General features: G+C 40.3%; 6 protein-coding genes across 10 annotated transcripts in view; 2 read left to right on the top strand and 4 right to left on the bottom strand.

The window, feature by feature from the left end:
- The window catches only part of LOC142939698 (transcription factor 7-like 1-B), a 13755-nt gene extending 1847 nt beyond the window's left edge, over positions 1-11908 (bottom strand). The window contains exons 1-9 of one of the 2 annotated variants that reach the window (XM_076082826.1): positions 11016-11907; positions 10729-10798; positions 10399-10532; positions 3998-4069; positions 704-821; positions 548-620; positions 398-472; positions 232-318; positions 1-132 (exon numbers count right to left, since the gene is read on the bottom strand). The exon at positions 1-132 is cut by the window's left edge and continues 34 nt beyond it. In XM_076082826.1, coding sequence (XP_075938941.1) covers positions 1-132; positions 232-318; positions 398-472; positions 548-620; positions 704-821; positions 3998-4069; positions 10399-10532; positions 10729-10798; positions 11016-11174 — 920 coding nt within the window. In that variant the 5' untranslated portion in view covers positions 11175-11907. Of the gene's footprint in view, positions 133-231; positions 319-397; positions 473-547; positions 621-703; positions 822-3997; positions 4070-10398; positions 10533-10728; positions 10799-11015 lie in introns of both variants that reach the window. The other variant, XM_076082827.1, reaches the window with a different exon arrangement.
- A 14148-nt stretch (positions 11909-26056) lies between these two features.
- On the top strand, positions 26057-34604 carry LOC142939714 (drebrin-like protein B). Its single transcript, XM_076082853.1, has 14 exons — positions 26057-26139; positions 27558-27613; positions 28095-28207; positions 28318-28392; positions 28482-28622; positions 29776-29853; positions 29931-30082; positions 30157-30211; positions 31448-31544; positions 31648-31833; positions 32861-32911; positions 33288-33367; positions 34255-34324; positions 34468-34604. Exons 1-14 carry the CDS (start codon positions 26057-26059, stop codon positions 34602-34604), a joined length of 1374 nt encoding a protein of 457 aa, XP_075938968.1.
- A 3311-nt stretch (positions 34605-37915) lies between these two features.
- LOC142939702 (cytochrome c oxidase subunit 5B, mitochondrial-like) lies at positions 37916-43127 on the bottom strand. Its single transcript, XM_076082834.1, has 4 exons — positions 42970-43127; positions 42383-42453; positions 38629-38728; positions 37916-38376 (listed from the first exon to the last, which is right to left on the bottom strand). The coding sequence occupies exons 1-4, from the start codon at positions 43061-43063 to the stop codon at positions 38264-38266; spliced, it is 378 nt and encodes a 125-aa protein (XP_075938949.1). The 5' UTR covers positions 43064-43127; the 3' UTR covers positions 37916-38263.
- Positions 43128-44149: 1022 nt separating this feature from the next.
- LOC142939701 (cytochrome c oxidase subunit 5B, mitochondrial-like) lies at positions 44150-49857 on the bottom strand. The gene is made up of 4 exons (XM_076082833.1): positions 49718-49857; positions 48631-48701; positions 44867-44966; positions 44150-44614 (listed from the first exon to the last, which is right to left on the bottom strand). The coding sequence occupies exons 1-4, from the start codon at positions 49812-49814 to the stop codon at positions 44502-44504; spliced, it is 381 nt and encodes a 126-aa protein (XP_075938948.1). The 5' UTR covers positions 49815-49857; the 3' UTR covers positions 44150-44501.
- Positions 49858-52132: 2275 nt separating this feature from the next.
- On the bottom strand, positions 52133-53916 carry npy8ar (neuropeptide Y receptor Y8a). Its single transcript, XM_076082835.1, has 4 exons — positions 53608-53916; positions 53177-53418; positions 52659-52805; positions 52133-52538 (listed from the first exon to the last, which is right to left on the bottom strand). The coding sequence occupies exons 1-4, from the start codon at positions 53914-53916 to the stop codon at positions 52133-52135; spliced, it is 1104 nt and encodes a 367-aa protein (XP_075938950.1).
- Positions 53917-67370: 13454 nt separating this feature from the next.
- Positions 67371-71368, top strand: part of actr1b (actin related protein 1B) — a 5882-nt gene continuing 1884 nt past the window's right edge. The window contains exons 1-9 of one of the 4 annotated variants that reach the window (XM_076082829.1): positions 67371-67508; positions 69004-69068; positions 69289-69364; positions 69954-70079; positions 70163-70287; positions 70379-70595; positions 70672-70764; positions 70841-71015; positions 71122-71183. In XM_076082829.1, the coding sequence (XP_075938944.1) occupies positions 69317-69364; positions 69954-70079; positions 70163-70287; positions 70379-70595; positions 70672-70764; positions 70841-71015; positions 71122-71183 (846 nt within the window). In that variant the 5' untranslated portion in view covers positions 67371-67508; positions 69004-69068; positions 69289-69316. Of the gene's footprint in view, positions 67614-67672; positions 67962-69003; positions 69069-69288; positions 69365-69953; positions 70080-70162; positions 70288-70378; positions 70596-70671; positions 70765-70840; positions 71016-71121; positions 71184-71368 lie in introns of those variants that run through there. The other 3 variants (XM_076082828.1, XM_076082830.1, XM_076082831.1) reach the window with 3 other exon arrangements.

Below are 71368 nucleotides of genomic sequence, written 5' to 3'. Positions count from 1 at the left end.
TCCTTCACTTTGCACTGAGACACTACTTTAGGTCTCTCCTCTCTCATGTAGAGCATGAAGGCGTTCAGCGGCTTCTTGATGTGCGGCTTCTTCTCCTCTTCTTGGTCCTGCTGGACATCTGACGTGGACCTTCTACAGGAACAGGTTAGCATGATAACACAATATATTATATAATAATAATAATAATATCATTGTATTGATGAGCTGAGTAACAGAACCAGGTGTTGGTACCCCGGCTGGCTGCTGCCTCCAGGCTCCTGCTTCACGGATGTCTGGGGGGTTGGCACCAGATGTGGAGAGAAGTTACCAGACACCAGGCTGCACACCAAACACAGGTCAAACGTCAACGTTTCCTATTCCTCTCAAAAACAAAAGCTTAAGGGTTCTGGTGGGTTACCTGGACATGGAGGCGTTCATAGCCAGAGCAGCAGGGGAGAAGCCTCCTCCCAGAGGGTACATGGTCTGTCCCTGTCTACATGGACACACAGACAGACTGTCAAACACCTACAGACATGTCGGTCCACACTGTGATGAAGACTTTACTCACAGCCATCCTAGAGGGTGAGGGATCTGAGCCATGCCTCCAGGAGACACCGGGTAGCAGGGGGTCCTCGACATACCTGCTCAGGTGAGATTCACACAGAATGTCAGTGATATTCCAGGTGGATCTGGTCGTGTTTGTCACAATGAATGAGAGACTCACCTGCATCAGGAGAGAAGCCAGGTGAGGCCCTCTGGGGGGAGAAGGCCTCGGGGCTGTAGGACAGCAGAGGGTGGAGGTGAGTCATGTGAGGATGCTGCACCACCTGTACGTTGTTAGACTGGAGACATAAACACAGAGACACGTCATCATCTGTCCACCAGGTGTCAGCGTTCTCCTTTAACTTTGAATACGTGTGAGTCACTTTATTAACAGACAGGAAGTCAGAGAGCAGACCAATGAAACCACAGAACCCACCTCCTCTTTAAATAACTACATAAACACAGTATATTCTGTCTATAGTTATGTGTAACAGTGTATCAGAATATTCTGTGTGTAGTGAAGAATACACATTGGGGCCAGACTTCCTATCCAAATGACGCCTCGGTGCTACTTCAGGCCCCTGCTGTGTCGACCCTGTGTCTGAATGCGAATGCCCCCCTTCCTGCCCTTTGTCATAGTCCCCCCTTACCTCTGTCTTCTAGTATTTACATACAGTCTAACCACTGCTCTGGCTCCCTGTATAAAATGCTTCTTTCTTCATTTGTTCGGGGTCAACCCACCGGCACAGATCTGCTCTGTGTCTGTGAGGTCACCAGTTTGCCGGCATGCTCTAATAAACTCACAACACCACAGCAACTTATGAACTGGACTTGAATGATTTCTTCAACAATAGTTATATGTAACAGTGTATCAGTATATTCTCATTTTAGTTTTTACAAATTAATTTGTTAAGGAAGTAAAAATATTGGAGGAAGTCCAGAAGTTAAACTGATAACATTCACTTCATTCTTCATTTCTTCCTGTCAGGAGTCACGAGACGTTTATCTGTCAGATCAGAAGTAATGATCTGGTTCACAACATGCCGGTCCTCATCAGAGACCAGGACCAGAGGTGAAGGAGCCGGTCCTCATCAGAGAACAGGATCAGGGCTCCGTCTCTGGTCCTGTGTGTGTGTGTCTCTCACCAAGTGTGTGTGTGTGTCTCTCTCACAAGGTGTGTGTGTCTCTCTCTCACCAGGTGTGTGTGTGTCTCTCTCTCACCAGGTGTGTGTGTGTCTCTCACCAGGTGTGTGTGTGTCTCTCTCTCACCAAGTGTGTCTGTGTGTCTCTCACCAGGTGTGTGTGTGTCTCTCACCAGGTGTGTGTGTGTGTCTCTCACCAGGCGTGTGTGTATCTCTCACCAGGTGTGTGTGTATCTCTCACCAAGTGTATGTGTCTCTCACCAGGTGTATGTGTCTCTCACCAGGTGTATGTGTCTCTCACCAGGTGTATGTGTCTCTCACCAGGTGTATGTGTCTCTCACCAGGTGTATGTGTCTCTCACCAGGTGTGTGTGTGTCTCTCACCAGGTGTGTGTGTGTGTCTCTCACCAGGTGTGTGTGTATCTCTCACCAAGTGTATGTGTCTCTCACCAGGTGTATGTGTCTCTCACCAGGTGTATGTGTGTGTGTCTCTCACCAGGTGTGTGTGTGTGTATCTCTCACCAAGTGTATGTGTCTCTCACCAGGTGTATGTGTGTGTGTCTCTCACCAGGTGTGTGTGTCTCTCACCAGGTGTGTGTGTGTATCTCTCACCAGGTGTGTGTGTGTGTGTGTCTCTCTCACCAGGTGTATGTGTGTGTATCTCTCACCAAGTGTATGTGTCTCTCACCAGGTGTATGTGTGTGTATCTCTCACCAGGTGTGTGTGTGTGTGTGTGTGTGTGTGTGTGTGTCTCTCTCACCAGGTGTATGTGTGTGTGTCTCTCACCAGGTGTATGTGTGTGTGTGTCTCTCACCAGGTGTATGTGTGTGTGTCTCTCACCAGGTGTATGTGTGTGTGTCTCTCACCAGGTGTTTGTGTGTCTCTCACCAGGTGTGTGTGTGTGTGTCTCTCACCAGGTGTGTGTGTGTGTATCTTTCACCAGGTGTGTGTGTGTGTGTGTGTATCTCTCACCAGGTGTGTGTGTCTCTCACCAGGTGTATGTGTGTGTGTCTCTCACCAGGTGTGTGTGTGTGTGTGTGTATCTCTCACCAAGTGTATGTGTCTCTCACCAGGTGTATGTGTGTGTGTCTCTCACCAGGTGTGTGTGTGTGTATCTCTCACCAGGTGTGTGTCTCTCACCAGGTGTGTGTGTGTATCTCTCACCAGGTGTGTGTGTGTGTGTGTGTGTGTGTGTGTCTCTCTCACCAGGTGTATGTGTGTGTGTCTCTCACCAGGTGTATGTGTGTGTGTGTCTCTCACCAGGTGTATGTGTGTGTGTGTCTCTCACCAGGTGTATGTGTGTGTGTGTCTCTCACCAGGTGTGTGTGTGTGTGTGTCTCTCACCAGGTGTATGTGTGTGTGTCTCTCACCAGGTGTATGTGTGTGTGTCTCTCACCAGGTGTGTGTGTGTGTGTGTCTCTCACCAGGTGTGTGTGTGTGTATCTCTCACCAGGTGTGTGTGTGTGTGTGTGTATCTCTCACCAGGTGTGTGTGTGTGTGTATCTCTCACCAGGTGTGTGTGTGTGTATCTCTCACCAGGTGTGTGTGTGTGTGTGTATCGCTCACCAGGTGTGTGTGTGTGTATCTCTCACCAGGTGTGTGTGTGTGTGTGTGTGTGTATCTCTCACCAGGTGTGTGTGTGTGTGTGTGTGTATCTCTCACCAGGTGTGTGTGTGTGTGTGTGTGTATCTCTCACCAGATGTGTGTGTGTGTGTGTATCTCTCACCAGATGTGTGTGTGTGTGTGTATCTCTCACCAGGTGTGTGTGTGTCTCTCTCACCAGGTGTGTGTGTGTCTCTCACCAGGTGTGTGTGTCTCTCTCTCACCAGGTGTGTGTGTGTCTCTCTCACCAGGTGTGTGTGTGTGTCTCACCAGGTGTGTGTGTGTGTGTGTGTGTGTGTGTGTGTATCTCTCACCAGGTGTGTGTGTGTGTGTCTCTCACCAGGTGTGTGTGTGTGTGTCTCTCACCAGGTCTGTGTGTGTGTATCTCTCACCAGGTGTGTGTGTCTCTCTCTCACCAGGTGTGTGTGTGTCTCTCTCACCAGGTGTGTGTGTATCTCTCACCAGGTGTGTGTGTCTCTCTCTCACCAGGTGTGTGTGTCTCTCTCTCACCAGGTGTGTGTGTGTCTCTCTCACCAGGTGTGTGTGTGTCTCTCACCAGGTGTGTGTGTGTGTGTGTGTGTATCTCTCACCAGGTGTGTGTGTGTGTCTCTCACCAGGTGTGTGTGTGTGTGTGTGTGTATCTCTCACCAGGTGTGTGTGTGTGTCTCTCACCAGGTGTGTGTGTGTGTGTGTGTGTGTATCTCTCACCAGGTGTGTGTGTGTGTCTCTCACCAGGTGTGTTGGAGTCTCTCTGATAGAAGCTCTTCCTGGGACGTCCAGCAGAGGCCACTGAAACGGTAAATACTGTGAACAGAGAGGAACATAAAGTTGAATAAAGCCATGATCTTTAATTAATATAATATTTAATAATGTATAATATTATAATAAAGTACAGTGTTTCTCCTAGGTTTACAGCTTTTTTTGAGGGACGGGGACGGACACCGACACAAACACGTAAAGGAATCATGGTGTTCATGTGTTTCTTTTAATGACAGCAGTCAATATAACCACTGAACAATTATTTGAACTGTACATTGAACTAAACATCGGAACATTTCTTTTTATGACAATTATCCACAAAGTGTGCAGCTTTTGTCACTGCAGTGCATCTTTCTGGGCTTCTGGAAGAACATCTCCAGAGCCTCTTAATGTGGGAAGTCAGAACTGTCTGGCCCGTTTATCGAGATCCGCATGCAGCTGCAGGATGGTCTCTTTACAGCACGTTTAAAAATGATATTGTTGTCTGCTTTCCAGCTGGTTGACGCGACATATTTTCCGATGCGCGCTCTCTGTCCGCTGGTCGGAGTGTGCTCACCTTTGTGTGTGTGCACGTGTGTGTGTGTGTGTGCACGTGTCTGTGTGTGTGTGTGCACATCGGGGCAGAACTCCGCCATGTGCGATACAGAGAGCAGAAGAGAATTGTAAACGTGCGACCATGTAGAGACAGAAATGACATGCCGTCTGTAAATAAGATAAATAACATAAGACTGTTTAGTTTGTTTAATTAAAGAACACGGTGTATACCTGTTCTATAGGAAAGGAACCTTAAATGACTTCTGTTGTGATCTGAAGCTATATATAAAATAAAATTAAACAAAATTAAACACTGAAGTATCATAGTTAATAATATAATATTTAATAATGTATATTATAATAAAGTACAATATTAAATAAAGTATACTATTAAATAAGTACAATATTGTACAGTAGAAATGCAGCAGTCTAAAGTATACTATCAATTAAAGTATAATATTATAATAAATATAATATTATAATACATATAATCATTAATAAAGTATAATATTATAATAAGTATAATATTATACTACATATCATATTTAATAATGTATAATATTATAATAAAGTATAATAATTAATAAAGTATAATATTTAATAAGTATAATATTGTAGAAATGCAGCAGTCTAATAGAGTTCAGGTTGTGATTTGCGGACAAACTGAGGAAGGTGAAACATGAGCAGGATGTAGAATCGTCACATCAGCACCTTTGATGACAGCTGAGATAACACAGGTCAACAGATCATCTCAAACATGTTTACATTCTTTCTGCTCACGTTCACCACATTCTCACGCACACATTCTGATGTTACCTCGCAGAACTAGTCCAACACTACGAAGACTTTTTATTAAAGTCACACCAGCGACCAATAAGAAGTAGACGTGACCAACGGAGCAGAAGGACTCGGTCCTACTGAAGAATAACCAACTCATAGAAACATGGAGCTCCACAAGTTCTTTAAGAAACAATCAGTGAGCTCAACCAGGAAAATAAACGACTAAGAATTACTCTCAACTCCATCTTCTACAATACAAACACGTTTACCTCACCGTGCTGCTGTTTAAGACCACAGGGACACACACACACACACACACACACACACACACACACACACACACACACACACACACACACACACACACACACACACACACACACACACACACACACACACACACACGCGCACACACGCCTCCCCCCTAACCCCCACTCTGAGGACGCTCTGGCTGAGAGAGCTAACTGGATCCAGCTGTTGGAAACACCAAATAAATCAAAATACACACACTGCACAGTCTATTACAGAGTGAAGCATAAACTCACTGTGTGACTTGAGGGGAAAGTTATTAGGGTTACTGCTGTTTACGAAGCACTGCAGATAGAGCGGCGCCGCGACGAGTAGAGCGGCGCCACGACGGGAGCTTGATATACATTTATTTCTTAACGAGAACAAGTAACTCTTTAAGTCTGTACAAGACGTCCACAGACTTCATGTAAAACACATTTCTCGGTTCTCACCTGTAGAATGAGGTGAAAACTGAACAGTGAGGCTGTTTAATGTGTGTTTATGAGGTCATGTTTTAGGTCCTCGTGGTATTTTAAGAGACAATGTCAAGTAAACAGAGGAATTCTGGGATTGTTCGGCCTGCTGAAAGGAGACCCACTTTAAATAAACAAGACACACACACCTCTGTCAACATGAACCTTTTTAAACAGAGTGAAAATAACACAGACTCAACCCAGAGAGTTAATCTCTCCTCAGTCCATTCACTGCTGCTCAGGTGTGACATGGTGTCACAGGTGTGTGTAGGTGTGTGTGTGTGTCTGCATGACCGATTTGAAAAGGCAAACTTCTGGCTCTTTTTCTTCGTTAACCTTTGTGACATCATTTTAAAACACGTAGAAAGTAAAAGATGTATTTTTACTGAATCGGTTGACATCATTACACCACATTTTAAACCCAAAAGAGTCAAAACTATTTCAGAACCTGGCCCAATTTCTGAAAGATGGGTTATCGTTTGAGGTCAAGGCGTTTGATTATTGGCCTCAACGACATCATGCGACTGTCGGGGGATCAGTTGGATTTCATGGATGCTGGCAAAATATGTTATAAACTGTAGTGAGCTTGTTTTAATATCATTGGAGTAAAAGGGCTAGCTAGGTGACTGTGGCTAAGTGGAGAGCAGGGCCGTCCTTCAATCAGAAAATCGGCGGTTCGATCCCCGGCTCCGCTAGTCGCATGTTGATGTGTCCTTGAGCAAGACACTTAACCCCAAAATTGCTCCCGTAGCTGAGCCCACAGTGTAGAAATGTGAATAAGTCGCTCTGGATAAAAGCGTCTGCTAAATGACTGTAATGTACTGTACTGTGTGGCTACATGTGAGCTAACATGGCTACCTAGGTGACTGCTAGGCTACATGTGAGCTAACAGGGCTAGCTAGGTGACTGCGAGGCTACATGTGAGCTAACAGGGCTAGCTAGGTGACTGCAAGGCTACATGTGAGCTAACAGGGCTAGCTAGGTGACTGCGTGGCTACATGTGAGCTAACAGGGTTAGCTAGGTGACTGCGAGGCTACATGTGAGCTAACAGGGCTAGCTAGGTGACTGCGTGGCTACATGTGAGCTAACAGGGCTAGCTAGGTTACTGCGAGGCTACATGTGAGCTAACAGGGCTAGCTAGGTGACTGTAAGGCTACATGTGAGCTAACAGGGCTAGCTAGGTGACTGTAAGGCTACATGTGAGCTAACAGGGCTAGCTAGGTGACTGTAAGGCTACATGTGAGCTAACAGGGTTAGCTAGGTGACTGTAAGGCTACATGTGAGCTAACAGGTTGTCTACAGGCCTCCTGCTTCCTGTCTGACTACATGAGGACAGTAAATAGTCTGTATTATGGTTCAGCTAGCGTCCTGCTAACGAGAACTTGTTTACCTTGACTTGCCTTCAGGCTGGCAGGCGCTTGTCATCTTCTTCCTCCCCCACCCCATGAACACACCTCAGGCTCTAAGGAGACTAACTAGGACACAAGGTCCCATTGTGTGAATAGAAATGTGAGGGAGGAGCAGAGAGACCTGTGTTGTCTCGACACAACATGCAGTCTGAGCTACAAGTGTGTGCGTGTGTATGTGTCTGTGTGTAGCCACAGGCAGTGTGTTGGGTATAATGGGATGACCCCCCCCCCCCCCCATGGAGCCATGCATTAGGACCATTCACACTCTGCTAATGACAACAATGGCCCACTAACAGGGGGGGTGTTGAGGAATGCAGGGGTGTGTGTGTGTGAGTTCTGTGTTTAGCCGACACGCGTGTCTGGATTAATCCACAGAGACAGACTTTCAAAAAAAACCAGAGAAGGAAAAGAAATCCCTGTTTCACTGGCTTTACAAATGACTTATTATATTATATTAGAGGTCTACAAGTCTAATGTTGAATCAGCTGTACCAGTAGAGTACTGGTACTGGTGTTCGACTGCACATAAAGACGACATCACACACACACACAGAAACACACATCCTGAGGTCTCTGTAATATACAGTGGTGTATAAAGTACCTAAAAGCCATACTTGAGTAAAAGTAAAGATACCTTACTGGAAAATGACTCCAGTAAAAGTAAAAGTCACCTATTAGAATACTACTTGAGTAAAAGTCTTAAAGTATCTGATATTTATTGTACTTAAGTATCAAAAGTAATTTTCTGATATTAAATGTACTTAAGTATTGAAAGTAAAAGTACAAATAAATGCTGTTAATAAAAAAGCAAAGGGTCAGAATTATGAGAATTATGAAGTTTATTCTTTTAAGTGCTGTGGCACCATGAACAAGGACATGGAGCTGTGTTGAACATAATTGTGTTGGCTGTGATCCATCCAGGAGCAACAATGTTCAACATAATATATTGTACATAAATATACTTTTGCATCTACTATGAACTTATCATCATAATTCTCCGAAAAGCAATATGACACTATGAAGGAGTTGTAACGTTTATAAGTATGCTCATTCCGACTAGAGGATGTAGAGGGCCAAATGCATCATATTGTGTTCAGCAAAAAATATCCACTTGATGCATCAGGTCAGTGTTGTGAGAAAGGACACCTGCCTTGTAAACTCCTATGGGCCTGATTTGAACACAATAGGCAAAGGTTTTGCTCAAGCTGAATCTGCAATTGGGCGACTGCTACCATCATAACTCCATCTGATCATCCACAAAATGACTCAAATATCAAACATGATCAATACTAAAGCAGCACCGAAAGTAACAACCCAATCATTACTTGAACCTGAAAAATGTCCTGTTCATCTTCAAAAGAAGTTGGTTTTCAAAATTGTGAGAATTCCATCTCGCTCTTCTTGGGCTGAAGACTAGTCCTGCGATGTTAAATAGCCTTTCACAGGCCGCTGAGGCAGGTAGAGGTGTGTTCAGCTTCACACACAGCTTGCGCACAGCTGGGAAGGATTTCCCTAATGCTAACCCTAATGCTAACCCTAATGCTGCGCTCTCGCGGCTCCTGTCAATCCTATGGTGTGGTGGCTAGCTAACGTTAAGTTAGCTAACATTAGCCAACTAGTGCTGCAATGATTATAGCTAAGATGACTCAAATCAACACAATCTCACAACTGTCAACACTTCCTCAGCTCACTAACTCGCTAGCGATCCACGGGTGTTGGTCTTCGTCACCACCGTAGTTTGTTTCGGGAGTAGCAGGTGCTTCCATTTCTGCTTCCGTCATGAAATCAGTCATCGTAGAGTGGAATTCTGCTCATGTAGGATCGCTTGCTAGCTATAGCATATAGCATCCTGGGCATCACTGGGAATCAAAACACCTCGGCTTTGAGAGCACTTGTTTGCAATTGCGCATTAACGTGATTAACCAATGATGTAACTTGTAAGCTAGGACCACTGATTCACCAAACCTGCTTGCTTGCAGTCTGTGTTCCACCACAGTCCCCGACATTGGTCTCATGATTCATTTTCTAAAGATAGATTTGATTTTGTAGCGAGTAACGAAGGTTTCAGGGGAAATGTATCGGAGTAAAATTATCAGTTTTCTTTGCAAAATGTAGTGAAGTAAAAGTAAAAGTCAACAGAAATATAAATAGTAAAGTAAAGTACAGATATCCAAAAAAACGACTTAAGTACAGTAACGAAGTATTTCTACTTCGTTAATATACACCACTGGTAATAACATTGTGCCAAAGATTAGTACATAAGTGTTTCTGTATGAAACCAGTCGACTCTCTGATCCATTCAGCTTCAGGGAGCAGGAAATATGGAAACACCCGTCAATCCTGCAGCTAACGCACCTGACGCAGCTAACGCACCTAACGCAGGTAAAGCAGCGGCCATGATGAGAGATCATTCCTACTTCACCAGTAGACTGTGTTCAGGCCTGTCTCACCTCATACCATCACACATCTTATCATAACACACACACACACACACACACACACACACACACACACACACACACACACACACACACACACACACACACACACACACACACACACACACACACACACACACACACACACACAGTCCCAATGTGAAGAAACACAACCTGTGAACGAGTTAATTTAAATGACATCATGAACTTCTTCAGCTTCTAAAGCTAAAGTAGACGATACAAACATCACATTCATGACCCTGAAGAGGTTAAAGAAACATCTTCAGAACATCAACATGATGGACTTTCATGAAGTGAATCCTGGTTTCAGGTCCAGCAGGTCTCACAACAAAGGACCAGGTCTTCATCAGACCACCTGGTCATGATGACATCACCTTTACGAGACCCATCGGGTCACTACAGAAGATGTTTAAATGTCAGGTTGAACTTACCGTCCTGGCGCTTGGTGGCAGCGCCCCGTTGTTGAGGTATGGACTACAAAGGTTCAGGTCTGAGATCATGAAGAAGGGGTACCCCACATAGGGGGGGGGCTGGAAGAGACCTCCATCCTGCTGCCTCCTCAGGGCTGAGGAACAAGATCAAAGATCACTTCTCTCATCAGGTTAGTTTAACAGGTTGTGTGCTACATGCTAACTAGCCTTAGCGGCTCATTAGGCTCTGCCTCTTTAGAGAGTCCCAGCACCCTCCTGGGCTGAGCTCACACTGTTTATGTTTATTCATTTGTATTTTAAATGTAAACAAGATATTAATGTGTTGTTTACCTTCCTGAAACAGATGATTGTGTCTGATCCTGTTCTCCAGATCTGTGTTGATCCTGGATCGTCTGTCTGTCTGTACACACAACAACAATAACAACAACAATAACACAACAACAATAATAACACAACAATAACACACCAACAACCACAATAACAACAACACGCACACACTGATGGTGAACCAGTATCGTGTCTACATAAACCAGCTCCACTAACTAGTCCCAGGTCTCTTAACTGGTTCCAGGTCTCTTAACTGGTCCCAGGTCTGTAACTGGTCCCAGGTCTCTTACCTCCTCCTCTGAGTCTGACTCGGACTCGTTGACAAGAGAGTTCTTCACATCGTCCAGGTCTCGACCAGAGGACACGTTCCTCTTCTCCTCTTGTTCCCCTTCATCTTTAAAGTTGATCAGTTCATCGTTAGCTCCCAGGTCGTCTCCGTGTAGCGGCATGTCTGGAGGTTAGCCTACAGCTAGCATGAGCTAACATGAGCTAACACGAGCTAACATGAGTTGATGCTAACTTACAGTTTGTATATAAACACAACCGAGCGGAGCGTGAAACCGTTAATAAAGATCCAGCTAACGTTGTGTGAGAGCTTCACGCATCACATGCACCGTTCACGTTAATCTACGGGATTATTCCGTCTTTTATTGGGTTAAAAAACAGTTTATTAAACTAAGCTAACTAGCTACGTGCTGCGTTCACTGACGCGTCTGTTTCTGGACGAATTCCTGAGGTGTGAAGTCTTTATTTAGTCCTCCTCGAGTCCTTAACGTTAGTCCTCGAGTCCTCCTCCACGAACAGAGTCCATTATAGAGAAGGGGTACCACAGGAACAACTATACTAATTATAAAAACACTCAGAACCGCTGACGCGAGGAAATAAGAGTCTGTTAACACGGTGAAAAGTTCACCGTTGAGTTTCTTGAGTTACTCCAGCGGGAAAAGATCAACAGGCCCGTTGAGATTTAACGGTTAAACCAGCAGGTTACACTAACGGTCCATCGTGTTTTAGTGATGTGTGATGATCCAGACCGGTTGTTTGTGGAGACGTGAGAACACTTGCAGCTGGTCGGAGCTTCTGAGACCGAGGAAAAAACTCCGAGATCGGAGGAACAACCAGAGTACCCGGAGAGACTCAGGACTGATCCTGGACCAGTTCAGCAAAGCGCGCTCCTGACTCTGCACAAGCTGGACTGATCCTGGACCAGTTGAACAACAGGTTGATCCCATTTGATGGGCAGAGAAGACACAAAGAGGAGGAGGAGGAGGAGGGGAAGGGAGGGGGGGGGGGGGAGAAGAAGGACACTTTTAAACCCTAAAGGACCAGTTGGACACCTTTCTGACGTCATGAGGAGGTTAATGTAGGAAATAGAAAACAATGTTTTTAAATAACAGAATACAACTGAATGATAAGACTCAGTAAAATACATAATTTAACACTGTAATACTAATAATAAAAGTATTTATTGCACTAGAATATATATTATTATTTGACACTGGAATAATAATAATACAAGTATTTATTGCACTATTATTACTGTTTTTATATAAATAAAACTCAGGCGTCATATTCTGAGTTAGCGGTCTGTGGATGTTTTCATTGGAGGAAGAAGTGCTCATAACGTTTATTAAGTAAATACTCTGTTACAGTAAATGTCTGTATTTAAGATTTTACTTGAAGTTACCTTAAAGTACAGGTGTTAGCATCAAAATATACTAAAAGTAAAAGTACTCATTATGCTGAATAAATTAATGAGCAGATAAGATAAGATAATCCTTAATTAGTCCCGCAGAAGACTCAGGAAATACATCTAATATTTATCAGTAAAATACATCATTTGACACTGGAATAATAAGACTAGTTTAGTTAGTCACTTTAAACTATAAACATGTAGACAGAAGACTAGTTTAGTTAATCAATTTAAACTATAAACATGTAGACAGGAGACTAGTTTAGTGAATCACTTTAAACTATAAACCTGTAGACAGGAGACTAGTTTAGTTAATCAATTTAACTTAAACTATAAACATTTAGACAAGAGACTAGTTTAGTTAATCACTTTAAACTATAAACCTGTAAACAGGAGACTAGTTTAGTTAATCACTTTAAACTATAAACATGTAGACAGGAGACTAGTTTAGTTAATCACTTTAAACTAGAAACCTGTAGACAGGAGACTAGTTTAGTTAATCACTTTAAACTATAAACCTGTAAACAGGAGACTAGTTTAGTTAATCACTTTAAACTATAAACATGTATACAGGGGACTAGTTTAGTTAATCACTTGAAACTATAAACATGTAGACAGGAGACTAGTTTAGTTAAACACTTTAAACTATAAACCTGTAAACAGGAGACTAGTTTAGTTAATCACTTTAAACTATAAACATGTAGACAGGAGACTAGTTTAGTTAAACACTTTAAACTATAAACATGTAGACAGGAGACTAGTTTAGATAATCACTTTAAACTATAAACCTGTAAACAGGAGACTAGTTTAGTTAATCACTTTAAACTATAAACCTGTAGACAGGAGACTAGTTTAGTTAATCAACCTGTAGATAGGAGACTAGTTTAGTTAATCACTTTAAACTATAAACCTGTAGACAGGAGACTAGTTTAGTTAATCAACCTGTAGATAGGAGACTAGTTTAGTTAATCACTTTAAACTATAAACCTGTAAACAGGAGACTAGTTTAGTTAATCACTTTAAACTATAAACATGTAGACAGGAGACTAGTTTAGTTAATCACTTTAACTTAAACTATAAACATGTAAACAGGAGACTAGTTTAGTTAATCACTTTAAACTATAAACCTGTAGGCAGGAGACTAGTTTAGTTAATCAACCTGTAGATAGGAGACTAGTTTAGTTAATCACTTTAAACTATAAACATGTAAACAGGAGACTAGTTTAGTTAATCACTTTAAACTATAAACATGTAGACAGGAGTCTAGTTTAGTTAATCACTTTAAACTATAAACCTGTAGGCAGGAGACTAGTTTAGTTAATCAACCTGTAGATAGGAGACTAGTTTAGTTAATCACTTTAAACTATAAACATGTAAACAGGAGACTAGTTTAGTTAATCACTTTAAACTATAAACATGTAGACAGGAGTCTAGTTTAGTTAATCACTTTAACTTAAACTATAAACCTGTAGACAGGAGACTAGTTTAGTTAATCACTTTAAACTATAAACATGTAGACAGGAGACTAGTTTAGTTAATCACTTTAAACTATAAACATGTAAACAGGAGACTAGTTTAGTTAATCACTTTAAACTATAAACATGTAAACAGGAGACTAGTTTAGTTAATCACTTTAAACTATAAACATGTAGCAGGAGACTAGTTTAGTTAATCACTTTAAACTATAAACATGTAGACAGGAGACTAGTTTAGTTAATCACTTTAACTTAAACTATAAACATTTAGACAAGAGACTAGTTTAGTTAATCACTTTAAACTATAAACCTGTAAACAGGAGACTAGTTTAGTTAATCACTTTAAACTATAAACATGTAGGCAGGAGATTAGTTTAGTTCATCACTTTAAACTATAAACCTGAAGACAGGAGACTAGTTTAGTTAATCACTTTAAACTATAAACCTGTAGACAGGAGACTAGTTTAGTTAATCACTTTAAACTATAAACATGTAGACAGGAGACTAGTTTAGTTAATCACTTTAAACTATAAACCTGTAAACAGGAGACTAGTTTAGTTAATCACTTTAAACTATAAACCTGTAAACAGGAGACTAGTTTAGTTAAACACTTTAAACTATAAACATGTAGACAGGAGACTAGTTTAGATAATCACTTTAAACTATAAACCTGTAAACAGGAGACTAGTTTAGTTAATCACTTTAAACTATAAACCTGTAGACAGGAGACTAGTTTAGTTAATCAACCTGTAGATAGGAGACTAGTTTAGTTAATCACTTTAAACTATAAACATGTAGCAGGAGACTAGTTTAGTTAATCACTTTAAACTATAAACATGTAGACAGGAGACTAGTTTAGTTAATCACTTTAACTTAAACTATAAACATTTAGACAAGAGACTAGTTTAGTTAATCACTTTAAACTATAAACCTGTAAACAGGAGACTAGTTTAGTTAATCACTTTAAACTATAAACATGTAGGCAGGAGATTAGTTTAGTTCATCACTTTAAACTATAAACCTGAAGACAGGAGACTAGTTTAGTTAATCACTTTAAACTATAAACCTGTAGACAGGAGACTAGTTTAGTTAATCACTTTAAACTATAAACATGTAGACAGGAGACTAGTTTAGTTAATCACTTTAAACTATAAACCTGTAAACAGGAGACTAGTTTAGTTAATCACTTTAAACTATAAACCTGTAAACAGGAGACTAGTTTAGTTAAACACTTTAAACTATAAACATGTAGACAGGAGACTAGTTTAGATAATCACTTTAAACTATAAACCTGTAAACAGGAGACTAGTTTAGTTAATCACTTTAAACTATAAACCTGTAGACAGGAGACTAGTTTAGTTAATCAACCTGTAGATAGGAGACTAGTTTAGTTAATCACTTTAAACTATAAACCTGTAGACAGGAGACTAGTTTAGTTAATCAACCTGTAGATAGGAGACTAGTTTAGTTAATCACTTTAAACTATAAACCTGTAAACAGGAGACTAGTTTAGTTAATCACTTTAAACTATAAACATGTAGACAGGAGACTAGTTTAGTTAATCACTTTAACTTAAACTATAAACATGTAAACAGGAGACTAGTTTAGTTAATCACTTTAAACTATAAACCTGTAGGCAGGAGACTAGTTTAGTTAATCAACCTGTAGATAGGAGACTAGTTTAGTTAATCACTTTAAACTATAAACATGTAAACAGGAGACTAGTTTAGTTAATCACTTTAAACTATAAACATGTAGACAGGAGTCTAGTTTAGTTAATCACTTTAAACTATAAACCTGTAGGCAGGAGACTAGTTTAGTTAATCAACCTGTAGATAGGAGACTAGTTTAGTTAATCACTTTAAACTATAAACATGTAAACAGGAGACTAGTTTAGTTAATCACTTTAAACTATAAACATGTAGACAGGAGTCTAGTTTAGTTAATCACTTTAACTTAAACTATAAACCTGTAGACAGGAGACTAGTTTAGTTAATCACTTTAAACTATAAACATGTAGACAGGAGACTAGTTTAGTTAATCACTTTAAACTATAAACATGTAAACAGGAGACTAGTTTAGTTAATCACTTTAAACTATAAACATGTAAACAGGAGACTAGTTTAGTTAATCACTTTAAACTATAAACATGTAGCAGGAGACTAGTTTAGTTAATCACTTTAAACTATAAACATGTAGACAGGAGACTAGTTTAGTTAATCACTTTAACTTAAACTATAAACATTTAGACAAGAGACTAGTTTAGTTAATCACTTTAAACTATAAACCTGTAAACAGGAGACTAGTTTAGTTAATCACTTTAAACTATAAACCTGTAAACAGGAGACTAGTTTAGTTAATCACTTTAAACTATAAACATGTAGGCAGGAGATTAGTTTAGTTCATCACTTTAAACTATAAACCTGTAGACAGGAGACTAGTTTAGTTAATCACTTTAAACTATAAACCTGTAGACAGGAGACTAGTTTAGTTAATCACTTTAAACTATAAACCTGTAGACAGGAGACTAGTTTAGTTAATCACTTTAAACTATAAACATGTAGACAGGAGACTTGTTTAGTTAATCACTTTAACTTAAACTATCAACATGTAAACAGGAGACTAGTTTAGTTAATCACTTTAAACTATAAACCTGTAAACAGGAGACTAGTTTAGATAATCACTTTAAACTATAAACCTGTAAACAGGAGACTAGTTTAGTTAATCACTTTAAACTATAAACATGTAGACAGGAGACTTGTTTAGTTAATCACTTTAACTTAAACTATAAACATGTAGATAGGAGACTAGTTTAGTTAATCACTTTAAACTATAAACATGTAGACAGGGGACTAGTTTAGTTAATCACTTGAAACTATAAACATGTAGACAGGAGACTAGTTTAGTTAAACACTTTAAACTATAAACCTGTAAACAGGAGACTAGTTTAGTTAATCACTTTAAACTATAAACATGTAGACAGGAGACTAGTTTAGTTAAACACTTTAAACTATAAACATGTAGACAGGAGACTAGTTTAGATAATCACTTTAAACTATAAACCTGTAAACAGGAGACTAGTTTAGTTAATCACTTTAAACTATAAACCTGTAGACAGGAGACTAGTTTAGTTAATCACTTTAAACTATAAACCTGTAGACAGGAGACTAGTTTAGTTAATCACTTTAACTTAAACTATCAACATGTAAACAGGAGACTAGTTTAGTTAATCACTTTAAACTATAAACATGTAGACAGGAGACTAGTTTAGTTAATCACTTTAAACTATAAACATGTAGACAGGAGACTAGTTTAGTTAATCACTTTAACTTAAACTATAAACATGTAGACAGGAGACTAGTTTAGTTAATCACTATAAACATGTAGACAGGAGACTAGTTTAGTTAATCACTTTAACTTAAACTATAAACATGTAGACAGGAGACTAGTTTAGTTAATCACTTTAAACTATAAACATGTAGACAGGAGACTAGTTTAGTTAATCACTTTAAACTATAAACATGTAGACAGGAGACTAGTTTAGTTAATCACTTTAAACTATGAACATGTAGACAGGAGACTAGTTTAGTTAATCACTTTAACTTAAACTATAAACATGTAAACAGGAGACTAGTTTAGTTAATCACTTTAAACTATAAACATGTAGAGAGGAGACTAGTTTAGTTAATCACTTTAAACTATAAACATGTAGACAGGAGACTAGTTTAGTTAATCACTTTAAACTATAAACATGTAGACAGGAGACTAGTTTAGTTAATCACTTTAAACTATAAACCTGTAAACAGGAGACTAGTTTAGTTAATCACTTTAAACTATAAACCTGTAAACAGGAGACTAGTTTAGTTAAACACTTTAAACTATAAACATGTAGACAGGAGACTAGTTTAGATAATCACTTTAAACTATAAACCTGTAAACAGGAGACTAGTTTAGTTAATCACTTTAAACTATAAACCTGTAGACAGGAGACTAGTTTAGTTAATCAACCTGTAGATAGGAGACTAGTTTAGTTAATCACTTTAAACTATAAACCTGTAGACAGGAGACTAGTTTAGTTAATCAACCTGTAGATAGGAGACTAGTTTAGTTAATCACTTTAAACTATAAACCTGTAAACAGGAGACTAGTTTAGTTAATCACTTTAAACTATAAACATGTAGACAGGAGACTAGTTTAGTTAATCACTTTAACTTAAACTATAAACATGTAAACAGGAGACTAGTTTAGTTAATCACTTTAAACTATAAACCTGTAGGCAGGAGACTAGTTTAGTTAATCAACCTGTAGATAGGAGACTAGTTTAGTTAATCACTTTAAACTATAAACATGTAAACAGGAGACTAGTTTAGTTAATCACTTTAAACTATAAACATGTAGACAGGAGTCTAGTTTAGTTAATCACTTTAAACTATAAACCTGTAGGCAGGAGACTAGTTTAGTTAATCAACCTGTAGATAGGAGACTAGTTTAGTTAATCACTTTAAACTATAAACATGTAAACAGGAGACTAGTTTAGTTAATCACTTTAAACTATAAACATGTAGACAGGAGTCTAGTTTAGTTAATCACTTTAACTTAAACTATAAACCTGTAGACAGGAGACTAGTTTAGTTAATCACTTTAAACTATAAACATGTAGACAGGAGACTAGTTTAGTTAATCACTTTAAACTATAAACATGTAAACAGGAGACTAGTTTAGTTAATCACTTTAAACTATAAACATGTAAACAGGAGACTAGTTTAGTTAATCACTTTAAACTATAAACATGTAGCAGGAGACTAGTTTAGTTAATCACTTTAAACTATAAACATGTAGACAGGAGACTAGTTTAGTTAATCACTTTAACTTAAACTATAAACATTTAGACAAGAGACTAGTTTAGTTAATCACTTTAAACTATAAACCTGTAAACAGGAGACTAGTTTAGTTAATCACTTTAAACTATAAACCTGTAAACAGGAGACTAGTTTAGTTAATCACTTTAAACTATAAACATGTAGGCAGGAGATTAGTTTAGTTCATCACTTTAAACTATAAACCTGTAGACAGGAGACTAGTTTAGTTAATCACTTTAAACTATAAACCTGTAGACAGGAGACTAGTTTAGTTAATCACTTTAAACTATAAACCTGTAGACAGGAGACTAGTTTAGTTAATCACTTTAAACTATAAACATGTAGACAGGAGACTTGTTTAGTTAATCACTTTAACTTAAACTATCAACATGTAAACAGGAGACTAGTTTAGTTAATCACTTTAAACTATAAACCTGTAAACAGGAGACTAGTTTAGATAATCACTTTAAACTATAAACCTGTAAACAGGAGACTAGTTTAGTTAATCACTTTAAACTATAAACATGTAGACAGGAGACTTGTTTAGTTAATCACTTTAACTTAAACTATAAACATGTAGATAGGAGACTAGTTTAGTTAATCACTTTAAACTATAAACATGTAGACAGGGGACTAGTTTAGTTAATCACTTGAAACTATAAACATGTAGACAGGAGACTAGTTTAGTTAAACACTTTAAACTATAAACCTGTAAACAGGAGACTAGTTTAGTTAATCACTTTAAACTATAAACATGTAGACAGGAGACTAGTTTAGTTAAACACTTTAAACTATAAACATGTAGACAGGAGACTAGTTTAGATAATCACTTTAAACTATAAACCTGTAAACAGGAGACTAGTTTAGTTAATCACTTTAAACTATAAACCTGTAGACAGGAGACTAGTTTAGTTAATCACTTTAAACTATAAACCTGTAGACAGGAGACTAGTTTAGTTAATCACTTTAACTTAAACTATCAACATGTAAACAGGAGACTAGTTTAGTTAATCACTTTAAACTATAAACATGTAGACAGGAGACTAGTTTAGTTAATCACTTTAAACTATAAACATGTAGACAGGAGACTAGTTTAGTTAATCACTTTAACTTAAACTATAAACATGTAGACAGGAGACTAGTTTAGTTAATCACTATAAACATGTAGACAGGAGACTAGTTTAGTTAATCACTTTAACTTAAACTATAAACATGTAGACAGGAGACTAGTTTAGTTAATCACTTTAAACTATAAACATGTAGACAGGAGACTAGTTTAGTTAATCACTTTAAACTATAAACATGTAGACAGGAGACTAGTTTAGTTAATCACTTTAAACTATGAACATGTAGACAGGAGACTAGTTTAGTTAATCACTTTAACTTAAACTATAAACATGTAAACAGGAGACTAGTTTAGTTAATCACTTTAAACTATAAACATGTAGAGAGGAGACTAGTTTAGTTAATCACTTTAAACTATAAACATGTAGACAGGAGACTAGTTTAGTTAATCACTTTAAACTATAAACATGTAGACAGGAGACTAGTTTAGTTAATCACTTTAAACTATAAACCTGTAAACAGGAGACTAGTTTAGTTAATCACTTTAAACTATAAACCTGTAAACAGGAGACTAGTTTAGTTAAACACTTTAAACTATAAACATGTAGACAGGAGACTAGTTTAGATAATCACTTTAAACTATAAACCTGTAAACAGGAGACTAGTTTAGTTAATCACTTTAAACTATAAACCTGTAGACAGGAGACTAGTTTAGTTAATCAACCTGTAGATAGGAGACTAGTTTAGTTAATCACTTTAAACTATAAACCTGTAGACAGGAGACTAGTTTAGTTAATCAACCTGTAGATAGGAGACTAGTTTAGTTAATCACTTTAAACTATAAACCTGTAAACAGGAGACTAGTTTAGTTAATCACTTTAAACTATAAACATGTAGACAGGAGACTAGTTTAGTTAATCACTTTAACTTAAACTATAAACATGTAAACAGGAGACTAGTTTAGTTAATCACTTTAAACTATAAACCTGTAGGCAGGAGACTAGTTTAGTTAATCAACCTGTAGATAGGAGACTAGTTTAGTTAATCACTTTAAACTATAAACATGTAAACAGGAGACTAGTTTAGTTAATCACTTTAAACTATAAACATGTAGACAGGAGTCTAGTTTAGTTAATCACTTTAAACTATAAACCTGTAGGCAGGAGACTAGTTTAGTTAATCAACCTGTAGATAGGAGACTAGTTTAGTTAATCACTTTAAAATATAAACATGTAAACAGGAGACTAGTTTAGTTAATCACTTTAAACTATAAACATGTAGACAGGAGTCTAGTTTAGTTAATCACTTTAACTTAAACTATAAACCTGTAGACAGGAGACTAGTTTAGTTAATCACTTTAAACTATAAACATGTAGACAGGAGACTAGTTTAGTTAATCACTTTAAACTATAAACATGTAAACAGGAGACTAGTTTAGTTAATCACTTTAAACTATAAACATGTAGACAGGAGTCTAGTTTAGTTAATCACTTTAACTTAAACTATAAACCTGTAGACAGGAGACTAGTTTAGTTAATCACTTTAAACTATAAACATGTAGACAGGAGACTAGTTTAGTTAATCACTTTAAACTATAAACATGTAAACAGGAGACTAGTTTAGTTAATCACTTTAAACTATAAACATGTAAACAGGAGACTAGTTTAGTTAATCACTTTAAACTATAAACATGTAGCAGGAGACTAGTTTAGTTAATCACTTTAAACTATAAACATGTAGACAGGAGACTAGTTTAGTTAATCACTTTAACTTAAACTATAAACATTTAGACAAGAGACTAGTTTAGTTAATCACTTTAAACTATAAACCTGTAAACAGGAGACTAGTTTAGTTAATCACTTTAAACTATAAACATATAGGCAGGAGATTAGTTTAGTTCATCACTTTAAACTATAAACCTGTAGACAGGAGACTAGTTTAGTTAATCACTTTAAACTATAAACCTGTAGACAGGAGACTAGTTTAGTTAATCACTTTAAACTATAAACCTGTAGACAGGAGACTAGTTTAGTTAATCACTTTAAACTATAAACATGTAGACAGGAGACTTATTTAGTTAATCACTTTAACTTAAACTATCAACATGTAAACAGGAGACTAGTTTAGTTAATCACTTTAAACTATAAACCTGTAAACAGGAGACTAGTTTAGATAATCACTTTAAACTATAAACCTGTAAACAGGAGACTAGTTTAGTTAATCACTTTAAACTATAAACATGTAGACAGGAGACTTGTTTAGTTAATCACTTTAACTTAAACTATAAACATGTAGATAGGAGACTAGTTTAGTTAATCACTTTAAACTATAAACATGTAGACAGGGGACTAGTTTAGTTAATCACTTGAAACTATAAACATGTAGACAGGAGACTAGTTTAGTTAAACACTTTAAACTATAAACCTGTAAACAGGAGACTAGTTTAGTTAATCACTTTAAACTATAAACATGTAGACAGGAGACTAGTTTAGTTAAACACTTTAAACTATAAACATGTAGACAGGAGACTAGTTTAGATAATCACTTTAAACTATAAACCTGTAAACAGGAGACTAGTTTAGTTAATCACTTTAAACTATAAACCTGTAGACAGGAGACTAGTTTAGTTAATCACTTTAAACTATAAACCTGTAGACAGGAGACTAGTTTAGTTAATCACTTTAACTTAAACTATCAACATGTAAACAGGAGACTAGTTTAGTTAATCACTTTAAACTATAAACATGTAGACAGGAGACTAGTTTAGTTAATCACTTTAAACTATAAACATGTAGACAGGAGACTAGTTTAGTTAATCACTTTAACTTAAACTATAAACATGTAGACAGGAGACTAGTTTAGTTAATCACTATAAACATGTAGACAGGAGACTAGTTTAGTTAATCACTTTAACTTAAACTATAAACATGTAGACAGGAGACTAGTTTAGTTAATCACTTTAAACTATAAACATGTAGACAGGAGACTAGTTTAGTTAATCACTTTAAACTATAAACATGTAGACAGGAGACTAGTTTAGTTAATCACTTTAAACTATAAACATGTAGACAGGAGACTAGTTTAGTTAATCACTTTAAACTATAAACATGTAGACAGGAGACTAGTTTAGTTAATCACTTTAACTTAAACTATAAACATGTAAACAGGAGACTAGTTTAGTTAATCACTTTAACTTAAACTATAAACATGTAAACAGGAGACTAGTTTAGTTAATCACTTTAAACTATAAACATGTAAACAGGAGACTAGTTTAGTTAATCACTTTAAACTGTATTTAATTTCTTACACTGCTTTTGAGTGTTTAATGACTGTTTTTATTGTTTCAATGAATGTTCGTAATTGTTTTTAAATCTCCTTTTCTTTTGCCTCATGTTTTGATGCTTTTAATGGTTTTCATGTGAAGCACTTTGAATTACCTCGTTGTTGAAATGTGCTATACAAATAAACTTTTAAAGTTGAACTAGTCCAGCCTCGGTTCTTTCTGAAAGTTGTTCTTTGTGTTCATTCGGAGGTGAATCAGTGATTGAGAGTAAATTACAACATCTGGACTCAGGTCTCTGGTTTCATTACGACAGGAAACGAGGTGACGGACCTGAAACCTGCAAGTGTTCACAGCTGACTTCTGTTACTCAGAGTTCAGCCCGAAGAATCCATCACATTCCATCTCACACACACACACACACACACACACACACACACACACACACACACACACACACACACACACACGCCAGCAGCTGTGTGTATCAGCAGGAGGTGTTTGGCTCAGAGCCAGACTGTAGAGACTGTAGGAGAGGAAATCCCTCTTTTGTTTCCAACAACATTCTGTGTGTTTGTGGCTCAGGCCTGAGGATGAATACGTGGCTATGTATATATGTGTGTGTATATATATAATATACTGCTAGCAACTTGTAAGTGAGTAGAATCATTTTGTGATGTTAGCTTCATTCATCACTCAGTGATGGTGACAACAAACCATCTTTTGTTGTTTGCCAACTGAAAAGAGGACAAAGAAGAAGAGAGTTGTGGTTCAGGTGTCTCACTGTGGACAAACTTTTAACTTTTTAAAAACTTTTTACTGTCCTACATCTCAAAGGTACATATTGTACTTTTTACTGTACTACATCTCAAAGGTACATATTGTACTTTTTACTGTACTACATCTCAGAGGTACATATTGACCCCTGAAGCTCCACAGGGAGGTGATGGGTCTAGTAACCAGCGATGTTTCGGCCGTTCGATCCTCAAATGAAACAAGAAATCAATGTTCATGTTTAACACACAACAAAAGATCGTGTTGTGTTCATGTAACAAGTGGAAAATTAATACTTTTTCTGAACCGCAGATATGTTCCTTCATCAGTAAACGAGACCATCAGAGAGAAGATGGTTATTCTTAATGCTTGTCATCGGTGCCACCGGGTCAGATTCTGGTGAAACCAGATGAAATCATGCAGGTTCACCAGAAACTCCTTCAGCTCAGACTCCAGCGGGGCCTCCAGCAGAGACCGGTCTACTGTGGACAGACCCAGACAGACCCAGATCCTCCAGCAGACCGTTCCACCATGGACAGACCCAGACAGACCCAGATCCTCCAGCAGAGACCGTTCCACCGTGGACAGACCCAGATCCTCCAGCAGAGACTGTTCCACCGTGGACAGACCCGGATCCTCCAGCAGAGACTGTTCCACCGTGGACAGACCCAGATCCTCCAGCAGAGACTGGTCCACCGTGGACAGACCCGGATCCTCCAGCAGAGACCGTTCCACCGTGGACAGACCCAGATCCTCCAGCAGAGACTGTTCCACCGTGGACAGACCCAGATCCTCCAGCAGAGACTGGTCCACCGTGGACAGACCCGGATCCTCCAGCAGAGACCGTTCCACCGTGGACAGACCCGGATCCTCCAGCAGAGACCGTTCCAACGCGGACAGACCCAGATCCTCCAGCAGAGACCGGTCTACTGTGGACAGACCCAGACAGACCCAGATCCTCCAGCAGACCGTTCCACCATGGACAGACCCAGACAGACCCAGATCCTCCAGCAGAGACCGTTCCACCGTGGACAGACCCAGATCCTCCAGCAGAGACTGTTCCACCGTGGACAGACCCGGATCCTCCAGCAGAGACTGTTCCACCGTGGACAGACCCAGATCCTCCAGCAGAGACTGGTCCACCGTGGACAGACCCGGATCCTCCAGCAGAGACCGTTCCACCGTGGACAGACCCAGATCCTCCAGCAGAGACTGTTCCACCGTGGACAGACCCAGATCCTCCAGCAGAGACTGGTCCACCGTGGACAGACCCGGATCCTCCAGCAGAGACCGTTCCACCGTGGACAGACCCGGATCCTCCAGCAGAGACCGTTCCAACGCGGACAGACCCAGATCCTCCAGCAGAGACCGGTCTACCGTGGACAGACCCAGATCCAGACCTGGACCTGAGATGTTGAGAGTTGGACTGTTAACAATAGTTCTTGTAGTTTAGTGTTGAGACCCATTCTGTCTCATGCCTCCTCCTCTAGTGGTTAAAGTATTTGCTTTGTTAAAACTCCCCCTAGTGGTCAGATGTGTACATTCTATGTACTTTGTACAGGTGTGTGACATGTCAGCTCCCTACGAAGATATAAATTTATTTTCTGAGCAAAATAACACAGAACAATTCTTACTTTCAGGTGATTATACACTGGTTAAAACAGAGTTCTGAATATTGTATTCAATTTCAGCCAATTATTAATGTTACACACAGTTCCTTTAACACGCCAAAATATACCACAAGTCTGCCAGAGGGAGCGGTGCATTATGGGTAATGTAAGCGATGATTGTGTGGAATAAAACATGAGAACTCTGGTTCTGCTGTATCAATTTCGATACTTTGTTCATTAAACCCTTCATCGTGAGTCTGATGATGTCATAGACTGACTCCTCTTCCTCCTTCCCCAGTGAGACCAGAGCACACACACACACACAAACACACACACAGGGCGGTGTGTGGAGAATAATTGTAATAAATGTGTGTTTTATCGTGTTGATGAATGAATGTTCGTCAGAGGGAGCAGCTTCTGAAGGAATGAGGCTCATCAGGTTTCACTGGTTTCACTGTTCAGAGTCGAGCAGGATCTGGTGGAGTGAAATCAGAATAAATCACAGAGTCAGAGGTTCTGCTGTGAAGAGTTAAGACTAAGGTAGAGTTTGTGGTAAATGAGGAAGCCTGAAGACGATGGCAGTGAATCTGAGTAAGAACGGTACGTCACTCATGGACGCTTATAAAGAAGTCGTGGACGGAAAGGTGGACACAAACTGGTGAGCTGTCTCTGATTATGACTTAGTGACATGTTATACTGCTGACAAGTTAACCTGCAAACAAATTAACCTGCTGACTTGTTAACCTGCTGACACGTTAACCTATTGACAAGTTAACCTACTGACAAGTTAACCTGCTGACATGTTAACCTGCTGACATGTTAACCTACTGACAAGTAAACCTGCTGACAAGTTAAACTACTGACAAGTCAACCTGCTGACAAGTCAACCTATTGACATGTTAACCTAATGAAAAGTTAACCTACTGACATGTTAACCTACTGACAAGTTAACCTGCTGACAAGTCAACTTATTGACATGTTAACCTACTGACATGTTAAACTACTGACAAGTTAACCTGCTGACAAGTTAACCTAATGAAACATTAACCTAATGACAAGTTACACTACTGACAAGTCAACCTGCTGACATGTTAACCTGCTGACAAGTTAAACTAATGAAACGTTAACCTAATGACAAGTTAAACTACTGACAAGTTAACCTGCTGACAAGTTAACCTGCTGACATGTTAACCTACTGACAAGTTAACCTGCTGACATGTTAACCTGCTGACAAGTTAACCTGCTGACATGTTAAGCTGCTGACAAGTTAACCTGCTGACAAGTTAACCTGCTGACATGTTAACCTGCTGACATGTTAACCTACTGAGAAGTTAACCTAATGAAACGTTAACCTTCTGACAAGTTAAACTACTGACAAGTCAACCTGCTGACATGTTAACCTACTGACAAGTTAACCTGCTGACATGTTAACCTACTGACAAGTTAACCTGCTGACATGTTAACCTACTGACAAGTCAAACTACTGACAAGTTAACCTGCTGACATGTTAACCTGCTCACAAGTTAACCTACTGACATGTTAAACTACTGACAAGTTAACCTGCTGACATGTTAACCTGCTGACAAGTTAACCTAATGAAACGTTAACCTTCTGACAAGTTAAACGACTGACAAGTCAACCTGCTGACATGTTAACCAACTGACAAGTTAACCTGCTGACATGTTAACCTACTGACAAGTCAAACTACTGACAAGTGAACCTGCTGACAAGTCAACCTATTGACATGTTAACCTATTGACATGTTAACCTAATTAAAAGTTAACCTACTGACAAGTTAAACTGCTAAAAAGTTAACCTACTGACATGTTAAACTACTGACAAGTCAACCTGCTGACAAGTTAACCTACTGACATGTTAAACTACTGATAGTCAACCTGCTGACAAGTTAAACTACTGACATGTTAACCTGCTGACATGTTAACCTAGTGACATGTTAACCTGCTGACATGTTAACCTTCTAACATGTTAACCTCCTGACATGCTAACCTAATGACATGCTAACCTGCTAACATGTTAATCTCCTGACATGCTAACCTGCTCACTGTGTATTTTCAGGGCACTCTTCACTTATGAAGGGAACAGTAATGATATTCGTCTGGCACATAAGGGAGGTAAGATCTGATCGATGTACTCTGTAACGGACAGCAATAAAAAGTAAAAATACATGTCCAGTAAATCGTCTGATGTATTATTATAACTTACAATACCGAAGGATAGATGTATCTGCTTCTCCTAACTAATAGATATAGAGTCAGCCAGTTGAGTCCAACATAGGGGTTGAGCCCCTCCAAAGGGTCACCAGATCAGTCTGAGGGGTCCTGAGATGATTAATGGAGTAAATGTACTTAGTTACTTTCCACCACATTAAACTCAGCTAACTGCTGATTCATGTTTCCACACTGAGAGCTGGTTTATCCGTATTGTATAATGTCACATGAACGTATCTTTGTCCTCTACTGAAAACTAAAACTATCACCAGCTGATGAGGAAGGACGACCTTTTTAATGTTTTTGCTCACTCATGTTGTTGTTGTTGTGTGTGTGTGTGTGTGTGTGTGTGTGTGTGTGTGTGTGTGTGTGTGTGTGTGTGCAGATGGTGGATTAGAGGAGATGGTGGAGGAGCTGAACTCTGGAAAGGTGATGTACGCTTTCTGTCGAGTCCAGGACCCAAACTCTGGTCTGCCCAAATATGTCCTCATAAACTGGGTGAGGCACACACACACACACAGAAATACAGAAATATACAGAAAAAGATGCTATTCGCTCAGTTATTAGGGTTCATGTGTGTGTGTGTGTCTGTGTGTGTTTGTGGACAGACAGGTGAAGGTGTGAAGGACTCCAGAAAAGGAATGTGTGCCAACCATGTGAGCTCGATGTCCAACTTCCTGAGGGTGAGTGTGTTGTCTCTAAAATGCTGCAGTGTGACTTTAACCACGAGTCACATGTCAACATGTGTGTGACAACATGTGTGTGACATCAGGGTGCCCATGTGACCATCAACGCCCGCGGAGACGAAGACGTGGAACCAGAGACCATTCTGGAGAAAGTGGCCAAAGCCTCCGGAGCAAACTTTCATTTCCACAAACCGAAAGAATACAGAGACGCTCCGAGAGGAGCCGTGGTGAGAAACACATATACTGTATGTATCATCTGAAATAAATAAGTTCACTAATGTGTTTATAGAGAGAAACATGAATATATATTAAATATATTCACTAATATGTTTATAGAGAGAAACATGAATATATATTAAATATATTCACTAATGTGTTTATAGAGAGAAACATTAATATATATTAAATATATTCACTAATATGTTTATAGAGAGAAACATGAATATATATTAAATATATTCACTAATATGTTTATAGAGAGAAACATTAATATATATTAAATATATTCACTAATATGTTTATAGAGAGAAACATTAATATATATTAAATATATTCACTAATATGTTTATAGAGAGAAACATTAATATATATTAAATATATTCACTAATATGTTTATAGAGAGAAACATTAATATATATAAAATATATTCACTAATATGTTTATAGAGAGAAACATTAATATACATTAAATATATTCACTAATATGTTTATAGAGAGAAACATGAATATATATTAAATATATTCACTAATATGTTTATAGAGAGAAACATGAATATATATTAAATATATTCACTAATATGTTTATAGAGAGAAACATGAATATATATTAACTATATTCACTAATATGTTTATAGAGAGAAACATGAATATATATTAACTATATTCACTAATATGTTTATAGAGAGAAACATTAATATATATTAAATATATTCACTAATATGTTTATAGAGAGAAACATTAATATATATTAAATATATTGATCTGTTTTCCTTCATGATCTTAGTGCAACATCTAAAACAGGATTCATGTGTTTTAAAAATGTGTTTTTCTGTGACGTCATCTTTGGCTCTGATGACGTCATAGTGATGTCATCAGGGTGATCTCAGTTTGAGATTCAAACGTCTGTATTACAAACTGGAGGTGTGGAGTTAAAAGAAGCAGAGGGGGTCTACAGAGAAGATGCTATTGAACTGCATTGTGGGAAATGTAGGATTGTGTGTATCAGATTGTAAAACCTTCTGAGGCAAATCTCTAATCTTTGTTATTTTGGGCTCTAAACACACAGGACTCTGGAGACAAAGCTACATTTCCTCCTAAACGTATTGATCTTGAGTTATTAGTCATAAAAGTGTCATAACTCAGAACTTCTCTGATGTTTCAGGGTTCTGTGTATCGGAAGGTCAACGCTGTGGACGAAATCCAACAAACCAGAAAGGACGACTTCTGGGTTCAAACTCAGGTTTGTCTTCATGTTCTTCCTGAGTTTATAAAGTGAAGTGTGATCTCATCTGAAAATAAAACCACCGTCTTCTTCAGAGGGAAGAAGAGGTTCGTCAACAGGAGGAGAACCAACGACTGGAGAGGGAGAAACAAACGCTGGAGAGGGAGACGAGGGAGATGGAGGAGAAGCAGACGAAGGAGAGGGAGAAGAAAGCGAAGGAGAGAGCTCAGCAGATCGAACAGGAGAAGTGAGTCTGAAACAAGAACAACATCATCAAGAACAGAAAGAACCACAGCTGACTAGTTATTTCTGTTTGTTTAGGGTCCATCAGAAGAAGAGAGAAGAAGAGGACCGAGAGAATGAGCAGCAGACACATGTGGGTCCATCAGAACCTTTCTTCAAATTATCTTTGGTCTGAACTGTCCATCACATCAGGTCCACCAGATCCATCAGGTCCATTAGGTCCATTAGGATCTATCAGGTCCATCAGGTCCATCAGATCCATCAAGTCCATCAGGTCCATCAGGTCCATCAGATCCATCAGGTCCATTAGGATCCACCAGGCCCATCAGATCCATCAGATCCATCAGGTCCATCAGATCCATCAAGTCCATCAGGTCCATCAGGTCCATCAGATCCATCAGGTCCATTAGGATCCACCAGGCCCATCAGATCCATCAGATCCATCAGGTCCATCAGATCCATCAGGTCCATCAAATCCATCAGGTTCATTAGGTCCATTAGGATCCATCAGGTCCATCAGATCTATCAGATCCATCAGATCCATCAGGAACAAAAGCATTAGATTCATCAGATCCATCAGGTCCATCAGATCCATCAGGTCTATCAGGTCCATCAGGAACAAAACCATTAACTGTGAACATCACTGACATCTGACGGACCAGAACGCTGTTGTTCTGAAGGTTAAAAGAGACGTTTCATTCACAAATAAAATGAACTGTTTACTATAATAAATATGAAAACAATGTGCCGATAACATGTGTCTGTTTTAGAACCTGCAGGAAAATGGAAACAGGAAGTCGGGCATCAACTTCGCTGCGTCGGTGCAGAAAGCGAATGTATGTCAGCAAATAATATCATCATATTAAGATGGAGCTTCAGAAGAGTCAATATGTATGCATGAAATGATCACAGAGGTTTGTGTTATTTCAACTACAATACCCATGAGCCTCAGCTGCTGTTTCTACGGAGAAGAAACTGTCTAAATGAGATAGTGAATCTATTTAAACTACACATCATGTTTTTAGCTATAACTCACTGTTAGTGGCTCACATTATAGAATTTAAAGCTGTGATTGGATGTTTCTTACCAAAGTGCACCCTGGGAGTTGTAGTGCCCTTCAGTTATTTAAATTGTTTTCATCAAGGTACCAGATATGTTTCTTACAAACTGAACATGTAAAGTTTGTGTTTACCGATCAGGTATAATGAAAGACGCTTTTGAGTTGCATTATGGGAGATTTAGGATCCTGCATTTTTTTTGCTGGACTCATGACAATTGTTAAGTACTAATATTAAATACTATTTATTAAATACTACATGCAATACTAAATAGTTATATTACCCCTTTAAGCTCTGGCTGTGGTTCACAGGAGGCCAAATCCCTGATTTCTCTGAGGTCATTTAACCCCAGAGACGTCTTCAAGCAGAGGGAGCAGAGCTTTGAATCTGCTGCTGCATCCAGACCAGGTGCATCCAGACCAGGTGCATCCAGACCAGGTGAACCTCCACAAATAAATAAGCTCAATCACACAGTCTTTCATAATATTCATGTTCTCATTCTGTGTCTCAGGGAACTTTTTATCTCAGAAGTCCTTCGAGAGAGAAACTTTGCTGCAACCTCAGTCTCCTCCTGCTCCAGCTGTGGTCTCCCTGTCTCCTGTCCCACCTGTCTCACCTGTCTCACCTGTCTCACCTGTGCTGGCTCACTCACCTGCTGCACCACCAGAGACAACTGGCTCACCTGTTCCAGCTGCAGGTCAGACACAAAGCTAATTCTCTCTCAGGACCTTCAGTCTCAGGACCTTCAGTCTCAGGACGTTTAGTCTCCGGACCTTCAGCCTAAAGACCTTCCGTGTCAGGACGTTTAGTCTCCGGACCTTCAGTCTAAAGAATTTCAGTCTCAAGACCTCTGTCTCAGGAGCTTTAGTGTAAAGGCATTCAGTCTCAGGACCTCCAGTCTCAAGACCTTCTGTCTCAAGACCTTCAATCTCAGGACCTTCAGTCTCAGTATGTTTCAGGATGTTTAGTCTCAAGACCTTCAGTCTCAGGATGTTTAGTCTCAAGACCTTCAGTCTCAGGACGTTTAGTCTCAGGACCTTCAGTCTCAGGACCTTCATTCTCAGGACCTTCAGTCTCAGGACCTTCAATCTCGAGACCTTCAGTCTCAGGATGTTCATTCTCAGGACCTTCATTCTCAGGACCTTCAATCTCAGGCCCTTCAGTCTCAGGATGTTTAGTCTCAAGACCTTCAGTCTCAGGACCTTCATTCTCGGGACCTTCATTCCCAGGACCTTCAATCTCAGGACCTTCAGTCTCAGGATGTTTCAGGATGTTTAGTCTCAGGATGCTTAGTCTCAGGACCTTCAGTCTCAGGACGTTTAGTCTCAGGACCTTCAGTCTCAGGACTTTTAGTTTAAGGACGTTTAGTCTCAGGACTAAATGGCTTTAATTTACACAATGTGATTCTTTGTTAAGAACTCAAGGATGAACTATTCTGCAGTTAACAAACATCTGACGAAGACTTTTCTTAGGAACAAATTTATATTGAAGATATTGGTGAATGTTATAAACAGCTCAACGGAGCAGAAAACAAACATATTTATTCCATTATTCTACAAATCTATACAAACAGAAGACTAACATGTTTCTCTTTTCTGTTCATGAAATTCCTGTCAGTCATGTTTTATTGCACATAGTGAAACTATGAAATATAAATATGAAACCAGATAAAAACAGTAACATGTGTCTCTTCCTGTCATTGATCCACACTACTTACACAGAAGAGGAGGACTGGTCTGATGAGTTTGAAGACGATGGAGATGAAGCTCCTCCTGGTACGAAGCCTTCTGTCAATCAATAAGCATGTATACATGTGTACATTTTCTGCAGACAGTACTAGTACAAGTACTAGTTGCTTTACAAACTAGGATTTTACACACAAAACATACAAAGAACTTTAAAAATATGATGAACGATGAATGTTTAAGCTTAAACAATAAATGATCAAATCAGTGATTGATCAACAATAAAAGTAATGATTTTTTCAAAATGAGCTTGCTTCACTTGAACTACAACTTTTACATTACTAAAAAATAAAATAAATGTAGTGAGGAAAGTATTTATAACTACTTCATCTTTCACTGTGCTGGAACACAAAGAATGTTTGAATGATCACAATCATCAACGTCTTCCTTTAATGTCCCCAACCAGAAGACCTGTACGAGGCACCACATCCAGCAGAGACAGACGAGGACCTGTATGAAGATGTTTCCCTTCCAAACATCTCCTCCGTGAGTCCACCAGGTTTTACTGCCTTCATTAGTGGAATCTAACAACATTTACTCAAGTACTCTTCTTAATTAAACAGCATACTTCTACTATTCTGCATTTATTGGACAGCTTTCATACTGGGTACTTTTCACTAAAAGTATATCTCTGTTTATATGATACAGCATGTTTTAAAACTGTGTTGACGTTTTGTATAAAATCAGTGTGTAGTTGTGTTTCATCGTTATGGTTCGGATTTCACCTCTAAACTTCTATTAATGTATAGTGAACTCACTATTATATTATTACTGAATATTGAACTCACTATTCTATTATTAAATATTATTACTGACTATTGAACTCACTATTATATTATTAATGTATAGGGAACTCACTATTATATTATTACTGAATGGTGAACTAAATATTATATTAGTAATGTATATTGAACTCACTATTCTATTATTAATGTATAGTGAACTCACCATTATATTATTACTGAATAGTGAACTCACTATTATATTATTACTGAATAGTGAACTCACTGTTATATTATTACTGAATAGTGAACTCACTATTATATTATTAATGTATAGTGAACTCATTGTTATATTATTACTGAATAGTGAACTCACTATTCTATTATTAATATATAGTGAACTCACTATTCTATTATTAATGTATAGTGAACTCACTGTTATATTATTACTGAATAGTGAACTCAATATTATATTATTAATGTATAGTGAACTCACTATTATATTATTAATGTATAGTGAACTCACTGTTATATTATTACTGAATAGTGAACTCACTATTATATTATTAATGTATAGTGAACTCACTATTCCTTTAAATGTATGACAACAAAGTGAAGTGCTCTTTGAATGATTATTGATATGAATATTAGGCCGGAGTCGTTGACGTGGAGACCAGTGGAACAAGCATCAGTGCCAGAGCTCTGTATGACTACCAGGCTGGTGTGTACACACACGCACACACACACACGCACACGCAGGCAGGCACACGCACGCACGCACGCACGCACGCACGCACACACACACACACACACACACACACACACACACACACACTGTATCTCACCATCATCTCTCCTCCACAGCGGACGACACTGAAATCACGTTTGACCCTGATGACATCATCACAGAGATCGAGATGCTGGATGAGGGTTGGTGGAGAGGATTCGGACCTCACGGAGACAACGGCTTGTTCCCCGCCAATTATGTTGAGCTTCTCTAGAACCATCTGACAGGAAGTGGATTAAGATAATAAAAGCTAAATATTTATCTTACATCAATGTGTCGTCATTGTCACATTAAATATTTGTCTCAACGTTTATCATCACTGGATTAATCGACTGGTGTCAAAATAAATTATTAATTATTATACCTTCATAGTGGTTTGATTTAGTAAAAAAATAAAAATTAACTTTTAAGCACAAAACCAATTTTCAACAACTAGACATCCCAGATTGAACAAAAGGTAGTTACTTATCAGGATGATGAAAATAAAATATTTTGAAAATCATAATGAGAATAGATAAATATAAAGAATAACAAATAATAGATTAGGGAATGAAATATACATTCAGTAGCACTGTAACGTTAGAAGACACGGAAGTTAAAAGACATCATGAACAAATGTAGTTACAACAAATCAAACACAAACACCACGAAGGTGACAATTTTATAAGTTATATATAAGTTAAATTGACCAGAGTTTAGACAAGATCAATGAAGTGTTTGTGTGACGTGGTCACGTGTCATATATACAGGTGCTGGTCATATAATTAGAATATCATCAAAAAGTTGATTTATTTCACTAATTCCATTCAAAAAGTGAAACTTGTCTATTATATTCATTCATTACACACAGACTGATATATTTCAAATGTTTATTTCTTTTAATTTTGATGATTATAACTGACAACTAAGGAAAATCCCAAATTCAGTATCTCAGAAAATTTGAATATTACTAAAGACCAATACAAAGAAAGGATTTTTAGAAATCTTGGCCAACTGAAAAGTATGAACATGAAAAGTATGAGCATGTACAGGACTCAATACTTAGTTGGGGCTCCTTTTGCCTGAATTACTGCAGCAATGCGGCGTGGCATGGAGTCGATCAGTCTGTGGCACTGCTCAGGTGTTATGAGAGCCCAGGTTGCTCTGATAGTGGCCTTCAGCTCTTCTGCATTGTTGGGTCTGGCATTTCGCATCATCCTCTTCACAATACCCCGTAGATTTTCTATGGGGTTAAGGTCAGGCGAGTTTGCTGGCCAATTAAGAACAGGGATACCATGGTCCTTAAACCAGGTACTGGTTGCTTTGGCACTGTGTGCAGGTGCCAAGTCCTGTTGGAAAATGAAATCTGCATCTCCATAAAGTTGGTCAGCAGCAGGAAGCATGAAGTGCTCTAAAACTTCCTGGTATACGGCTGCGTTGACCTTGGACCTCAGAAAACACAGTGGACCAACACCAGCAGATGACATGGCACCCCAAACCATCACTGACTGTGGAAACTTTACACTGGACCTCAAGCAACGTGGATTGTGTGTCTCTCCTCTCTTCCTCCAGACTCTGGGACCCTGATTTCCAAAGGAAATGCAAAATTTACTTTCATCAGAGAACATAACTTTGGACCCCTCAGCAGCAGTCCAGTCCTTTTTGTCTTTAGCCCAGGCGAGACGCTTCTGACGCTGTCTGTTGTTCAAGAGTGGCTTGACACAAGGAATGCGACAGCTGAAACCCATGTCTTGCATACGTCTGTGCGTAGTGGTTCTTGAAGCACTGACTCCAGCTGCAGTCCACTCTTTCTGAATCTCCCCCACATTTTTGAATCGGTTTTGTTTCACAATCCTCTCCAGGGTGCGGTTATCCCTATTGCTTGTACACTTTTTTCTACCACATCTTTTCCTTCCCTTCGCCTCTCTATTAATGTGCTTGGATACAGAGCTCTGTGAACAGCCAGCCTCTTTTGCAATGACCTTTTGTGTCTTGCCCTCCTTGTGCAAGGTGTCAATGGTCGTCTTTTGGACAACTGTCAAGTCAGCAGTCTTCCCCATGATTGTGTAGCCTACAGAACTAGACTGAGAGACATTTAAAGGCCTTTGCAGGTGTTTTGACTTAATTAGCTGATTAGAGTGTGGCACCGGGTGTCTTCAATATTGAATCTTTTCACAATATTCTAATTTTCTGAGATACTGAATTTGGGATTTTCCTTAGTTGTCAGTTATAATCATCAAAATTAAAAGAAATAAACATTTGAAATATATCAGTCTGTGTGTAATGAATGAATATAATAGACAAGTTTCACTTTTTGAATGGAATTAGTGAAATAAATCAACTTTTTGATGATATTCTAATTATATGACCAGCACCTGTATATGTACAGTATATACACACATATATATAGTAGTGATATGTTAGTTATATTAAGTTAGTAAGTCAACTTATTTTGCAGTATAAGTTGTGGCAGCTGAGCTGCCTTTATTAACTGAGGATTCTGTGTTAAAATCAAAGTTAAAAAGCATTTTTGACAAATACCTGAATTATTGGGACATCTGACTGTCAGCCAATCAGAAGCTCCGAAAACAGATTTTGTTTTTGTATTGAAGCTTTCTACACCCATAGAAACACTTCTACACTGTTAAGTAACCGCAGACTGACTTGATCAGTGTTGGTCATTGTGTATCTAGATGTGAAACAATGTGTGTGAGTGAATACTGAGCTATTGTAGAGTGTGTAGATCTGTCTTACATTCAGCTTACATTACCTCTTTATTATGTCGTCACACCAGCTTTGAGGCTTATAATAATAATTGTATTCATAATACAAGAATATATAATAATAAAAGTTCATAACGATGATGTCAAGTGTAAATAAGAGCTTTCAGAGAAGCAACATAAAGAACATGAGTTTTACAGTAAGTTAAGTAAGTTTTGTATATTTGCTCCTGAAGAAATATGACAAAATATGAATGTTTTCTATTGTGTAAACATATTAATTAGTTAAACTGGAGTTAGTAACTGGCGCCTCTGTTGGTGACTCAACACAGAACTGAACCCGTTAAAGAAAATGAGATGAGAAGAACTGCTTCACTTAGTTACGGTCCGGCTCTAGAACCATAGCAAAACGTCACGAAAACTCAGGCACGGAGCGAAACAAATAAATACTTTTAATGAACAAAGGCCAGGATTTTTCAAGTGTGCAACAGAAAAAGAGCATTCTCGTCGTGAGTGCCAGAAGGTTCCACTGCTGCCAGACGCTCCTTGCCGCACACCAGGTGTGAGGGGGGAAAAAGCCACCACTTCCTCCGGATGGGGCGGGTCTTGTAGGGCGAAGGCCGTGGCCAGCTGCCTCCAATCTTCCTGATGTCCCTCTAACGATCCAGGGACACTAAAAGATAGACACTCCCTGGCAGAGGCCCTGGGCCGTCACAACTTTTACTCTCAAACTTCAGAATAAAAGCTCTGAAGTTTATAAACAGGAGATCTCGGATGGATGCAGAACACCAACGAAGAAGAGAGTAAAGCACATCCACAGCCGACAAACACTGGAGGACTTTATTGGAAGAATAAAAGGAGGTAAGAGGACCGAGTGTGTCGTACAGGACAGGAGTCAAAGTAAACTGAATGGAAATGGTTCAAAGAAACCACATGTGGTCCCTGTGTAACTGATAACATGTAAAGCAAAGACTGATGAGGTCAGCAGGTCCATCAAGTACTGGGACAGAATGAGGACCAATCAGACGAGGACTCACGGCTCCAGGAAGTAGACAGAACCAAAGTAACCTACTGCAGACTGAAGATGTTTCTTCTCCTCGTTCTGATGGAGGAATATCTGACAGAAGAGAACACTGTGCAGACAAACAGCTGTGGAACACAGTTCTATAAGAAGTTAGTGGGGGAGCTCGTGGGCCACCAGTTTGTAGTGGGAACCACAGGACGGGCAGCGCTGGGCCTCGCCCTCCTGGAGCCAGAACCACACCACGGCTGTGTTGTCTTCCTCACCTGCAGACAGGAAATGAGACCAGATGAGAGACACAAACACAGAAGAAGAAGGCAGGATGAATATTGTTCTAGTTCAAAGACAACTCGTTCACCACCACAGGAGGAACTTTAACAGACGTACAGTCCTGTCAGTCTTAACAGGAAGTGAATCACATGTCTCAGCCAATCAGGAGGCTTAAAGGTTCTCCTCTCCAATGCTGAGAGTGGACTCTAAAACGTCTCTCAACCATCCAGATAATGACGAGGACTTACAGACACATCCCACAATCCTCTTGTTCGTGATGGAGGGAACCAGGTGGGGGTCGGCCTTGGAGCCGGCATACTCCTTCGGTTTCATCATGTTGTAGGGATCCTGAAGAAAAGGACGCAGTAAGGTTTGAATAATCTAAAGCAGGGGTCTTCAACGTTTTTCAGGCCAAGGACCCCCAAACTGATGGAGCAGGGACCCCCGACTATATATATTGTATAACATTGTGTTTTATATTAAATGGGCCTAGTACCATGTATAAACATACCTCTTCATTGTGCGTTCAATACTAAGCTATCCAAACAATACACAGGTTCATATATTCATGTTGTTATGTTAAACATGTGCAAGGTACAGTGAGTAGGGGGGCCGTGCCACTGCCATTTATAAACATACCATGTCAGCTGATACCAATGCCAATATCAACATTGTCTGTCAATTGCATGATAATCATGCATACAAGCTATTCAACCTGATGTTTTTATTTTAAACATAAATGTGGAAACGAAAAATGGAGTGATGGCCTATTAGTGCCACTGCCATGCATAAACATACCTGTTATCTTGCATACAATACTGAACTATTAAAATAATGGACACATTCATGTTTAGAGAAAAAATTAAAATTATTTAATTTTTTAAATTGTCTAATCAAACAAAAATTTCACAGACCCCCTGCAGCACCTCCCTGTTGAAGACCTCTGATCTAAAGTATCAACTAAAGTATCAACTAGGTGAAACGTACTGCATCATCGAAATATTGTAGGGGGCGCCATCGAGCCGACTAGCAACTCTGAAGCATTAAAACCATAATATGTAACTACATTTTGGGCTTTAAATCTGTTTGCCAAGTTTGCTCATGTTTCGAGCATTTTTAGCCTCTCAAAATGACCTTCGTTTTTCATGGCGAAGACTGCGTCGCCACGGCAACGGCGTTTGACGAAACTTCAAAAGCTTCATGAACTGGCATTATGAACTTCTTACATTTGTGTGGAACTAACTTGATGTTGATCTGATTTACCTACTAAGAGAAACAAGCTAAAGTATAGACTTTAACTGACTGTTGCCACTAGGTGGCGCTATTACTATGATTCTAAATGGTCTTATAGATGTGTTCCGAGTCAGGATGTTATGACATATGAGAGATTTGGAGCAGATTAGACAATGTACGGCCGAGTTTCAACAACTTCCTGTTTCGTGGCGAATGCTGTTTTTTTGTCGCCACGCCACGGACACATAATTCGATAACTTTTTGATCTTTGAGTAACTTTTAAATGCCAAGGTCTCAAGAGCATACTGACCAAATCTGAAGTCAATCGGGTTAAATCTCCAGGAGGAGGAGTTAAAGTATGACGCCTTAAAACGGTCCAAAAATGTCAAAATTCCTGTTTGGTTTAGTGAAAAATTCCTGGAGGATTTTTTGTACGTCCCATCACGATCCACACACCTACCAAATTTCATACAGCTAGGTAAAACCAAATGTTGGGGCTACTCAATAGGGGGCGCTATCAAGCCAATATTTCATACCGTAGCTGGACACCCCAATCAGACTGCAATTTTCGCAAATTCTGGCTTGCGTGCAAAATTTAAAATGTTTTCCAGTATCCCAAGCACCTCCTTTTTGCGACGAAAGACACGAAATAATAATAATAAACATTAGAATAACAATAGGTCCTCCGCTCCGACTACGTCGGTGTTCGGGCCCTAAACATAATTGATGTGTACTTTCTTTATTTGATTTGACAGTTGTTGACTACACACACATACGTTACTACTACTAGGCTTCTTGAATACATATATATGGCACTAAATAGTGCAAGTTAGATATTTATTGTAATGTTCGGGACCTTTGCACGAGGAGATTTTCTCAATCTGGGCCCTGTTCCTCGTACGTGGCTAACTGAGTTAGCCGGATAATTTTCAGGATAAGATTACATAAGTCAGGCTTTTCGGTTCCACGAAGCAAGTTTGGCAAAATCACCATGGCAACACATCCATAAGCTTCAACCTGCTCTAGCGCAGGCTAACTGAAGGTAGCTGGATAAGCTGCCACTCCCCCGGAAAACATGGCAGCTCCTGTCATATACGGTAGTCTAATGCGCTTGCGCATCTACCGGGGGTTATACGGGAGTTCCGGAAATGCATGTAAAGTGAGACACACAGTGATCCATTAAAAGCAGCTGAGCAAACTAAGAAGCCTCTATTGCATTAATGTACAGCTCCCTTCCTCAGAGATCCACTGATGAAGGAGGATATTAGTTAGATTAGCATTTTATAGGGAGAGAGTTCTTCCACATCGCCAAGATCCGTCATCACATCATGATGACTTCCTATACGAGCGCTATCCATTCTGCCCACAAGGAATCATTTATTTACAGACCTTCTGGAGCATACATTGAACACCACACGCTGCAGCCGAGCATTGACTCTCACACACTGGATGCAGCCTTGAGCTGTTCTGCGAGTGGTACATTGTTGTTCAGTGTCTGCGATGCGGAGAACATGGGGAAAGCCGCTGCATGCCGTGCTGTTGGTACAGTTTATTTGGCGCTTAATAAACTTATGGATGTGTTCATTACATCACCATGGCACATATTGTACTGACTCAGCATTCTGAGTAATGTGTGTGTGTTAGTGTCTACTTGCTCCCATGTCCTCTTGATGGCTGCGTTGCATACATGAGGGTTAAAGCACTCATAATGATATGACAGTGTTATTAGTACACCAGCATGTCATTACTGTAGAACATGATGAAGGTGGACTCATGATAAGAATAGAGAGAATCACACTATTTATCTTCACTGCTTCAGTTGATTGAATGTCTGATGATGAATAACACACACACACACACTGATCCGCCCACACACAGATTCACACACAGATTCAAACTGCTAGTTCTATATGGTAATCTACACATACATGTATATACACATATATAGTACATGATACATGAGGGCATACAGTACATATATCCTCATATTAATGAGTATCAGTTAGATGCTCTTTGGGCTTGTTTTTATCTTATTCTGAAAGAGTTGAGATCATTATTGTCGCTACAGATCTCATTGGATGATGCATTCATTAAGTCTACTGCCAGCAGCACATTTAAAGACATATCATCTGATTGATTGGGGTGATGAGGCTTTAAAATGAGCCGATACATTTTCCAACACTTACGCATTTAACTTGTCTGTGATATTTTGCGTGCTTCTTGTCTAGCCCTCGCAGCGGTGGTGCTGTTAGACTTTGCCGTGATTATGGTCTTGAATTCCTCATATGCGTTCATGATCATCTCCTGCTCGTCAGCGGAGTAAAAAGAGGCTCTTTCTTTGAGTTTATTTGCCATTGTACTGTTAGTAAATCATGGTTTCGGTGATCGACGCTTCCCCCTTTTGACGTAGGACGGGCACGCGCAATTATCCTGATCCTGATCGTCTGGTTCCAATTAACGAGAGTGTTTGAGAGGATCAGCCTTGGAGAAACCGAGATAGCCTGATGTCAATCATCGGGTTAATTTCAGCTGGCTAATAGGACATTTGATCGACCTAGCTGAACCACATACGAGGAACGGGGCCCTGGACCTTTTGGAGATTGACTTGAATACGCCTGATCTAAAGTATCAACTAAAGTATCGATGTATTGATCCAGTGAAACAATATGATTTATTGAACCGATTGTGTGTTCTATCAGTTCCCCATCACTTCATAAATATTCTGACCATATTAACAGAAATATTAAACACGTCATTAAAATAGTTTACCGATCCCTCCTTCATGGCCTTCATGATGACCTTCTCCAGACCGGTAGCTTGTTCCTCATCAGTAGGAATCCCTGAAAACAAGAGAAACAGGTGATCAGTGTTTAACATGATCCTCTGGATTCACACTGTAGGTCAGAGTAAAACGTCAGTCTGTAGCAGAGCAGTCTGTCCGTTATACAGAACTGAATTCATCACATAGAAGCGACGAACACATAAAGCCTGTTGAGGACTGTGAGGATCACAAAGAGTAATAATAGAAGATATAAAACCGTACATTCACTCTTAATGTGAGCTCAATTAAAGAGTTTTAACCTGATTCTATTATAGAAAACGTCTTCATGTTTTACAACTTATATCATTTAAAATAAACTAGATTTCTACTTTGTCAGATTTTTAAATGAAGTTTGGCCTGATGTTCTGTGTTTACTTATTTAATCAGCGCGTTAGCTACAGAGCTAACTGTGGTCTGTAATCTCTGGAGGACTTCCTGTCTCGTTCTGTGTCCTCTCTTAAACCTCTTAAACCTCATTTCATCGGTCCTTCCGGTTCTACAGCTCGGTGTCTAAAGGTGTCGGTTCGGTTTTCACCTCCAGCCGCCATGCCGCGGGTCAACACGGGCACCGGGGCCGCCCGGCAGGTCGTCGCTCTGAAGGCCGAGCGGAGCAGTAACCTTGCAGCCATTTCTTCTTCTCTGCTGTCAGCGGGGACTGGTCGCACGCTGATGACGTGAGGGAGGAAATAACGTGTCGCTGGGTTTGAACGTCGTTTTTGCTCAATAAATCTATTTATGTTGTCATGTAATGTTTGTAATATGTTGTTCACTCCAAATATTAATTCAATATATAATATGTTTAATATTCAGTACAAACAGACACTGAATATTATTTAAATCTGTACATATTTAAATGTTTACCTCATGTTCTTGTTTTTATCTGTATGTCTACTTCTGTGAACTGTCATAAACTTATGATTATCATCTAAACACTGCATCACAGTTTGTTTACTCATGTTTTTCCATTCCATTATCCTAAAGGTTAGGATAATACCCTGAATAGGATAAGCGGTTATCCTATTCGCTGGAGCAAAGGCAGGGTCCACCCTGGACAGGTCGCCAGTTTATTGCAGGGTACATATAGAGACAAACATTCACATTCACACCTACGGGCAATTTCGAGTCTCCAAATAACCTAAGCTGCATGTCATTGGTCTGTGGGAGGAAGCCGGAGAACCCGGAGGGAACCCACGCTGCCACGGGGAGAACGTGCAAACTCCACACAGAAGGACCGCCCCTCTTGCTGTGAGGTGACAGTGCTAGCCACTACACCACCGTGCAGCCCCTGTTTACTCACATTTCTTCAGATAAACACTTTTTAAAGTCACTACAAGGAACTTTTTAGTGTGGATTGTGTCGCCCCCTGTGGACTAAAGTGGTAGTGTTTCACCAGGGTCCCTTTAGAAAACCTCATTTTACTGTAGCAGACAGTCGCCCCCTCTCAGTCCTGGTCCTGGTTCTCTCGTGCCTCCCCTCCCTCAGTCAGCGTCGTGTCATCAGGATTAAACCGAGACCGTCTCAGAACCAGTTCAAAGTTCCTCACAGAGACTTTAAATAAACCTTCAACTAATGCAGAGGTGATTGAAGGTTTTACTGCAGGAGGGTTTTATTTGTAATGTATTTAAATTAATTTGTAGATGAAGCTAACAAACTGGAAATTCAGTGTAGCAGTCTTCACAAATCAGCGGTCCTCCTCCTCCTCCAAGACACCCATGTTTAGTTATTCAGAAACTTTATTGGAAGAATAAAAGGAGGTAAGAGGACCGAGTGTGTCGTACAGTACAGGAGTCAAAGTAAACTGAATGGAAATGGTTCAAAGAAACCACATGTGGTCCCTGTGTAACTGATAACATGTAAAGCAAAGACTGATGAGGTCAGCAGGTCCATCAAGTACTGGGACAGAACGAGGACAAATCAGACGAGGACTCACGGCTCCAGGAAGTAGACAGAACCAAAGTAACCTACTGCAGACTGAAGATGTTTCTTCTCCTCGTTCTGATGGAGGAATATCTGACAGAAGAGAACACTGTGCAGACAAACAGCTGTGGAACACAGTTCTATAAGAAGTTAGTGGGGGAGCTCGTGGGCCACCAGTTTGTAATGGGAACCACAGGACGGGCAGCGCTGGGCCTCGCCCTCCTGGAGCCAGAACCACACCACGGCTGTGTTGTCTTCCTCACCTGCAGACAGGAAATGAGACCAGATGAGAGACACAAACACAGAAGAAGAAGGCAGGATGAATATTGTTCTAGTTCAAAGACAACTCGTTCACCACCACAGGAGGAACTTTAACAGACGTACAGTCCTGTCAGTCTTAACAGGAAGTGAATCACATGTCTCAGCCAATCAGGAGGCTTAAAGGTTCTCCTCTCCAACGCTGAGAGTGGACTCTAAAACATCTCTCAACCATCCAGATAATGACGAGGACTTACAGACACATCCCACAATCCTCTTGTTTGTGATGGAGGGAACCAGGTGGGGGTCGGCCTTGGAGCCGGCATACTCCTTCGGTTTCATCATGTTGTAGGGATCCTGAAGAAGAGGACGCAGTAAGGTTTGAATAATCTAAAGCATCATCTAAAGGAGGGATTCCCAAAGTGTGGTGCCTCTAGGGGGTGCGCGAGAGGAAAAATGTAATGGTGGTCTAATGGTGTAATAATTAATATCAAATTTTAAAAAAATTGAAGTGGGATTTTTCACAAAATAAAAACATGAATGATAAAAATTCCCTTTGTACGATTTCAATTAAAACTTATAATTTAATAAAGAAATGCACTTCAGCTCCTGCCGCCAGTCTTTTACGTACACACTAGCCAGCCTAGCTTGTGCAGCTAACGTCAGCTACCAGCTAACTTCATTCATTCAGCAACATTCATGCAAATATGCTAAACTGGCTGAAATCGGGGAAACTGTCAGGTGGAACACCTGAAGCTATCAGTCATAAAAGAGGAGAGGGACAAAGAGAGAGAGGAATCGGAGGCGAGAGGAGGAGACGGAAACGGAGGAAGGGATAGCACAGACAAATTGGGAGCACATCGGCCCATCGCGGAGTCAAGGTGAAAAAAGAGGAAATATGATGAAAAGTATCTGGGTCTGGGCTTCACTTGGATTGGCAATGCAGATTGCCCAAAGCCACAGTGTGTAGTGTGCAGTGAGGTTCTGGCTAACAGCTGCCTGAAGCCCTCTTATTTACGTCGCCACCTGAACACCAAGCATGCCAGTGCAAGTCAAAAGCCCCTTACATTGTTTATATCGAAATTGGAGGAGTTACAAAACAGCCCAAAACAACTGCAGTCTCATTCATGTGTTGGGTCTACAAAAAACGCACTACGGGCTTCATATCTGGTCACAGAATAGCAAGAAAGGGGCTACCTCACACAATCGCCGAAGACGTGTGCTTGCCAGCTGCCAAAGAGATGGTGGAATTGGAGAGAGAGAAGCAAACAAGTTGGACGTGATCCCGGTGTCCAACAACACTGTCGCGCCGCATCGATGCTTTGTCCCAATCCGAGTCTACAGATGTGGCCAATCTGGCCAATCTTCTGGTGTACGTCTGTTACCTTTTCGAAGGCACGGTGCAGGAAGATTTTTTGTCTTGTAAACAAACGCCACGCGCGAGCAAACTGTTCTATCATTGGTCCGATTTTTATGCGGCTATAAATAGGCTCCGTTGCTTTTTTTTTTTTTAAGGTGTGGGGGATTGGGGGTGCGTGAACCCGGTCGGGATGTAGAAGGGGGTGCGTTGCCTAAAAAGTTTGGGAACTGCTGATCTAAAGCATCATCTAAAGCAGTGATTCTTAACCATGGGGTCGCGAGCGCCACCTAGAGGGCCGCAAAAAACTTTCGGTTTTGCACCTGTGGGCCGCGACATGTCAAGAGGCACAGGCGGAGGAAATTGCGAGAGAATCCGGTCATTTTTCAAAATAAAACTTCTTTCAGACTCTGATAATCAATAAAACGGAAATAATATAAGTTATTTATTCTTTCTGTGCGGCCCGGTACCAAATGATCAGCGGCCCGGTGGTTGGGGACCCTAACCCTAACCCACTGATCTAAAGCATCATCTAAAGTAGGGGTATTCAATTAAAATTCCAAAAGGTCCTGATTGAGAAAATCTCCTCGGTCAAAGGTCCGGAACATTACAATAATATCTAACTTGCACTATTTAACGCACACACACACACACACACACGCACGCACACACGCCTTTAAATTTTTCACTCTGTTTCATTGCAGCCATTTGCTAAAATCAAAAAAGTTCATTTTATTTCTCAGCACCCCATCTTGACAGAAAAAAACAGAAATGTAGAAATTTTTGCAAATTTATTAAAAAAGAAAAACTGAAATATCACATGGTCATAAGTATTCAGACCCTTTGCTGTGACACTCATATTTAACTCACATGCTGTCCATTTCTTCTGATCCTCCTTGAGATGGTTCTACTCCATTGGAGTCCAGCTGTGTTTAATTAAACTGATTGGACTTGATTAGGAAAGGCACACACCTGTCTATATAAGACCTTACAGCTCACAGTGCATGTCAGAGCAAATGAGAATCATGAGGTCGAAGGAACTGCCCAAGGAGCTCAGAGACAGAATTGTGGCAAGGCACAGATCTGGCCAAGGTTACAAAAGAATTTCTGCAGCACTCAAGGTTCCTAAGAGCACAGTGGCCTCCATAATCCTTAAATGGAAGAAGTTTGGGACGACCAGAACTCTTCCTAGACCTGGCCGTCCAGCCAAACTGAGCAATCGTGGAAGAAGAGCCTTGGTGAGAGAGGTAAAGAAGAACCCAAAGATCACTGTGGCTGAGCTCCAGAGATGCAGTAGGGAGATGGGAGAAAGTTCCACAAAGTCAACTATCACTGCAGCCCTCCACCAGTCGGGGCTTTATGGCAGAGTGGCCCGACGGAAGCCTCTCCTCAGTGCAAGACATATGAAAGCCCGCATAGAGTTTGCCAAAAAACACATGAAGGACTCCCAGACTATGAGAAATAAGATTCTCTGGTCTGATGAGACCAAGATTGAACTTTTTGGCGTTAATTCTAAGCGGTATGTGTGGAGAAAACCAGGCACTGCTCATCACCTGCCCAATACAATCCCAACAGTGAAACATGGTGGTGGCAGCATCATGCTATGGGGGTGTTTTTCAGCTGCAGGGACAGGACGACTGGTTGCAATTGAAGGAAAGATGAATGCGGCCAAGTACAGAGATATCCTGGAAGAAAACCTCTTCCAGAGTGCTCTGGACCTCAGACTGGGCCGAAGGTTCACCTTCCAACAAGACAATGACCCTAAGCACACAGCTAAAATAACAAAGGAGTGGCTTCGGAACAACTCTGTGACCATTCTTGACTGGCCCAGCCAGAGCCCTGACCTAAACCCAATTGAGCATCTCTGGAGAGACCTGAAAATGGCTGTCCACCAACGTTCACCACCCAACCTGACGGAACTGGAGAGGATCTGCAAGGAAGAATGGCAGAGGATCCCCAAATCCAGGTGTGAAAAACTTGTTGCATCATTCCCAAGAAGACTCATGGCTGTACTAGCTCAAAAGGGTGCTTCTACTCAATACTGAGCAAAGGGTCTGAATACTTATGACCATGTGATATTTCAGTTTTTCTTTTTTAATAAATTTGCAAAGATTTCTACATTTCTGGTTTTTTCTGTCAAGATGGGGTGCCGAGTGTACATTAATGAGAAATAAAATGAACTTTTTTGATTTTAGCAAATGGCTGCAATGAAACAGAGTGAAAAATGTAAAGGGGTCTGAATACTTTCCGTACCCACTGTATATACACACATATATATATACCGACTGAGTGACGATTTGTTCAAATTTTACAAGCAGTTAATGCTTCGGTGCGCCCGCGAGCACCTACAATTTTGAATCCACACATCATTATGTCACTCATCCCTCCAGAGGCGACCCATTTTTCCGTTGGCCAATGCATTCTTTTTTTAGTACATGTGCACAATTTTGGTTTACCTTCTCCTTTAAAGGAAGAGGCTCTATCTGGACCCGGTGGCCCCGGGTTATTATAAAGCCCTGATGTATTTAGCAGAGCCGTGAGAGACAATCTGGCTAATTTACACTTATAAAATGGTTCTGCCTTGTTACAATATGTTGATGACATCATGATTCGTATCAGTATTGATTATCAGTAACGTATCAGTAACTGATCAGAGTGTCGTACCGATCCCTCCTTCATGGCCTTCATGATGACCTTCTCCAGACCGGTAGCTTGTTCCTCATCAGTAGGAATCCCTGAAAACAAACCGACACATTAACCATGAAGGTCAGGCAGTAATAATTCATCCAATAAATAATACTTTCATATTATCATCTTTTTACAAACTCCTTCATGTCAGTTAAACCTCTGTGTGACATGTCGAGGTTGTAAAACTCTTTATTTTAAGTTATGTTAGTTCTCAACACATTGAATTAATTTTCCTGAGAACTTTGTAACTTACTAATTATATGAAGAATCTATTTAAATCTATCAGATATTCATTCATTAGTACTGATTATTAAATATATTATATAATGGAATACAATGAAGTTGAGTTCTTTCTGCATGCTCAGCTGACTGAAGACTTTTAGGGAAAATATACGAACTGAACTGAAAGTCAAAATACACACGGGCCTAAATAACGTTGAACATTCATTCAATAAAAATATTATTATAAAGCTGGAATGTGTGTCATATGTCTGGAGACCTGGAGGATTGAAGGTGATCTTAAAAGAACAGTACGTTCTGCACTGTGGTGAACGAGCAGCGGGTGCTGCCGTGAGCTCCTCCAGCACCCCAAAGGTCTCACAGGTCACTCTCACAGAAGCCTCACGCAGCAGTCCAGCTGCAGTCAGAGCAGAGAGGAGACGCCTTATTGGCGTATTCTCTGCAGTTAGTGTATTTGTAGGTGTTGGCTTCATTTTTACACGAAACAAATAATAACCATAGCTGTGTTTCAGCTGCAGGACAGCAGTGAAGGCCCAGGTATGAAATGCACGGCCCACCACTGAGTCCTAATACAGGTTATAAAATAGTCTATTGTATTTTAATGTGAGCCAAATTAAAGACTTTCATCTTAATTATATTGTCGTCTTCATGTTTTACACACTGAACACGATTTGTATTAAATTGGTAGATTTTTGAATGAAGTTTGGTCTGATTGAGTTGAGAGGATCTCTGGAGGACTTTCTGTCTCGTTCTGTGTCCTCTCTTAAACCTCATTTCATCGGTTCTACAGCTCGGTGTCTAAAGGTGTCAGTTCGGTTCTCACCTCCAGCAGCCATGCAGCGGGTCAACACGGGCATCGGGGCCGCCCGGTAGGTCGTCGCGGCTCTGAAGGCCGAGCGGAGCAGTAACCTTGCAGCCATTTCTTCTTCTCTGCTGTTCCGTCGCTTGTCGCGGGGCTATGACGTCACAAGGTTGTGAAGTCGCCTCCCCCGATTTCTTCTTCTTTCAGTTTATTGGCGGACTACAAACCACCGTTTAAGGTTCACTACCGCCACCTACTGGACCGGAGTGTGTACCATCATGACTTTATGACAGTTATCATCACACAACAATAATGTTATTTGTAAATTAATAAAACTTCATACAGAAGTTATATTCTGATATTACCTAACCCTAAACCCGTTCCATTCAATTATTAAATAAAGCCCTTTTAAACTGAACTTGTTTGTCTCCTATCTTTAACAGTCTTTTGATACTCCACATCCTGTATCTATATGATATACATATATATATATCAGTGGTGGGCCGTTATAGCTATTTTATAATTTAATAATTTTTCACAAATACACTACATGTATTATAATTTTTTTTCCCATTAGCTTATTTTCTCATTGCACAGCTCCTGTGTTCCTCTGTTGCTTTGCTTCCAGCCTGTTTGTTTTAAGGAGAGCTTTTATCCAATCAGATTCAGCCTCTATGTCTCTATGTAAGGAGAGAGGCCTGAGGTCCTCTAGGTAGACTTTGCAGTTTAAGTGAATGGGGACGATATTGTTGATTGTCATAGTCTTCAACCAATCAGATCTTTAGTTTGACATGTTGGGCGTATTCTTTGACGTGCCAGTGCTACTCAGGTAGCCTATAAGTACGTCTGCATTAACGTGCGCCGTGATTGGTCAGTTGGAGAAGTTATGACATTTTTTGCATTTTGCTTGGTGTAGATTCTTTTCTTTTTAGAAGCTTCTAGACTTTGTTCATCATAACATCATTTCCATACTTCCACATATAAAAACATACAGATGTCATTTTGTTTTCCAGTTTTTGTTGTGCTTCTCCTACATTCTCCATATTTTGTAGTTTTGTTGAATCCCATCACCAAACAGTGATTATCCATTAATAACTAAACTGGTCTGTCAGCAGACAGAACTCACAGAGATCGGATGTCTTTGAAATCATCTCTTTATTGGACACAACTTTAAACTTGTTACCTAAGATATACGTTTGTTCTTCTTAATCCTAAAAAGACTGTTTAACCTACAGCAAGAATCCCAATAATATATCTGTTTCTGTATAATTCAGTATTTTTCCTTCATGTTTTCTATAATATCATATTATATATATATATATATGTATATATATATATATATATATATATATATATATGTATATATATATGTATATATGTATATATATATATATATATATATATGTATATATATATGTATATATATATATATATATATATATGTATATATATGGACAGCTTCTTATCACCCTCTATGTACCAACGTACATTTATAACAAATACCACACATATTACGGTAATCAGCGTTGCATATGTGTCTGACCTAAATACCAAAAAAAGCTAAAAATAAATGATTCATTTAAATTATTTGTTTATAGTTTTTAAAGTGTTTTGTTTGTAATATGTATAATAAGCATCATTTAGTATCACTACTGAGAATTTAACAAACATAAAAACATGACGTAGATAGGTTTGCTGTTCTCAAGGTGTATATTTAAATGTCATCTCTTACACACATGAAGATAAAGTTATGAACACCGGCTGAATATCAATGATCAGAATCATTATAACTGTTATAACTGCTGCTGTGTAAAGAGAATACTGCTGCTAACAACAACCTGATGTGTGTTTAAACCAAATGTTATTGACCTTTAGTTCATATGGCAGTACTTTAAAATAAAAGTGCGCAATACACTACTTTTGAATTTATTATTGAACTTTGCGCATAACAATGAGATTAATCGCAAAAAAATCATGCGATTAATCGCGATTAAAAATTGTAATCGTTGCCCAGCACTAATATATATATAATATTAGAACTAACCTAACTCCAGCAAAATAGCAGTTTATTTCTTCTAGATCATCAACGATGATGCAAACTCCTTTGACCTGGAGCCTGTTAGCTTTAGCCTCTTTAGCCTGTTAGCTTTAGCCTCTTAGCATGGTATCTTGTATGTTGCATCAAGTGCATATATAGAACCCTGTTGTGTCCCTCAATGAGTCCATTTACAAGGTTTTACTTTGTTTATTCTGGACTTGAAGCTTCATCAGCTGACTCATCATTTCCTGTTCCGACCCGTCCATCTGATTTAAATGATCCGTTTGACTCTGAGCAGGTCAAATCATAGCTCACCTCTATGTTCCTCTGGGAGGAACATAGAGGTGAGCTACACCTCTACAGACAGTGTGTGGTGACCACACATTGTCTGGTCCTCCTCATGAGGAGTGAGCTGGTATTGAGCTGATCTGAGGTCTGGTGAGCGAGGTGGTCTTCGTGGTGCCGTCACTGCCCACGGTGGAGAGAGGGAAGCTCTCATAGCTCTCTGCCGCCCGGTGGCCACACCGGCAGCGCTGCAGCGTCAGCTTCAGCTCCCTCTGGAAGTTGCTGTTCAGGAAGCCGTACACTACGGGGTTAATGCAGGTGGAGGCCATCGCCGTCAGGTGGCAGGCGAAGAAGACGGCGTCGTGCTGGCAGTCGGGTAGAGCCTGATGGTGCCAGTCAAACAGTGTGTTGAAGATGTTCAGCGGCAGCCAGCACAGAGCGAAGGCCACGACGATAACTAACAGCATGATGTTGATCCTCTGGGCTCCCTGAGTCCTCCTGCTGCGCTCCAGCATGTCCCTGAATACAGCAGGACGCCGGTCAGACGAGGCACTGGGAAATATCACAGCTGAGCTACGGCACCATGAATCCACGTATAGAAATAAACACTTCATCTTGATGTAATAACACAAATCAGACCTGCGTCGCCTCAGGCGGAGGAAGATCCTGAGGTAGCAGAGGAGCACCAGCAGCAGAGGGAGGCAGTACTGGAAGAGCAGCAGAGAGGTGGTGTAGGAGAGACGGTGGTTATCTGACGGCCACAGCTCCATGCAGACCAGATGGTCACTGAGGGAAAGACAGGAGAGACTCAGAGCTGCAGGACGGAGACAGTCTGTACAACCCCTATCTATCGATCTATCTATATATCGATAGATATCTATGCTAACAGGCCTGCTAAAGTCAGTCAGTTATTAAAAATGAAACACAGCTGAAGGTCAGCTCAGTAAAGATGGTTTGTTGCTGCTCAATGATGCACATTTGACAACAATTTCAGTGGATTCACTTCACCTACGGAGCAAATACACTGGTCCTGATCATTCTGTTTGAATCAGTTGATTAATAGCAATAACAAATAGTGAGCGCTCCTTTATCCTGACGCTGTGACAACATGGTGTGGAGGACCAATCACACACCTGTATCCAGATATTATGGCTCACCTGAAGGGGTTGGCGGGCAGACTGATGTTCCTGAAGGGGTCGTTAGTGAGGATGTTGAAGGAGTGGAAAGGCAGAGAGATGAAACAAGCCACCAGCCACGTCAACCCTACGGCCAGGTACGAGTGTCCGGCCGCCGGGGACCAGCCGGTGGGATGAAGGATCAGCTGGTGACGCTCAAGAGCGATCAGCACCAGAGAGAAGATGGAGACGGTCACCGAGGTGCACTGAACGAAGGGAGTCACCTGGTGGACAGGTAGAGACGGTTACAGGTTAGCTGTGGGTGTAGGTGTGTTGGTGTGTGTGTGCGTGTGTGTATATGTGTGTGTGTGTGGGTGTATGTGTGTATGTGTGTGTGTGTATATATGTGTGGGTGTATGTGTGTGCGTGTGTATATATGTGTATGTGTGTGTGTATGTGTGTGTGTCTCTAACCTTACACATGGCCTCTCCCAGCACCCAGCGGTCCATCAGTGTGTATATGATGGTAACAGGAAGACACACGACACACATCAGGATGTCTGAACACGACAGGTTGGCGATCAGGATGTTTGTGACGTTGCGTAACTCCTGTTGCCGGGCGATGATGAACACCAGGCCGGCGTTGCCTAGCAACCCGATTGCAATAACAGCGCTGTACGCCACGATTAAGAAAGTGGCTCCGCCCACCGAGGGCAGGCACTGAGAGCTGTCCGTCCAATCAGAGGCCTCCCAGACATCAAAGTGGCCGCTGTCGTTGGACATTTCAGGGAGGAGGGGGGGGCAGGACCAAAGCCCCGAGGCTGATGATGAACTTCTCTTCTACAATGAAAGGAATCAGATCAGGAAGAAGGATGAAGAGGAAACAAGTATTCTTCAGTACTCTGGTGTTTTCATCAATTGGCTGCAGATGAAGGATTCACTGAAGATTCACATTAAAGATGTTGTCCTCTTTTTTCCTTGGCATCAGCATCAGTGTTTCACTGCCAGGGACAGAACAACATAACACTGAGAATCAAGAAAGGAGGGGAGGGGGGGGGCTCTCTACATAGAGAGAGACAGAAGACGAAAGAAAACAGGAACTAAAATGAAGGAAAAATGAGTGTTAATATACTGTTTTTAGTGACCGTTGCTTCCGAAAAAAGTCACCACGGTTGCTGAAATGTTTGTTCTGACGCGTGTCATAAATAACGAAGTCCACTTTCCAATATAGGCATTTTATTTCTCACATAAACAACCACTTTCTGTCATTAGGGTAATCCATTTTCTACATATACCAATAAATCATAACATTTACATTCATTAAATGTGCTCGGTCAAAAACAGTTTGCTCCCTTCTGTTCAGCAACACCTGTATCCAATGACCCCACTGATTATATTACCTGTGCCCTGATTCACACCGGGACTACGCCCCCAAGTGGTGGGAGGTTGTACAAAAACAAAACAACAAAATGGCTCTTACACTGTTGACTCTGTTTCTCCTTCAGGAACCTAAAGAAAAAAACACTGGAGCAACGTAGCTCATTCAGAGACAGTACTGAAGAGTGTGTGTGTGTGTCGATATACTGTATATATACCTATATACACACACACACACCAAAAATATCACCATTGTAAGATCCACATATACCCAAAGTTAAACTGGAAGAAAACTTAATTCAAAATCTCATTTACATCCATAATACTGTAAATAAGTAAAGATCAGCTTCACTCAACGAGGAGTTGAGACTGAGTTTAGTCTGACTTTACCATCAGGAAGCTGCAGCTCATCCAGGTTTTTATCTCCTTAATTAAGACTGCTTGAAGTTTAGTGAGCTGGTTGGTTTCATCTGGTTTGATCAATGGATATAATTGAGTGTTTTCTGATAATATTGCCTAAAAGAATCATATCTAAATTGAATAAAATTGGTCCAAGCACAGAACCTTGTGGAACTCCATGACTAACGTTGGTGTTCATGAAGGTTTCATCGTTTACAAACTGAGATCCATTTGTCAAATAGGACTTAAACCAGCCTAGTGCGGTTCCTTTAATGCCAATATAATGTTCTAGTCTCTGTAACAGGATGTAATGGTCTATGGTGTCTACGGTATAATAAGGTCTAACAAGACCAGAACGGAGACAAGTCTAACATGACTGTTCTGTTTACTTCTGATTTTGTTAATTTAAGTGTTTGTGAGGTTTTGGGGGGTAACTGCTCTAATGGAAGACTGATACTCTGCTTCCTGGTCTGAACTCTGGGTTGTCGTGGATCAGGTCTACTAAGAAACTGGGTCAGATTTATAGATATGAGATATGTTTTGCATATTTACACACCGACTCCACTTTAGAACTTGAACTTTAGTGACCTCAGAGTGACAAGCTTACCGTATGGACTCTTATCCTCAGCCAGCAGTTTTAAATAAGATTCAGTGGAACTCATGTGATATGAACTCATATGATATTTCACTAACTTCACGTTTCTCACAATAGAGCCGAGTGTCTCTGAGTGGAGAACCAGTTAGAAACGTGAAGTGGTTGGTGGTGAACCTTGTGCTTCTGCTTAGACTTCTGCTTCCTTCGGACAGTCACCCAGCCTCTTGGCTGCTCGGGGGCTACCGAGGGACGGCTAGTCCCGTCGGGGGGGCTGGCTAACTACAGGAGCTAACGATTGAGCTCTGGATCTGGACCGGTCTCTGCCGGAGGATCTGGGTCTGTCCACGGTGGACCGGTCTCTGCCGGAGTCTGAGCTGAAGGAGGTTCTCGTGAACCTGCATGATGTCATCTGATTTCCTTCAGGTTTAATGTCTGTAAGTGTCTTCTGGAGGAAGAAGAGCTTCACACGATGAACATGGAGGTTTCAGAGCTGCTCTGGGTTCGGGAGTTAAGTCCTGAACCTGAGTCACAGTGGACCAACAGTTCTGTGCCTGAACCATAGAGTGAGTTTAGAGCTCTATCGTTGGGATCTGACTCTGGTCTCCTGGCTGGCTAAGACCCTCACATGTGTTTTTTAAACAAAGAAGCACCCATGTTTCCTTCCTTTCAAACAAAGGCCTGATCTGGGGTCTGATAGAAACTCCAAGCAGGATGACCACACCTCCCAGCTCCGGCCGAAACTTGATGCTGGCCCCTCATTGGCCAAGAAAGGGCCCCCCACTGGTTGTACTACCTGGTTTATAAGCAAGCGCGAAGCCCGAATCGGCCTCTTCCCTCCGGACTCGTCCTGGTACAAGAAGATTCACAAGGAAGCGCTTTCCTCATCAAATCCTATCAGGTCACATGTTACATTCACTGGTCGAACAACAGACTGTGTTTTATATTCTTTGTTTTGGATCCTGTAGTGCGAGAACGGATAACTTCTACGACCCGTTCTCCCACCCTTAGTGTATACACTGCCGGCAAAAGGACAACTAATTCCCTTTTCCTCTCAGCCGAAGATTTCCGGCAACGGACGAGCCATCCCCGTTTCTCTCAGCCGAAGTTTCCCCTCCTCTCTGTGAGATTGATGCTGCGCCACGCTCCGTAGCAGAGTGCCCGAGTGTTCCCCACCACGAGAAACAAATCCTACCGAAAGAAGCTTCTCACAGTAAGAGTATCTTGGTATCTGGGCTTAGCTTAGTTTATTTAATTATTATTCCTTTATCTTGTTTTGTTACGTTACTGTAGCGTTTAGAACGTGTTATTGCAAGCATCGCGGACCACGGAGTCCCGTTATATTGTGTATTTCCTGCTGTAACTGTATTTGCATTAGATCCGTCACTGCTAGTGGATGTGGAGTTTGTGATTTTATTACTTTAAAAACTAAAACCACGGTGGCCGACCCTCGTTTCGCCGACCGAGTTTCGGGGTGATGGGAAAGCAATACTCCTATTTCACCGCAGTGATAAAGATCTGTTTTGTTTTGGGGATTCTTTTATTTTGTTTCGGTTTTATTCTCTCTTCTTTAAATCGGATCTGTGAGTGAGATTTAGAACCGTAGCTATCACCGTATAAGCGTGACTGGTCGGTTCAGAACCCGACCGCAGAGTTTTACATGATAAATCAGCTGTTCTCACATCTTACTGCGGCACCGAGCGCCGCGCTTAGAGCTCGGTTTTCTCTCCCTCTCTCTCTCTCTCTCTCTCTCTCCCTACTAACCCGCACACACACACAGTTAGATTCACTGATTTTGGTTGACCATCTCAGACACGTAAGGTTAGTAATCTATTGTCCCAACCCACATTGTGCATCGTCCCACGTGGTTACAGACGTAGCCCAGCTCAGCCATTTTGTCGCAGTTTTCTAGACTTCGCCATCTTGGCTTGTAGGCCAACACACCCCGCTTGAGATTACCCCCACCACTGTCTGAGTAGCTTCCCCCCTTTCTTCCACACATATACATATACACACACACACACGTACATATATATATATATATATATCCTCACCACACTTTATTCATTTGACTTTAGGTATTAGACACATAATTGTATGATAGTGTTTGTTGTTTTTGATATTATTTGATTTGATCATTTATTATTTTGATTTAATAAACTCTGTTATATTTTAAAGAGCAGTTTTCTGTGATTACTTGTGCATATGTGTGTAATAATAACTGGATGTAGTGGCCTGTGCTCGAACTTAAACCTTCACTCTCACTCCGAATGTGTAATAGTATTCAGATTGTTGACATCGTGAGTGAACACTAATTATGATACTTAGTTTATAGTTTGGTTATTGGTCCCTGTCCGCAGGGTGGTGCCCCGTTCTTATTAGTAATTACTAATTAACTTATTGATGTTAATAACTCCATTGATGTTGATAGTTTAGTTTCATATTTGCTGATAACCAAACACGCTCCTTTACGTTCCCAACAGTATCTATTAAGAACCACTTATGGATTTATAGTGTTGAGCTTTGATAACATTGTGAATTATTAAATTAATATTTCAGTTGTGAATTAGAGACAAACTTCTCCATCAATCACTGGTGACATCAGACAGACGCCAGAACACAGAAACACACACACACGCACACGTACACACACACAAACACACCCACACACACACAGCTGCTGTACAGCAGGAGATCAAAGGATCTTCTCGTTACGTCGTCTCCTCTGATGCTACTTCAGTTTCCAGGTCTGCTTTTAAAATGAGCTCATCTCCATCTCACAAATATTACATCCAGTCGGTGATCTTGGTAACACAATAATTGCTTTGAGTCTTTCATAATAAAACCGTCTGTATGAACATTAAGGCTAAAATAATACTGCTGCTTTAATACTCATTCATGTCCTCATGGTTTGGTTTGTAGACGATTGTTATGTTGCTGAATCTGAGCTCAGTTCCACCAACATCTGAGAGATGAACATAATTAACATGCAGATGGTTCTGGAAGTGTTCCTGAATGTTTTCTCACAGTCTGAGAACAAACCTCCCATGATGCTCCTTGTTTTCATAGTTTCATAAATCCGATCAGAGTTTCTCACATCGGCGGTTCATGTGCTGTTGGTTACCATGACGGTGTGATGTCCTCCTGGTTCCACAGGGAGGTGGGCGTGATGATTAGTAATGTTTATATGTTCCTCTAAGTCGTATCATGTTCTCAGAGAGAGCTCACGGTGAGGTAACGGCCTTCATCTTCACATCAATAACCCACGTTCTCACATGTTCTGATCACAACAGATGAGGCTGACAGAGACAGTGAGAAGTAGTCCTTGGATATCGTCTCAACAGTTTATTAAGAGTATTGAGTCACAGCTGTAGGTAAATAACAACGTGTGGATACAAACACACTCAGATCTGATATGACTGCAGTCGTTCCATATTCATAATTCAAATGTTTATTGATGATCTGTCTGCCTAAAGGACCCTGAAGGCCAGAGAGAGAGACAGAGACTTTCACTGTTGCTTTATAAATAGAGGAAATTAATAAGTAGAACAATCCTCCCACACGCTGCTGATTATTAAACAGAAGCGTGACGAGGTTTTCACAAACACTCATGACAGCGACTTTATCTCTCAATCAGCCATCGATCTGCAAACCAACACTTACTTCACCAATTTAATGGATTTCTTTATTTCCTGTGCAGCTAGTTGAAGCTAGTTTAGCATCACTGATCCTTTTCTCAGCAGGATTTACATCCACGTCAGATATCAGACATCAGATATCAGGCGTTAGATATGAGATATCAGACATCAGACATCTCTGCACATCCACATATACGTCCAATGACTCATGAGTCAAAGCAGGAAATAGTGTGTCCTTTATGTCGAGAGGAAAACCAACCATACTGTGACAGGGTTAGGGTTACAGTCTGCCCTCCATCCTGGACTTGTTCACCTCCAGAGTCAGGAAACGGGCTGAAAGATCTCTGCAGACCCATCACACCCTGGACACAAGCTGTTCAACTCCTCCCCTCTGGTAGGCGCTACAGGGCTCTGTACGCCAAAACCACCAGACACAGGAACAGCTTCTTTCCACTGGCCGTCACTCTCATGAACAATAAATAATATTGCACTACTACCTCTGTCTGCACTACTGTATTATATATATATATACACTTTTTTTGGGACATATTTATACTTATATTGTATATAGCTGTTAAATGTTTATACCTACATCTGTTCTATTTTTTTGCTGCCCTTTTTTATTCTTATATATTTTTCCTTGTTTATTGTAAAATAGTGTATTGTATGTACATTGAGAGCGGAGTGGAAACCGGAGACAAATTCCATGTATGCGTACGCATACATGGCCAATAAAGCTGATTCTGATTCTGATTCTGATTTTTGTGAGGAGGGATTTTTTGTTTTCTCGTTGTTTGTGATAGGAACTATTATTGCGTCCTGTGTTGTGCTGGGACGCATTTGGTCGTGGCACAGCGACAGCAGTAGAACATGTGAAGCGGCAGAAGTTGCTCAAAGTATTAAAGTTTAAGTTAGTTTAAGTTCAAGTTAAAGTGTCAAGGTTTAAGTTAAAGTGATCATCTTTGATCGTGTGTTTCAAGTGGACTCATTTCCCTCTCGCTTTTGTGCAGCCAGTGAGGTACGGTGTTGTAAATTTGTCATCGTGCATATTTGCGTGCAAACTGTTTTTTGTGTAATGTTAATTAGTATGTCGAAATGTATTTATACAGTTTGAGGGTGGATTGAGGACGGTGGTGTTGAAGGAGGAATAAATCCATCAGTAACGAGAACTAAAGGTGTCGTGTATTTCCTGGAGGGAGTGATATTATCAATGTTACGGACAGTTAAATAAGTAAACTTTTGGTTTCACACCAGTCAGCACCATGAATGTCTGAACTAAATGTGAAGGAAGTCAATCCAATAGTTATGAAGATATTTCAGTCTGCACCAAAGTGGTCCGACGAACATTTCTTAAACATCGACAGTATCATTGTCACTCTGCCATTCGTGAACAAATACTTTAAGGATTATCTTTTAATATAATTAATAGTGTTCAATAATATCAAGTTCATTCAAAATAACCTTTGAAACATGGTGGTTGGTGTTGATGAAGAACTACATCAGACACAAAAGGTGGCTGGTTTTATTGATTCTTCATTAATCTACCGGAGACAACAATGTAAATACGGCTCATGCATTAAATATGACCTAATAACATCCATCAAATATAAAAAGGCAGCAGTCAAGTAAATAAAGTATGTTTTGTTTATTGTGTGTAAAAATCTCCTTTTCAAGGCCATGACAGATCACAGTTCCATGTTTCGATCAAATGCAAAAACATTACCATACATGTAAAGGGGGGGGGGGCTCGTGGTAGAACCCATTTTCATTCACATATCTAGAGGTGAGAGGTCAAGGGACTAACTTTGGGTTGTTATTTAGCCTCTTAGCATGATATGTTGGTACCAATGGATTCTTCAGGTTTATTATTTAATTTGATACCAGCTCTAAAACTGATCCTGCTAGCCTCTAATTAAGATTTAATTTATTTATGATTTAATCTTGACGTTGTTTATTTGTCAGACCAACAATCCAAAACTCAGTCACTTCATGTTGATTAAATAAAACAGAGACAAGCAGCAAAAAGTTCACAGAAAGTTGTGCTTGAAAATTAACTTGTTAACAATTCATTTTATTTTGATTGACAAATCTATTGGTTTGTTTCAGCACCATGAGTTATTCTCAAATATTTTGATAAGCGCCTCTGACGCTTATTGCTTACTGAACAAAGCAGCGATTTATGTTTTAAAGTTTAATTTAAAGGAACAAAAAACGGCAACCAACCAACTGACTAAATGGGTGCAAAAATAGAAACATCCTGGTTCACTGCAACACAACAGCTGATAAATAATACCAGTCACAACCAGTTCAACAACAATTAACCAATTAAATCCTCTACACTCAACGCTGTTTCTGATGGAAGGAGATCGCCTGCTGTTCTAACGAGCTTTGATCAACCAGCCGTGGTGTATCTGTCTCGATACTCTCTGTAACATCTGTAACATTGGTCTCAAACAGCTGTAACATAGAATCCGTCTCCTGAGACTCGGTTTGGAAAAAGAGGAAAAAGACTGAAGAAAACAAAACCCGCTGCAGTTCAGAGGAAGAAGAGAAGAGAGAAACACTCACCTGCTGTCGGTTCTGTCTGTTCTGTCTGTTCTGTCTGCGTCCAGAGATGAAGTCCAGTGACGGTGTTCACCGTTCTGCACCGAGAGGCGTGTGTTTGTGTGTGAGAGAGAAACAAAGAGAGAGACAGAGAGAGAGAGAGAGAGAGAGAGAGACAGAGAGAGACAGAGAGAGAGAGAGACACACAGATAGAGAGAGAGAGACACAGACAGAGAGAGAGAGACACACAGACAGAGAGAGAGAGACACAGACAGAGAGAGAGAGAGAGAGAGAGAGAGAGAGACAGAGAGAGACAGAGAGAGTGACAGAGAGAAAGAGAGAAAGAGAGACAAAGAGACAGAGAGAGAGAGAGACAGAGAGAGAGGTACAGATAGAGATACAGGTACAGATACAGGTACAGGTATACGGCTGGAAATACAATATTGTCATCTCAACTCATCAAAAATAAAGATCTGCCTTCACAGGACGTTAGGTTTAGGTAACCTTAAACCTAAGAAAAGGGCGTAGTTGAAGTTGACATCACGTGATAGTTGTGAGTAGATCAGTGGTCAGTGATTTCTATGTTTACGGGTCCTGAACTGTGGTCTCCAGCTCGATAGTCCTGTTTCCAGTCATGTGTTTGTGAGAAGCCCTGCTGGGAGCTGTGGGCGAGGTTTAGTTGTGTGACGTGACACAGAGAGGAGACTGAAGAGGTTAGAGAGATGCTGCAGTAGCATCAGTTCTATCACAACTGGAGAGTATTTCTTCTTTTAAAGAATAGCAAAAAAAGACAATGGAGGCTTTTCTCTATAAAAAAGATGACATGTGGTTCATCCAATCACCTGCCAAGTGTCTGTCCTTCCAATGACGTCTTCTCAGATGTCTCTGTGGAGGGTAGCCTTCTACTTCTAATCCACTATATCTCAGTGGGAAGATTGTTTTCACTTCCTCTACCAAAGAGTGTCCCACCTGAGTCACAGGTTTCTCTCCTTTCCTTCTGTTTCCTTTCATTCTTTTCTTGTGTCCTCCATCCTTCCCATTAGCTAATAGATGAAGGGAAGGTGGTTCTCATTTCATGTTCTGTCCCACCTTCACAATTAAACAGCAGATAGAGTGAGATGTTTCTCACTGATGGGGAGTTATGGTGTTATTTAGAATCAAAACAATGTGACTACATGAAGATTGAAATGGGAGGAGATAAAAGTCAGAAACACGTGAACACTGAAGAACAGTCAGTGGAGATCTCACATCTTCTCTCATCTTATCTGATATCAGCTGTTCTTTACTTTTAAACAGATTCACCTCAAAGACCTCAGAAGAATTCACACCGTCCTCCTCTTCCTTCTGTCTCCTCAAGATCCGACCCAAAGTCTCTTTATAGAGGATGTGATCTGTGACATTATTCAATGAGGTCACTTTTTACTGCTTTAGGTGTTAAATGGGCCTGATCCAGGACCAGCATATGGACCATATAGGCCTGATCCAGGACCAGCACATGGAGCACATAGGCCTGATCCAGGACCAGCACATGGAGCACATAGGCTTGATCCAGGACCAGCACATGGAGCACATAGGCCTGATCCAGGACCAGGACCAGCACATAGAGCACATAGGTCTGATCCAGGACCAGCACATAGAGCATATAGGCCTGATCCAGGACCAGCAAATGGAGCACATAGGCCTGATCCAGGACCAGCACATGGAGCACATAGGCTTGATCCAGGACCAGCACATGGAGCACATAGGCCTCATCCAGGACCAGCACATGGAGCACATAGGCCTGATCCAGGACCAGCACATGGAGCACATAGGCCTGATCCAGGACCAGCACATGAAGCACATAGGCCTGATCCAGGACCAGCACATAGAGCACAGGCCTGATCCAGGACCAGCACATGGAGCACATAGGCCTGATCCAAGACCAGCACATAGAGCACATAGGTCTGATCCAGGACCAGCAAATGGAGCACATAGGCCTGATCCAGGACCAGCACATAGAGCACATAGGTCTGATCCAGGACCAGCAAATGGAGCACATAGGCTTGATGAGAACAGAGATGAACAGAAGACAAAGAAGAGAAGAATCAGACAAGAAGCTCAGTTCTTTTCTTCTTTTTCTGTCTCCGAACAGGAAGCTCTGCTCTCGTTCCTCGTTTCCTTGGTTACCTGTGATGGCACACGGCACACACACACACACACACACACTCACACACACACACACACTCACACACACTATATCTGGTTCAGTTTATTCCCCTCATGTATCAGAATGCATTCAGGTCACAGAGGTAAACATCAGTTTCTCTAAAACAGAATATGTTTAAAAACACAGAGATGTTCTCATCATATTTACAGAAGATTCTACGAATCATCTGGATAGAAAATAAGTGTTTGTTCAGTAAATTAAACCACTAGATCTGTCTGCTGTCCTGGCTCCACAATGTAGGAACGAGTATTTACATCAAGACAGAAGAAATGTTACACATCAGATCAGACAATAGACTGTAAATAAGACAAAGTCACCGAGACGTCACCCGTTGGTTTGTGGACAGATGTTCTGAAGCCACACAGCTACAGAGACCTGTCAATCACCGTGTAGCCCCGCCCTAAAGCATAGCCTGCTTTATGATCTATTAGAGACCTGTCAATCACCGTGTAGCCCCGCCCTAAAGCATCCCCTGCTTTATGGTCTGTTTGACTCTAAATGGACCATAATGTACGAAATGAACATCATGCTGTATTGAAGAAGACTTGAAACTAGAGATTGAGACCATAAACTCATGTTTACAATGTTTACTGAGGTAATAAAACAAGAGAGAAGTAGAGTAATTTTCTCATAGACTTCTATACAACCAGAGGAGTCGCCCCCTGGTGGACACTAGAGAGAATGCAGCTTTAACACATGAAGCACTGACTTCACTTAAAGAACCAGAGGTTGATGACTGATAACATTCTGTAAAATGTACAATTACGAACCACTAAGACAGCATCTTCCTCACTGAGTCCAGTCTGTCTCTCTTTTGGTGTCTGATTCCTTCTCAAAGTGAACTCAGGTTCCATGTGGACCTGGTCTCCTCTCAGATAACGGACCATAAAGGAGGACCGCATGAAGAAAGACAGCAGAGAGTAAACTCTTATCGTCTCAGATGAACAGGATGTCCGTCCTGCTGGACGGCTTCCTCCTCTTTCTTCTTCTTCTTCTACTATTTGTTCTCCTCCTCTTTCTTCTTCTTCTAGTGTTACAGCGGTTGACATCTATCTAAAGAACACTAAAGCCGATTAATGAGTCAATGTTTGGGTGAAGATGTGACGGCTTGGCTTTTTTAAGTCTCCATGTGATACATGTGCCTACCAAATTTCATACATGTATGTCAAACGAGGCGCTGGGGCGGCTTTGTTGAATATTTGAAGGGGGCGCTATCGAGGCAATTTATAACAGCCAAGCCCAAAATCTACAAAATATCTGTCTTTTCATCCCCTATGACATATGTACAAAGTTCCATGAGTTTTCTAGTATCCCAAGTCACAGAAAAATCAGCTTTGTTTTTGATGGCGAACAAAGCATTGCCACGGCAACAGAGTTATCCAAAAACTCACAATATTCATGATGAACTATTATCAATGTGTTAAGGCTTTCTTTCTAAAATGTGAGGTTGATCTGGTGAAATGGCTAGGAGGAGTACATCAAAGTGTAAAACTTGTCATTTCCCTTTGCCAGTACTATGTCAAAATTGAGGTATGCAAATGTTTTCAGACCTGGACTAGCATCCTGCATAAAAATGTTTGGGCAGATTTGACAATGTACCTTGGAGTTACAACAACTTAAATTTTCATGAAAAATTGCACAAAATGGACGCCACGCCATGGTTGTTGCATGAAAACTCATGATTTTGATCGCTTTTCATTATAAAAGTCTTAAGATCGTGCTGACCAAATTTGATGCCGATTGCATAAATACTGTAGGAGTTCGTGAAAATACAAAGCCTGAAAACGGGAAAAATGGCCAAACAGAGCTAACTACTGTAGCGTCCCCTAGTGGCGGAAGGAAATGAAAATGTGAGGGTACGTTACAGGCTGCAATGTGGACATTTCTCTCAAATTTTGTGATGATAAGCACAATGGTTTCAAAGTTAGGTTGATTGATGTACAGAGCCACGCCCCTTATGCGTTCATTGTTCCATATCTTCTTAACGCGATAAGTTATCAACATGTTTTTAGGGGGCTTTTGATGACTCTCAAATTTCCACGCGGCCCTGATACGCCTGCCAAATTTGGGGAGTTTTTGAGTATGATAAAGCCCTGAAAAATGCGATTTTAGAGGCAACGTAATAATAATAATAATTCTTTTCGTCAGTGCTCGGGCCCTAATAATAGATTTATTTATACAGCACCTTTAAAAGGAGTTTACAAAGTTACTGTGTAGGTATCAGGAAGAGGAGAAAGGAATCTGTGTTAACCAGGTTATGGTTAAAAGGTTATAACCGTTTAAACCTAACCTGGTTAATGTTGAGCCTTCGTGGACTAAACATAAAAGTAGAAATGATAAATGATAAAGAAACACCAGACAGACGTGTGACGAAGAAGAGTCAGTAGTTTTGAGTTGTAGTGATATGATGAATGTATATTTAAATGATTACTGAGCATAAAGGTTAAAGTTCTGCTTTCTGAAGGAACACTGAGTTTTATAATAAGAAGAGTTAGACCTTTATAGGAGGTCGAGAGTGTAAAACATATATACAGTATATAAAAATACTAGTGCTGGGCAAGTTAACGCGTTATTATCGCGTTAACGCATTCATTCATTAATGCCGACAACTATTTTATCGCACGTTAACGCAGTTTTTTAAAATGTATTATTAAGCGGACATTTTTAACACAAGAACCACTCGCTGAACAGCTGTGCTTGTGTGGCGTCACTTCCTGCTGCTGCTCTGCCGCCCCCCCGGGTGACATGCCCGGTCCGGAACCCCCCTTCACTCCGTCACAGTTGGTCCCTCCTGTCTCACACACACACACACGCGCGACAACAAATACCACACATATTACGGTAATCAGTGTTGCATATGTGTCTGACCACAATACCAAAAAAGCAAAAAAGAAATGATTCATTTAAATTATTTTTTTAGAGTTTTTAAAAGTTGTTTTGTTTGTAATATGTATAATAAGCATCATTTAGTTATCACTACTGAGCATTTAACAAACTTAAAAAAAGGAAAAAAACATGACGTAGACAGGTTTGCAGTTTTCTAGAAGAATATTTCAAATAGCATCTCTTACACACATGAAGACAAAGTTGTGAACACCGGCTGAATATCTATTATCAGAATCATTATAACTGTGTTATAACTGCTGCTGTGTAAAGGGAATACTGCTGTTAACAAGAACCTTGTTTTTTTTAAGTGTTTGCAAACCAAATGTTATTGCACTTTTGTTCATATAGCAGTACTTTTAAAATAAAAGTGCGCAAAACACTACTTTTGAATTCATTATTGAACTTTGCGCATAACAATGCGATTAATGGCGATTAATCGCAGAAAAATCATGCGATTAATCGCGATTAAATTTGGGCAAATTTGAATCGTTGCCCAGCACTAATAAATACTGTATATTGTCATGTGTCCTCTGATCCACACTCCGGACCAGAAGGGGGCGGTAATACGCCACTAAAACAATGTCAACCGCTGTAACACTAGAAGAAGAAGAAAGAGGAGGAGAAAAAGGAGTAGAAGAAGAAGAAGAAGAAAGAGGAGGAGAAAAAGGAGTAGAAGAAGAAAGAGGTTCTACCCTCAGCAGCAGCAGCAGCACATAGTCCAGACTGACAGCAGGTCTTCTTACATGATTAAAACTAGAAACACGGATCGATAGAAACGTTAATATCCGTCATGGAGTCTTATGACATTCTAGCTAATCAGCCCGTTGTGATCGATAATGTAAGTATGATGACGTCACCTATCCACACCCTAACCGAGGCCGCTGTTAGCTGGGCTCATGTTATTGTGTGAGAGATGGTGATCATCACATGAGTAACGATTACTGACGATCACTGACGGTGATCTACGATAGTGAAGCGTTGTTAGCATGATGCTAAAGTTAGCTACAGTTATTGTAGCTCTGCGTGATTTATCCAACCCCAGAGGAAGCGCTAGCTAAAGCTGCAGCTAGCTTCAGCGGCTTGCTAAGATCATAAATGTTAGCTGTCCGTGGTCCTGTGGCTGGATCATTACACATCTTCGTATTGCTAAATAGCTAGCTTAGCAGGGTGCGCTGTCAGTGATGATGTGAGTGTCTTCCGTTTGCTCGACATGCTACACACGATCTGCGTCTTTATATGGAGCACAACCGGTAGGATGTTAGCATCGCACAACCGGTAGGATGTTAGCATCGCACAACCGGTATAATGTTAGCATCGCACAACCGGTAGGATGTTAGCATCGCACAACCGGTAGGATGTTAGCATCGCACAATGATCTTTTGTTACCAGTGTTGGATGAAGCGTTGTATTGGGATCCTTTACTCTAGTAAAAGTACTAATATCACAGTGTGTGAAAGTACTTCTACAAGTGAGAGTGATTAAAAACGTTACTCAGTATTCTGAGCTAAGTTAAATGTATTGATTGTGGGTTCACATGTCCGTGTGTTACCATCATATCTGGTGTTTCTGGGTTAATATTTCTGTGTATTGTGTTACATTTTACTGCTCTAGATGTTTTAAATGAATTAGATGTTTGTAGCTTCTCTGTCCTGTGAGAATCTCATATCTCTACAAAGAACAAACTGTTCTCAGCTTTGTGACGATGCTTCTTCCTGCTGATCAAAGAGACTTTTTAAAGACTTTATTTAGCTGATGGATGATTTTCTCAACACTTTAACCTTCAAGCACATGTGGAGATACGTGGTTTTCACTGGACAGGTCTGTCTGTTGGTTAGAGCTCCTCTCCTCACATCTTAGGAGATCTTTCTTTATGCTGGCTTCATGCTGACAGATTTTAACAAGAAACTAATGAACACAAGATTTAAATTGGTGCTTTTACATAATTCATTGTGGAGCAACTCAGTTTTACAGATCGATTAAATCAACGAATTGATTAATGAACAGAATGGTATGAGTGAGAGTCGACAGCCTTAATGATGTCTAAATGTTATGGATGGAATCATGAGAGGAAACACAACTGATGATTTAGTTTATTTCTTTAGTGTCTCCTCACTAGTCATGAGGTCTGCTGGTGGCTTCAGGCTGAGTCTCATGACTTTATGATTCTTATGATTAAAACAAAGCTCCTCTTCAACCATAACTCTGTGATGTCATCTCTTCTTCTTCAGGGGTCAGGGGTCATCAAAGCTGGTTTTGCAGGAGACCAGATCCCTAAATACTGCTTCCCTAACTAGTAAGTGTTTGACCTCAGATAACATTATCAACTCATCTTAATGTCTCAGTTAACATATTGAGATTGTTTATTTAGTTTGACCAACAGTCTAAATTCTGAAGTTTAAATTAAATATTTAAACAGAGAAGATGACGATACTGTCATTTAAAGGAGCCGTCGCTACAAATGTGTTTCTGTCACTAGACTCAACGTTGAGAGCGACTGTTGTCTCATATTCTAGTGTTGGACGTCCAAAGCATGTTCGTGTGATGGCAGGAGCTCTGGAGGGAGATCTCTTCATCGGGCCCAAAGCAGAGGTATCATCATCATCATCATCATCATCATCATCATCAGTCTGAGGATCTGGAGGAATATTATCTAAAGAACTCCAGAATCACTCAGGAGAAATAATGCCTTCAGGACAAGTTCCCAGAGGACTGATCAATGTGCACTTTATTCAGACTTACTTTGATATGTTCATGTTACTCGTTATAGTTTTACTTTATGTTGTACTCGCATGTTCCTAAATTAAGTTGTATAGAAGTACTGCTGTAGCTTTACTAAAGCATACTTTATACTTAGAGAGGTGATCCAGATGTTCGGTCGTGAACCTCTGAATTCTGTAACTTGGCGCGCTGCGAATACATGACAAATAGTTCACTGATAAAAACACTGTTAACATGTCATGTGATTTTACAAAGAACAACAATTGGATCATAAACGTCTCTGTTCATCATCGGAGCTCGAGATCCGTTTGTAGAGACTTTACGCTATGAGGCCCAGCGAGTAGAAACAAAGCTTTAAAGGGAGCTCAGCTTCATGATAGATGTCTGTTGTGTTGTTTGGACCTCGCTGATGTCGATTGTGTTGACTTGAACTAACTAACGTCGTCTCTCTCACCTTCAGGAGCACCGGGGCTTGCTGTCGGTCCGGTATCCGATGGAACACGGCATCGTGAAGGACTGGAACGACATGGAGAGGATCTGGCAGTATGTTTATTCCAAAGAGCAGCTGCAGACTTTCTCTGAGGAGGTGAGGCCCCGCCCCCTTTCTGCTACTTAATATTAAGGTGACGAGTTCTGCAGATCTCAATGATTCTCTAACATCTTTCCCAGCATCCTGTGCTGCTGACTGAAGCTCCTCTCAACCCCAGCAACAACCGGGAGAAGGCTGCAGAGGTTTTCTTTGAGACCTTCAATGTTCCTGCTCTCTTCATCTCCATGCAGGCCGTCCTCAGTTTGTGAGTTCCTCTTCCCCTCTGTGTTGTTAGATGATGAAGATGATGATAATAGTTACAGGCATACTGAGTGTGTAGTGTGTGTTTCCTGCAGGTACGCCACAGGTCGTACCACCGGTGTGGTGTTGGATTCTGGGGACGGAGTGACTCACGTGGTTCCGATCTACGAGGGTTTTGCGATCCCTCACTCCATCATGCGTGTGGACATCGCCGGCAGAGACGTGTCTCGGTATCTCCGTCTACTGCTGCGTAAAGAAGGATACAACTTCAACACGTCGGCAGAGTTCGAGGTGGTTCGCACCGTCAAAGAGGTGAAGAACGTCTGAGTTATGATGTGAAATATGATTCTTTGATTTCTGTATAATCAATATGTTTCCTTCTCCTCAGAGAGCTTGTTATCTGTCTCTCAACCCACAAAAGGACGAGACTCTAGAAACGGAGAAGGCTCAGTACGTCCTGCCTGATGGAAGCACTTTAAAAGTGAGTTTCTATATTTGCATGTAGACCTCGTCCTCATCAAACCATCACTAACTCAGAACCACGACCACCTTCTCAGATCGGTCCGGCCCGATTCCGAGCTCCAGAACTTCTGTTCAGACCCGACCTAATCGGAGACGAGAGCTTAGGGATCCATGAGGTTCTGGCCTACGCCATCCAGAAGTCTGACATGGACCTCCGCCGCACTCTGTTCAACACCATCGTGTTGTGTGGAGGGTCCACCTTAATCAAAGGTGAGGAGACGTCTACACACACATACTGACAGACACTAACACATACTAACACACCACACAGAGACACACACCAGCTGCAGTTACTGAACAAGTCCGTTTCTTTTAGGCTTTGGAGAACGACTACTAACTGAAGTCAAGAAGCTGGCTCCCAAAGATGTGAAGATTAAGGTGGGTCTCTCTCTCTCTCTCTCTCTCTCTCTCTCTCTCTCTCTCTCTCTCTCTCTCTCTCTCTCTCTCTCTCTCTCTCTCTCTCTCTCTCTCTCTCTCTCTCTCTCTCTCTCTCTCTCTCTCTCTCTCTCTCTCTCTCTCTCTCTCTCTCTCTCTCTCTCTCTCTCTGAGATGTATATAATAAT

The sequence above is a fragment of the Anarhichas minor genome, unplaced genomic scaffold, assembly GCF_050575085.1.
Source record: "Anarhichas minor isolate MPS153535 unplaced genomic scaffold, ASM5057508v1 ptg000105l, whole genome shotgun sequence".
NCBI lineage: Eukaryota > Metazoa > Chordata > Actinopteri > Perciformes > Anarhichadidae > Anarhichas > Anarhichas minor.
Note: the sequence above shows the minus strand (reverse complement) of the source record. Positions and strands in the feature narration are given on the sequence as shown.

Excerpts from the sequence above, each read along its gene's own strand:
- LOC142939714 (XM_076082853.1), top strand. The coding sequence starts at position 26,057 with ATGGCAGTGAATCTGAGTAAGAACGGTACGTCACTCATGGACGCTTAT. Across the intron at positions 28,393-28,481 it reads CGATGTCCAACTTCCTGAGG|GGTGCCCATGTGACCATCAA; the intron begins GTGAGTGTGTTG and ends GTGTGACATCAG. Across the intron at positions 29,854-29,930 it reads ACTTCTGGGTTCAAACTCAG|AGGGAAGAAGAGGTTCGTCA; the intron begins GTTTGTCTTCAT and ends CGTCTTCTTCAG.
- LOC142939702 (XM_076082834.1), bottom strand. The coding sequence starts at position 43,063 with ATGGCTGCAAGGTTACTGCTCCGCTCGGCCTTCAGAGCGACGACCTGC. Across the intron at positions 38,729-42,382 it reads AGGCCATGAAGGAGGGATCG|GATCCCTACAACATGATGAA; the intron begins GTAAACTATTTT and ends CCTTTTCTTCAG. Across the intron at positions 38,377-38,628 it reads GAGGATTGTGGGATGTGTCT|GTGAGGAAGACAACACAGCC; the intron begins GTAAGTCCTCGT and ends TCCTGTCTGCAG.
- LOC142939701 (XM_076082833.1), bottom strand. The coding sequence starts at position 49,814 with ATGGCTGCAAGGTTACTGCTCCGCTCGGCCTTCAGAGCCGCGACGACC. Across the intron at positions 48,702-49,717 it reads CCGCTGCATGGCTGCTGGAG|GGATTCCTACTGATGAGGAA; the intron begins GTGAGAACCGAA and ends GTTTGTTTTCAG. Across the intron at positions 44,967-48,630 it reads AGGCCATGAAGGAGGGATCG|GATCCCTACAACATGATGAA; the intron begins GTACGACACTCT and ends CCTCTTCTTCAG.
- npy8ar (XM_076082835.1), bottom strand. The coding sequence starts at position 53,916 with ATGTCCAACGACAGCGGCCACTTTGATGTCTGGGAGGCCTCTGATTGG. Across the intron at positions 52,806-53,176 it reads CTGCCCGCCAACCCCTTCAG|TGACCATCTGGTCTGCATGG; the intron begins GTGAGCCATAAT and ends TCTTTCCCTCAG. Across the intron at positions 52,539-52,658 it reads CTCCGCCTGAGGCGACGCAG|GGACATGCTGGAGCGCAGCA; the intron begins GTCTGATTTGTG and ends TGCTGTATTCAG.